The sequence below is a fragment of the Eleutherodactylus coqui genome, chromosome 3 (genome assembly GCF_035609145.1).
Source record: "Eleutherodactylus coqui strain aEleCoq1 chromosome 3, aEleCoq1.hap1, whole genome shotgun sequence".
NCBI classification, from domain to species: Eukaryota; Metazoa; Chordata; class Amphibia; order Anura; family Eleutherodactylidae; genus Eleutherodactylus; species Eleutherodactylus coqui.
The window spans coordinates 275,040,972-275,101,919 of NC_089839.1; the positions used below are offsets into that span (position 1 = coordinate 275,040,972).

The window sequence follows — 60,948 nt, forward strand, 5'->3', positions numbered from 1 at the left end:
CTAGCGTGAGTGGACTGCGTGGAAGACTGGGAGGTGGATAAATTACTGGACACATTATCCGTTATCCACATTATCACCTGATCGCACTGTTGTGGTTTTAATAATGGTGTACCACGTGGACCTGAAAACTGTGGGATGAAGCTATGGAGCGTAGATACGTGGCGTTCTAATTCTCCCTCAGCAGCAGGCACTGTTTCACCCTGGCCAGAACCTCGGCCTCTGCCCACACCCTCATTCGGACGCCCAAGTCCTAGTCCTCGACCCTTACCCCTAGTGTTGATCATGTTGTATAATGCACAGTGTCAAAATGCTACGCAAACTGCAAGGTATTTTGCGTATGCTTGAAGCCAAAAATAGACAGTGTAAAATGAGTACAATCTTGTTATATAGTGTGGATCGACAGGACACACACAGGGGTATTTTGCGTACACTTTAGCAAAAAATAGACAGTGTAAAATGAGTACAGTCTTGTTATATAGTGCGGATTGACAGGACACACACTGAGGCTATTTTACGTACGCTTTAAACCAAAAATAGACAGTGTAAAATGTGTACAGTCTTGTTATATAGTGTGGATCGAGAGGACACAGACTAAGGGTATTTTGCGTACACTATAGCAAAACATAGACAGTGTAAAATGAGTACAGTCTTGTTATATAGTACGGATTGACAGGACACACACTAAGGGTGTTTTACGTATGCTTTAAACAAAAAATAGACAGTGTAAAATGAGTACAGTCTTGTTATACAGTGTGGATCGACAGGACACAAACGGGGGTATTCTGCGTACACTTTAGCAAAAAATAGACAGTGTAAAATGTGTACAGTCTTGTTATATAGTGCGGATCGAGAGGACACAGACTAAGGGTATTTTACGTACGCTTTAAGCCAAAAATAGACAGTGTAAAATGAGTACAGTCTTGTTATGTAGTGCATATGGACAGGACACACACTAAGGGTATTTTGCGTACACTTTAGCAAAAAATAGACAGTGTGAAATGAGTACAGTCTTTTTATATAGTGCGGATGGACAGGACACAGACTAAGGGTATTTTGCGTACACTATAGCAAAACATAGACAGTTAAAATTGAGTACAGTCTTGTTAAATAGTGCGGATGGACAGGACACACACTAAGGGCTTAGTCAGACGGGCGTTTTTTCACGCGATTTGCGCATGCGTCCGGCGATTTTATAAAACCATTGATTTGCAATGGTATCGGACACATGAGCGCTTTTTATGCGCTCGTCCGATAAATTATAGAACAGAAATCGCAGATCGCACCTATCTGCGATCTGCGATTCCTGTTCTCTTCTCCATATGCGCTCAATGGGGCCGGCGGCAGAAGCACCGACCCCATTGAGAACATATAGTAGACAAATCATTCTTCTCTGCCACAGCTGTTACAGCTGTGGCAGAGAAGAACGATGTTTGCCCATTGAATTCAATGGAGCCGGCAATACAGCCGGCTCCATTGAAAGCAATGGGCTGCCGGCGATCGCGGGATGAATTGTCGGGAAGGGCTTAAATATATAAGCCCTTCCCTGCAATTCATCCAGAAATGTGTACAAATAAAAAAAATATATATACTCACCTTGTCCCGGCAGACAGAGTTCAGCCGCGGCCGGCGGCAGTTCTCCTGAACTGCTCTCTCTAGTATTCAGCAGCCGGGCATTTAAAATCCCCGCCTGCTGAATGAGCTGCCTCTGATTGGTCACAGCCTGACCAATCAGAGGCAGCTCTCACTCACACTGTTACCATGCAGGGCGGCGCTGGGTCCCGCGGCCGGCGCGCGGCGCTCCGATGTCGGCTCCGGCGTCCCGGAGCTCTGCTGTCGGGGCTCTCCCGGCGGCGTGGAGCAGCCAGCGTGCAGCGGCGTGGGCGTGTCCGCCCGTAGGGTGCCGCCCACTCTCCTCCACCTTCCATATGCAACAGTGGGAGAGTCGGCTCCTCCCACTCTCCGCCCCTGGGTGGAGGCTTTAAGTTAAAAGGCTGGCAGTGACCTGAGCTCACTGCCAGTTATTGGTTCTGCTAGCCTCTAGTCAGGTCTGTCTCAGTCTGCTCTAGTTGCTCGTCAGTATCCTGTCAGTTTGCCTGTGAGCTCCATCTCCAGCCTTACTCTGCTTTGTAAGTTTTGTTGGTCTGTTCCACCTGCCTCTTCTGTCGGCACTCTGTCCCCTGTTAGTAGTTCCATCTAGGTAGTCGCCAGGTCCCTAGCCAGCGCAGGGACCGCCGCCCATTTGTCCGCCTGGGGTTAGCCAGGGCCGAGGCAAGTAGGCAGGGACAGTGGGGTGCGGGAAGATCAGGGCACCCCACCTGGCGCTCGGGGGGCAGAGTGCCGTAACATAATAACTGGCCCTTAAAAACTGTTTGTCATGGAGGCGATCAGTTCCCTCACGAACTAGCTGCAGGCCCTGGTGCCTGTGATCCAGGATTTATCCGCCCGCATGGTGGCCCAGGAGCTGCAGGGGGTGTCGCAGGGGTCAGACGCCTCAACCAGCCCCGAACCCAAGTGCCCTCTTCCCCAGGTGTTTTCTGGGGAGAGGAACAAGTTTTTTGTTTTCCGACAGCCGTGTCGCCTGTTTTTTCGGATGCGTCCCCGTTCTTCCGGGTCGGAGGCTCAGAGGGTCGGGCTGATAATGTCCCTGCTGCGGGGCTCTGCCCAGACATGGGCCTTTTCCATCCCCGAGGGTTCCTCCTGCCTGCAGTCTGTGGACTCCTTTTTTCAGGAACTCGGGGGTATCTTCGACGAACCGGATCGAGCGGGGTTGGCGGTTTCACGGTTGTTGGCGCTACGGCAGGGGTCGTCTTGTGTGGAGGATTATTGCTCCAACTTCAGACGCTATGCGGGGGATACGACATGGAACGATAGCGCGCTGAAAGACGTTTTTCTGCAGGGCCTCTCGGACGCAGTTAAAGACCTGTTAATTTCCCATCCTGCTCCCGGGTCCTTAAGGGAGGCTATGGAGCTAGCGGTGAAGGCAGATAGGAGGCTCAGGTCTAGGAAGCAGGACAGGCAGACCCGTAGAGTCAGGGAGGTCTGTTGCCCTGGTCCCTCTTCCTCCTTACCAGTCTCTGTGCCCGAGCCGATGGAGGTGGATGCGCTGGATCCCAAAGAGCGACGCCGGATCCGTTTGTTGCATCGTCTCTGCCTCTACTGCGGGAAAGCTGGACATCGGGTGATAACCTGCCCACTGAGGTCTCAACGCTCGCAGCCGGAACCGGTGGAAAACTCAGGGAGGATCGCCTAGGACTTCAGGTACTTCCTAAACTTTTGGTACCGTGTCATGTTAGATTCCGGGATTTTTCCCGATCAGGGCGGGCGTTGAATGATTCCGGAGCAGCCGCCAACTTGATAAGTCTGTGTTTTGTCCGTTCTCTGATGGCGGAATTTGTGGCGCTGAAGACGCCAATTCATTTTACCAGTATTGATGCTACCCCCCTCTCTACAGGCCTGGTACGATGGAGGACCCCAAGATTACAGTTCACGGTGGGGATCCTCCACTCGGAAGAACTGTCTTTCCTGGTTATGGAAAAAATGTCGGTTGATGTGGTGCTTGGTATGCCCTGGTTGGCACTGCACAATCCCCAATTTGATTGGTCCACCCGGGAATTGACTCATTGGGGATCATCCTGTCATAATCACCTGTCTACCATAGCTGTGTGCTCCGCAGATACGGTGCTCATTCGGGAGTATTTGTCAGACTTTCTGGATGTATTCTCCAAAAGACTGTCTAAGGCTCTGCCTCCTCATAGGGAGTGGGACTGTGGTATTGATCTGATTCCCGACAGTCCCATCCCTAAGGGAGCCATTTTCAATTTGTCAGGCCGTGAGCATGAAGCTCTCAAGTCCTATGTCTCGGAGGCTCTGGCCAACCGGCATATCCGGCCGTCCAGGTCCCCTGCCGGGGCAGGTCTCTTCTTTGTAGAGAAGGACGGGACACTAAGGCCTTGTGTGGATTATCGGGCCTTGAATAAAATCACTGTGAAGAACCAGTGCTCCTTGCCCCTAATTCCTGACTTGTTGAATCAGGTGGTAGGGGCCCACTGGTTCTCCAAACTGGACTTGCGGGGGGCTTACAATTTAATTCGCATTAGAGAGGGAGATGAATGGAAGACGGCGTTCAACACCCCGTTAGGACATTTTGAATGTCTGGTCATGCCTTTTGGACTTTGTAATGCCCCCGCTGTGTTTCAGGGTTTTATGAACGCGGTCTTCCACGACTTCCTGGGGGTATTTCTGGTCATCTATCTTGACGACATTCTGGTGTACTCGCCTGACTGGGACTCACATGTGCAGCACCTGAGGTTGGTCCTGACCCGTTTGTGCGAGTATCAACTTTTTGTCAAGTTAGAGAAATGTACATTTGGTTCTAAACAAGTATCCTTCCTTGGTTATGTAATCTCACCCACGGAGATTCGGATGGAGTCTGATAAAATAGCAGCAATCTCCCAATGGGTCAGACCAGACAACCTCAAGGCTCTCCAGCGGTTCTTAGGTTTTGCAAATTTTTACCGCAAATTCATTAGGAATTACTCAGTTATTGCTCAACCTCTGACCGACCTGACTAAGAAGGGGGCCAACTTGGGTAAGTGGTCACCTGCAGCCCTTGAGGCCTTTAGCCGTCTAAAAAAGGCATTCACGACTGCCCCGGTGCTAATACAGCCGGGCGCACAACTACCCTTTTTTATTGAGGTAGACGCGTCTGAAGTGGGGACAGGAGCAGTATTGTCGCAGGAAGTCAGTGGGAGGTCTGGGTATAGCCCATGTGCGTTCTTTTCGCGGAAGTTCAATTCAGCAGAGCGCAACTACGACGTGGGTAACCGCGAATTATTGGCTATAAAATGGGCTCTGGAAGAGTGGCGACACCATCTTGAGGGTGCTAGACACCCAATTACCGTATATACTGATCACAAGAATCTGGTATATCTCACCAATGCTAAAAGACTCACAGCTCGTCAAGCCAGGTGGGCGTTGTTCTTCGCCAGGTTTAATTTCGTCGTGACATATATCCCAGGAGAGAAGAACGTGAAGGCGGACGCCCTGTCACGGAGTTTCGGGGTACCGGATAGTGAGACCATGACTCCCGAGAATATCTTAGCCCCCGGCGTGGTGGTGGCAGCTGTGGAGTCTAACTTCGTCCCCCAACTACAGGATGCTCAGCAGGACGCTCCTTCGGGGGTGCCGGAGGGCAGATGGTTTGTGCCAGAGACCCTACGCCCTTGAGTCATGGATGAGTCTCACTCGTCGGTTCTCGCCGGGCATCCAGGGTTCCAGGGGACCCTGGAGCTTTGTTCCAGACACTTCTGGTGGCCTGGCATGTCTCAGGAGATCCGCAACTTTGTGAGGGGCTGCTCGGTCTGTGCTCGCAATAAGAGTCGGCGGCGTCCTCCGGAGGGCCCTCTGAGACCTCTACCGGTTCCTTCCAGCCCATGGTCGCACCTATCAGTAGATTTCATCACTGACCTACCAGAATCCCAGAGGTGCATCACTATCTTAGTGGTGGTCGACCGGTTCTCAAAGATGGCACATTTTGTGGCGTTAAAAAAGCTACCCTCGGGAAAAGAATTCACCACGATTTTTGTAAAAGAAATAATTCGCCTACATGGGGTTCCCCAAAATATTGTATCTGATCGCGGGGTTCAGTTTGTGCCGCAGTTTTGGCGTGCCTTCTGCAGAAACCTGGGAACGTCGCTTTCCTTCTTTTCAGCGTTCCACCCGCAGACTAATGGTCAGACTGAGCGGAAGAACCAAGATTTAGTGCAATATTTACGGTTGTTTGCTAGCGAAAAGGCTCATCAGTGGGCAGAGTTCCTGCCGTTGGCAGAGTTTGCACTAAACAACCGCCTTTGTTCTTCCACTGGGGTGTCTCCATTTTTTTGTGTATACGGTCAGCATTCTCGCTTCCTTACAGCAGTCCCTACTCCGTCGGTCTGTCCTGCAGCTGATGTCGCCACAGATACGCTTCGGGGGATATGGAAAGAGGTACAGAGAAACTTGGAGGCAGCGGGGGCCCGTATGCAGTTGCGTAGTGGGAAGAGTCTGTCTGTGTCTGAACCTTACAGGGTGGGACAGAAGGTATACCTGTCTTCTAAAAATCTCAAATTGCGGGTCCCGTCCTTGAAGCTGGCGCCACGTTACGTGGGGCCGTTTGCCATCACACGTGTGGTGAACCCACTCACCTACGAGCTGGGGTTGTCAGCCACATGGAGGGTTCACAGGGTATTCCATAAGTCGCTATTGAAACCTTTTGTCCCTTCGGTGATGCCCACCTCCGGTCCCTCTCCGCCCACCCTGGTCCGGGATGAAGTTGAATACGAGGTCCAGGAGATACTGGATTCTCGTCGGTGTCGAGGAACCCTACAATATTTGGTGGCCTGGAAGGGATTTCGACAAGAAGATCACTCCTGGGTGGCCGCACGTGATGTTCACGCTCCCGTGTTGGTACGGCGGTTCCACCGTCGTTTTCCGGATAAGCCTGGTCGAGTTTCCGGGGGCCCGGAGGTCCCCCGTCAGAGGGGGGGTAATGTTACCATGCCGCGCGGCGCTCCGATGTCGGCTCCGGCGTCCCGGAGCTCTGCTGTCGGGGCTCTCCCGGCGGCGTGGAGCAGCCAGCGTGCAGCGGCGTGGGCGTGTCCGCCCGTAGGGTGCCGCCCGCTCTCCTCCACCTTCCATATGCAACAGTGGGAGAGTCGGCTCCTCCCACTCTCCGCCCCTGGGCGGAGGCTTTAAGTTAAAAGGCTGGCAGTGACCTGAGCTCACTGCCAGTTATTGGTTCTGCTAGCCTCTAGTCAGGTCTGTCTCAGTCTGCTCTAGTTGCTCGTCAGTATCCTGTCAGTTTGCCTGTGAGCTCCATCTCCAGCCTTACTCTGCTTTGTAAGTTTTGTTGGTCTGTTCCACCTGCCTCTTCTGTCGGCACTCTGTCCCCTGTTAGTAGTTCCATCTAGGTAGTCGCCAGGTCCCTAGCCAGCGCAGGGACCGCCGCCCAGTTGTCCGCCTGGGGTTAGCCAGGGCCGAGGCAAGTAGGCAGGGACAGTGGGGTGCGGGAAGATCAGGGCACCCCACCTGGCATTCGGGGGGCAGAGTGCCGTGACACACACCCATTTATGAATTCATGAATGGGTGAGTGAGTGCTGCCTCTGATTGGCTCAGCGCAGGGACCAATCAGGGGCAGCTCTCGCTCACACCCATTCATGAATTCATGAATGGGTGTGAGTGAGAGCTGCCTCTGATTGGTCAGGCTGTGACCAATCAGAGGCAGCTCATTCAGCAGGCGGGGATTTTAAATCCCTGGCTGCTGAATACTAGAGAGAGCAGTTCACGAGAACTGCCGCCGGCTGCGGCTGAACTCCGTCTGCCTGGACAAGGTGAGTATATATATATTTTTTTTTTATTTTTACACATTTCTGGATGAATTGCAGGGAAGGGCTTATATATTTAAGCCCTTCCCGACAATTCATCCTGCGATCGCCCGTAGCGCATTGCTTTCAATGGAGTCGGCTGTATTGCCGACTCCATTGAATTCAATGCGCTGGACAGCTCCGGCCCGTTTCTATTGAAACGCGGCTAGGAGCAGTATTTTCGGGCGATTTTTCGGCCCCGGTCACGCGATTTGCGGATGCGCATCCATCATGCGATCTGCAAATCGCGGGAAAAAACGCCCATGTGACTAAGGCCTAAGGTTATTTTACGTATGCTTTAAGCCAAAAATAGACAGTGTAAAATGAGTACAGTCTTGTTATATAGCGCGGATCGAGAGGACACACACTTGGGCCTATTATGCAAATGATTTCAGTCAAAAACAAATACAAAAATGAAAAATTAGAGGAGTTGGTCTTTAATTTTCATTAGAGAATCTAGTTTTGAAATACTTTCAATCATTCTAGAATGCAGGAGATCAATTCTATTGAATATGGACAGCTTGGTATTTTTTTGGAACTCTACAAATCTGAAAACCTGGCTCCAAACAGATGTTGTACCTGCATAAACTCAACCAACCCCACTATTCATGTAACCTCAATGGACGCCATGCTCCTGACCGCTGCTGAGGTCTTTTCCCTCCCTTACATCCGGTTAACCCTCCCTATTCCTTCAATACTTGCCTTGCATCTCTTATTATTCTCAAAGTTCATGTTCCACCACTGGGCTCATTTAGCTGTTAGGTGACATCGGTAGGGTCTTTGGGCCTATATATTAGCATATAATATGAGTAGCAGAGGATTCTGGTGGAATTTCTTTGAGCAAGTTTGGAAATATGCTTTCTGAATGATGATATGTTAAGGTATCTTGAAACCCTAATAAAAAGTATTTTGCACAATACAATGCAGGAGATCATGATCTTTATGATTTGTGTATTTTTTCAATTGATCTTGCATATCAATGGGGATTTTGAGTTCTTTTAAATTTTGCTTTTCTTCCATTAAGGTAAGTGCACATTCAGACAAAGCAGTATTCCATTTATCCATGAAAGCTGGTGAAAAGCTAGTAGTAGGAACTTTATTTGGGTGCAGACGTTCAATATCAGAATCAGAATTGTTAGTTTCAAAGTAGAACTGCACTTCCTTCCAACCCCTGAACATTGTGACAAATGATTGTGAAGGAAAAAGCATCCAGTCAAAGATCAGTTAACAGTGTCATGATACAAAGACTCCAATGCTATCAAGAGAGACCAGAAAAGTGAAGGTGCAATGGGCTTCATTCCCATTCCCAACATCACAAGCTACAATGTACCCTCCATTGGAAGGGGAAAGGAACAAGAAAAAAACCCAGAGAAGAAAAAGAAATATGAGGGAAGGGAAAACATTATAAACCTTACCATATCATAAACTCTTTTAAATTAAACTAGTGTTTCTTGCGCTTGACCAGAGGGCAGAAAGTGGGAAGAGAGAGTCAACCCTCCAAAAAATTAGGGGGTAATCTCTAGCCTCCGCATTAAAACACTCAAAGCACCACCACAACATCTCAAAGTACAAACTATAAAAAGTCAAAGAACATTGTGTGTGATCCCTGCCAAAAGACCGGAAAGAAGGGCAAGGTATGGATTTCAGGAGAAAGACAGAGGGAAGAAAGTAAGGGTCAACACATTAAATTGGTAAAGTATACAATCAAATACACTTTAATTCGATTTCATTTGGAAAAAATAGATCTCACTTGGGGACTGAGCATAAGCTTACCACTCAGGGATGCAACATAAAAAATATTAAGGGCAACTTTGTCAAAATAATGATTTGAAGACCTTGAATCCCAGGGGATTTAGAGCAGGAACTGCCATAAGGATGTCATCAAAGTCAGCCATTAACCAAACAATAGATAGGGCGCCTCTTCCTGTTTTTTTTTCCATATTGGAGGCAGGCTGCCACCAGAAGCCGAGGACTGAAACGTTGATGGGTATTTCTTACTAAGGAGACTTTGCACCTTGGAAGAAAGTCGCAAACATGTAGTTGCACTTTTTTATACTGAAGAAACAAGCACAAGTAGTGGTACTTAATATTATGCTTCAACAGTACTTGGAGCTGGTTGGCTAAGAGGGCTCATACCTATGCATGTTTTCCTAATTTAAAGGATTGTACAATGAAATACTATATGCATGCCATATAGTACACAGATACACTTGGATATGGTAACACCACCATGAATTTTAGTTACAATCAAGAAAAAATTCACTCCACATTCAATGCCACCACTATTGGCTGCATTCTCTTTATATGTTCTCTTCATAAGACAGACTATAGAAACAAATACTTAGAAACAGTTGTGTAAATAAAGAGATAGTAGTCACAACTGGGCCCTGGTGTAATGGGGCCCAGAGGCCTCATTGCTATAGGATGACTTTCGTAATGTGCTACTTTAAGAGTTTGGCTAGAACTCTGCACCAAATGGGTTTTCCTACAATTCAATATTACATTTCTCCGTTTGACCAGGAAAAACATAAAAATCTTTGTAATTCAATTATTTTGAAAAATGCTCCAATGTATAGATAGTACTGTTACATACTTTTCATGGATCCCCTGGTTTTCTTTTGATTTGCTCTCAGAATGAATCAGTAGTCACAATTAGATTCAGACGTAAGGAGATCATTTGACACTTTAGTAAGGGTGGCGTCCGTACATGCAGAGTATGAAAACCATACTGTAAAGGGTCGAAAAGGAAACAGATAGACAGCCGATTAGGCAAGAGTAGACCCAAGTTTCCCAGATCACCTCCCGAAAGCTAAGTTTGGTGTAAGAATTGCCAACAGGGATGCTTGTTATACTCAGATTCTCGTGAATGATAGTAGCTTGTGACTCCATCATGATTGCAAAAAGAGCCAATTACAAGGGGCATCACTGACTCGTAGCTCTGACAATATGTATTGGAGTTGGGTGAGTAGATGGAGTTTTCAAATAAGCAGTAGGGGTGGAATAAAGAACAGAGCATTCAGGAAGCGTCCTTAAAAACCCATCTTGCTAAAAAAAAAAAAAAACATTTGGAAATAAGGCCATGAGAGACTATCAAAAGTGTCTAATGCAATAACGTACAATGGGGTGCTGGAGGTGTTGGCAATATAGATGGTGTTTAGAATTTTCCGGACATTGTCCTACCAGGTATGAAGCCCACCTGATTCCAGTGGATTGTGCAACTTAAGTCTATTAGCAATAGCGATAGTGAAAATCTTTAAGTTGATATTGAGAAGGGATATATAGGTTTATAATTGTACTTTACCTGGTTTAGGGATATTATTAACCCGCTTTCCCTGAAGATCATCATTCAGATCCTTGCTGGATCACGGGAATCCGAATGATAATCGTTCAGTATAAATACCGGCAGCGAATGAGCGCTGTTCACTTTATTTAGGCATGGAAATCAAACATTGATCAGCCGGTGTAAACAGGCCATCATTCATCTATGAACAATGGGCTGTTTACAGTGAAGGCACACGGCTGACTGGAGGGATCTCCAGCTCGTTCTGTCTCCATTCACTGAGGAATTCTTGCTCCTGTGTGAAAGCACATGAGGGATTATTGCCGAGACAACTGTCGGGCACTGTGAACTCACTAAATAATAAAATCATATACATTTTCGTATGATTGTATACATGAGTAGCAAACATGTTATATGGAGCCATGAAAAAAAATATTCAAGTCCTGGGAAACATAAAAGCAGTTTGCATTTTCAAGTTTCCAATTAGCGAGAGCAGATCACTCCATGCAATCCAAGTATAGTGGCGCAAATGGGTCCTACAAAAGCGCTTTGCCTTTAAATTGTGGCACATAGTTCATGTATAACCAGCAGGGGTTAACCAATACTTAATTTGCCCTATGACAGCGCTATTAATAATCTGTCAGTTGGCCAGTTAATTCTCATTGGTTGCTGGCAGATTGAATTCTGATTGGCTGCAAGCTAGTGGAGTGACAGTTGGGAGGCAGTTGATCATGCAGGTCTGGGGGTGAAGAAAGAGAGAGATAGGAAAGGAGTCATGTCGTAATAATAGTGAAAAGACAGTCAGTCAGTGAGATTTCAGTCAGATCAAAACAGTAAAGTGCTCAGAGAGTTTGTCAGTAAGTCGGCTGTAAAACAAGTGAACAGTATAGTTAGCCAGTGTGACCATGTGTGTAGTTGAAATGAGTTAGTCAGACAAGTGAGAGAGTTAGATAGTAAAAATCTTCGGGTGTCCATCAGAGAGAGAAGGACAGTGTTAGTGTGCATAAAGAGTGAGTTACGATTACCGGGAGAAGAAAGATCCCTGTCAGCTTTGCAGTCAGAGAGCTGCCGGACGCTACCGGAAGAGTTGTTTGATCCAGAGGTGAGTTGCGGCCTGTCACAGGAGAGTCCCTGGGAAGTGGCTGGGACACGAGAGGTAAAACACAGAAATATTAATTTTACCATGAGGAGAGGGCCCCAAATACAGAGCAGAGTTATAACTGCGGACACCAGAGCCACAAAATACCCTCATAACCTGGGCCAAAACGGAGCTGTATACTGCTCACAGTTCACGCGACTGAAGAGTCATTAAACCGGTCCTAACAGCACCGCCATATGTTACCCACAGCATCATTTCTGTCTTTAACCTGAAGAATTCCATGTGCATTATTCCTGCTAATGATACTCCTAATATCTAAAGGAAATACCAACTTTTAATGAAAGGCTTGTATGTGTCCACTGATATATGATGGCTACTGAAATCAACAAAGAAACGGAAAAAAAAATTATTACGTTTTTTTCCAATTGTCAATAGGACTTTCTAATGTTAAAAACGCAACACAACTTGCGTATTTGGTGCATTGCGTTTTTAACATTAGAGGTTTCAGAGCACCTATGCAGGTGCCTCTTATACAAGGCCTCATTACTATGCATATTTATGTGTGTATGTATGTGCATATGTAGATTTTTTCTTGATTAGTTATGTTTTTCTTCTAAATACAGGGTTATTAAAAAAGAAGGAGCAGATTTGGAGATTTAATTACAAGCTACAAAAAACTGTTACACAATCCACACATCACTGAAAAGAGGAAGGCTCAAAGTTTTTCATGACATACCAGTGAGGGCTGTTTCAAGCGGCAACTACGTTCGCCGTACAGTTTTTTTCGGGTTTTTTTTTCTCTGGCTATTCAAACTCCGCACCATGGCGCATGAGTTTGAATAAAAACGCAGGAAGCCAAGTCCTGAAAGATAGGGCAAGAAAAGAGCTGGTGAAAACGAAACCATTAACCCCTTCCCGCTCCTGGACGTACCTGGTACGTCATGGTAGCGGGATACTTCCCGCAACATGACGTACCTGGTACGTCATGTCATTAAAGTGTCGCCGCGGTGACACAGCAGTGATGTCAGAAGTGCTGCGTCCGGGCTGGGGACCAATCAGAGCGGTCCCTCCCCCACGATCGCTGTGATTGGTCAGGGAAAAACTCCCTGACCAATCACAGCGCAGCAGCGGACTTCGCGCTGTTTACAGTAGGGGCTCCATGTGCAAGCATGAAAAAACGAGCGATTAGTGTGTAGATTAGGCAGGGAGTGCGTGATCAGTGTAGTGGAGTGGAGTTAGTGATCAGTGTAGTGGAGAGGAGTTAGTCATCAGTGTGGTGTAGTGGAGTGAGTGTTAGTGATCAGTGTGGTGTAGTGTAGTGAGTGATTGATCAGGCAGTGTAGTGTAGTGAGTGTAGTGAGTGATTGATCAGGCAGTGTAGTGTAGCAGAGTGGAGTGAGTGATCAGAAGTGCAGTGTAGTGTAGTGAGTGAGGGATCTGTAGTGTGTGATCAGAAGTGTAGTGAGTGAGCTGTAGCGTGCGATCAGCAGTGTAGTGTAGCGCAGCGTGTAGTCAGTGTATCCCTTGGTGTAAAAAAAAAAAAAAAAAAGTTCCTGTTGTTCCCATTTCGTTACCTGTCCCGTCACCCGTTATTAGTTAGTGTAGCGTTTAGTTAGTCCGTCTAGTGTGTAGCGTGTCGTTAGTCCGTGTACTGTCAGTGTATTCGTCTGTGTAAAAAAAAAAAAAAAAAAAAAAAAAAAGTTCCTGTTGTTCCCATTTCGTTACCTGTCCCGTCACCCGTCATTAGTTAGTGTAGCGTGTCGTTAGTCCGTCTAGTGTGTAGTGTGTCGTTAGTCCGTGTTGTGTCAGTGTATTCGTCTGTGTAAAAAAAAAAAAAAAAGAAACACTTACGTGAATACACCACATAAGTTTCCGCGTTCTTTCCGACCCCCGTCCCGTGGTCACCCCATCCCGCAGTGTCCCATCTAATAAAACTTTTTCCCCGTGTGCCCCATTTTATATACATATGGCCCGCAGGAGGTACACTTCAGAGGAACTGTATGCAATCATTGCATCAGACTCGGACTCAGGTAGTGGTGATGACGACCCCACTTTTTTGGCATTCTCCGACTCCTCATCCTCATCCTCATCCAGCGAGTCTGAGCTCCCTGCACCCCCGAGAAGGCGTCCAAGGACCGCCACTGACCCCAATGCATCAGATGCTCACTGGAGTACCCCGGAAGATTACAGACCCCAGATCCCTGATTTTATTGGGAACCCAGGGATTCAATTTGACACGGAAGGGCTCAGAGGGAAGGACTTCTTCAAGTTTTTTTTTTCTGAAGAGTTCATTGCCCATATTGTTACCCAGACGAATTTGTACGCCCAGAATTTTATAGAAGAAAATCCCACCTCCAGCTATGCCAGACCCGATAAGTGGACCCCTGTGGATGCACCAGAGATAAAAAAATTTTGGGGGCTTATACTAACCATGGGGCTAATAAAGAAGCCAACAATCAGGGCGTACTGGTCTACCGATATTTTGTACCACACCCCAATGTTCTGCATGGCGATGTCGAGGACGCGCTTTGAGTGTATTTTAAAATTTCTGCACTACAATGACAACCAGCTGTGCCCCCCCAGCGATCACCCCAATTACGATCGGTTGTATAAGATCAGGCCCGTAATAGACCATTTTAACGCCAAGTTTGCCCAGGCGTATGCCCCGCAGATAAACATTGCAGTAGACGAGTCCCTGGTACACTTCAAGGGGAGGCTAAAATTCCGCCAGTACCTGCCCAGTAAGCGGGCACGGTATGGTGTGAAGTTGTACAAGCTGTGCGAAAGTACATCAGGGTACACCCACAAGTTCCGTATTTACGAGGGGAAGGACACTAAAATTGAGCCCCCAGAATGCCCCCCAGTGCTGGGAGTAACAGGGAAAATAGTGTGGGAACTGGTGCACCCACTATTAGACCAGGGTTACCATCTGTACCTGGATAACTTTTATACCAGTGTCCCCCTGTTTCAGTGCCTCGCTTCCAGAGGAACAGTGGCATGTGGCACTGTTTGGAAAAATCAAAAAAGCCTCCCTAAGACGCTGCTTGGGCAACTGCTCAGAAGGGGTGAGAGCCGGGCCCAATGCAGCGACAATGTATTGTGCGTTAAATATAAGGACAAGAGGGATGTCCTTATGTTGACGACAATACACGGCCACAGCAGTACCCCCTGCCCAGTACGAGGTACCAGTGCAGAGACCCCCAAACCAGACTGCGTCCTCGACTATAATAAGTACATGGGAGGGGTCGATCTATCAGACCAGGTACTGGAGCCCTATAGAGCCATGCGGAAAACACGGGTGTGGTACAAAAAACTGGCCGTGCACCTCGTACAGATGGCACTGTATAATGCCTACGTGCTGTTCCGAGGTGCAGGCCACAGGGGGACATTCCTTGAATTTCAAGAGGAAGTTATCAAGGACCTAATATTTGGGGACCAGGAGGTGGGGGAGAGGCCCAGTACTTCTGGAAGCGAGGCCACAAGAATTGTACCAGGGCAGCATTTTCTCAGTGAAATTCCCTCCACTGCGATGAAGGGAAGGACCCAAAAGAGGTGCAGAGTGTGCTACAAACAGGGGATAAGAAAAGACACCATATACCAGTGTGAAACGTGCCCCACACAACCCGGCCTCTGTATAAATAAGTGTTTTAAGATCTACCACACGTCCCTGAAATTTTAATTTTTTTATTGCCCTGACGTTTTACCCTGATGTACTTCGCACAGCTTGTACATAAAGCCACATGCTAAGTCCTTCCCTTCTGAGCCCTGCGCCCTAAAAACAGTTTAGATTCACATATGGGGCATTTCCCTGTTGGGTAACATCATGGGTTACGTTTTCTCCTTCTGCCCCTGGTAAAAAATAAAAATCTGGGCCTAAAGCTGAACATTATTGGAAAAATGTGACTTTTTCGTTCTCAACTCAAATTGTTAAAAAAAATTCCTCAAATACCTGTGGGTTCAAACCGCTCACTACACCACTTAAAAAATTCCCTGAGGGGTGTAGTTTCCAAAATGGGGTCAGTTGTTGGGGGTCTCAAATGCACTGGTACCTCAGGGGCACTGCAAACACTACATGGGGTCTGAAAATTATTCCAGCAAAATCTGCATTCAAAAAAAGCGCTCCTTTCTTTCTGAGCCCTGCCATGTGCCCAAACAACAGTTTACATCCACATATGGGGCATTTCCGTGCTCGAGAGTAATTGGGGAATGCATTATGGACTATGTTTTCTCCTTCTGCCCCTGGTGAAAAATGAAAATCTGGGCCTAAAGCTGAACATTATTGGAAAAATGTGAATTTTTCGTTCTCAACTCAAATTGTTAAAAAAAATTCCTCAAATACCTGTGGGTTCAAACCGCTCACTACACCCCTTAAAAAATTCCCTGAGGGGTGTAGTTTCCAAAATGGGGTCAGTTGTTGGGGGTTTCAAATGCACTGGTACCTCAGGGGCACTGCAAACACTACATGGGGTCTGAAAATTATTCTAGCAAAACCTGCATTCAAAAAGCCAAGAAGCGCTCCTATCCTTCTGAGTCCTGCCATGTGCCCATACAACAGGCTACGTCCACATATGGGGCATTTCCGTGTTCGAGAGCAACTGGGTAACGCATCATGGGGTACGTTTTTCCTTCTGCCACTGGTGAAAAATGAAAATCTGGGCCTAAAGCTGAACATTATGTGAAAAATTGGATTTTTTCGTATTGAACTCAAACTGTTAAAAAAAATTCCTCAAACATCTGTGGGTTCAAACCGCTCACTACACCCCTTAATAAATTCCCTGAGGGGTGTAGTTTCCAAAATGGGGTCAGTTATTGGGGGTTTCAAATGTACTGCTACCTCAGGGGCACTGCAACACTACATGGGGTCTGAAAATTATTCCTGCCAAATCTGCATTCAAAAAGACAAGAAGCGCTCCTTTCCTTCTGAGACCTACCATGTGCCCATACAACAGGCTACGTCCACATATGGGGCATTTCTAAAAACTACGGAATCTGGGTAATACATTCCAAGTTTTGTTTCTTTGCTAACTCCTACTGTTTTATATATAAAAAAAGGTTTTATATTGAAAATCAGTAGAAAAAAGGAACTGTTCTAATTTTTGATGCACTTTCCTTTAATTCCTGTAAAACATCTAAAGGGTTAATAAACTTTCTAAATGCCATTTTGAATACTTTGAAGGGTGCTGATTTTAAAATGGGGCAATTCATGGGGGATTCTGATATACAGGCTCGGCAAAACTATGTCTGAACTGCATTGGTCCTTAAAAAATTTAGATTTTGAAATTTGCTAGTAAATGTGAAAAATTACTGCTAAATTTATATACTTTGTGGAGTCTGCAAAAAGTAAAATAACACTTAAAAAATGATTGCTGTGTAAAGTAGACCTATGGGAAATGTTAATTAATAACTATGTTGTGGTGTTTGACTTTCTATCTTACAAAGAAAACAATTCAAAGTTTGAAAATTGTGAATTTTTCAAAATTTTTCAGTAAATTTGGATTTTTTTTCCTAATAAGGACAAAATTTATTGATGAAATTTTTACACTAACATAAAGTACAATATGTCACGAAAAAACAATCTCAGAATCACCTTGATAAGTAAAAGCATTCAAAAGTTATTAGCACAGAAAGTGACAGATGTCAGATTTGAAAAATAAGGCTTGGTCCTTAAGCTCAAAATAGGCCATGTCATTAAGGGGTTAAAATCCATGGTTTCATTTTGTCCCGTTATGCAGCCGTGATTTTCACGGTCGCATATCAGGACTAAAACATGTTAGTCTGTTTAAGCCCTAAGTTTCATTTTCTGCCACATCACAGAGCTGGGTGTCTCATCTACAGTTTTACGCATATGCAACCAAATTCAACAAGTTTTCTGTGCCACTTGAACATTTGCCTGTGATGAGGTGGCTTCCTTTGGAATCGACACCAGAATTGTTGTTGCGCTTGAACAATGGATTCACACTTAGCAAATTCCCGCACACAAAATGATTTCTCCTGTGGTGTGGCGCCATTTTCCTATCAAATGTAAACAACAAGAAAATGACAGAAAATGGAACTTACTGGTATGTTATAAAAATAAAAAAAAACTTCGAACCTTCCTCTTTTCAGTGATGTGTGGATTGTGCCCCTGTCTTTTGTAGTTAGTTTGTAAGTAAGGGCTTAAACACACAATTACGTCTGCGGAGATTGTTGTGGCCGTAGAAATCAAGTCCACAAAAAGTGTTGAAATGAAACTATTGACTTCTATGGTTTCAGTTTCACTAGTGTGAGTTTAATAGCGCGGATTTTAATAGCGCAGAACGCAGGAGAACAAAAGGCATGGGGATAGGTGCCACCCGATCTTTCCTGCACGTAGTATTCACTATGAGTGGGACACATAGGACAGGTCCTATCTTTTCTCGCCTGTACAATTAACGGGCAAGAATCCCGATAGTGAAAATGAAACCAATGAAATCCATTGATATCAGTGGTGTAGTTTTGCCCTGTTATGCAGCCACATAAGAGAACAAAACCACATTAATCTGAACCCGCTCTCATAGCGGGGTTGCATATGTATTGTCCCCATACACAATGTATTGCATACGAATAGCGTTGCATAGAAAAGAATTGGGCTCATGATGAGTGATACGTGATGAGGGCTTAAACAGACGAACGTGTCTAAATATGTTGGTCTGAATCCACCCTTATCATGGTGGCAACATTGCTTCACATCAATGAATGATGCCATGCATACTAAAGATTTTCTAGACTTGCGTATGTGTATATTGACACACAAAATGTCAGAAACACTATCTTTTCTCCTTAGGGAGAGCACCTAGACGGTGAGTGAGGAGACTCAAATAGCCATGCAGGCTCCTCTGGGTAATATGCAAATAAGGGAGATGGAATAAATCCTCCACAGTGCCACCTATTGAAAAGCAACATTCCTTCAAGCCAAAGTCCGACTTTTTACACAAGCCTTGTAACAATGACTGGGAATTAAAAGCAAAGCTAGACTCCATGTACATACAGCTGTTTCAGGGTATTTGCCCTTCATCAGTGTGCAGTAGGAGTCTGGCTTTGCTAGTGAGAGGCGTGGTATAGGGGTCAGTTCTCCTTAGGGAGAGCACCTAGATGGTGAGTGAGGAGACTCAAATGGCCATGCACGCTCCTCTGGGTAATATGCAAATATTGGAGATGGAATAAAGGAGTCTGGCTTTGCTAGTGAGAGGCCTCGGACGAGCGCATTATGGGGTCGCACTCCCCACCATGTGACTTCCCCAAGGATGTGAGGTGTATTCATGTCACTTTAGAGAAGGATCACGCAGTTTCCCCCATTGTTTTCAAAGGGAGCCCTCACCTCGCATCGTGTGCGCAAAGTATAGTAAAAATACGCCAATACACGTGCATAAATGCATAGTTTATTCCACAAAAACGCAGCACTGAGGGATGTTGCGCATTTAGGCCTTCTTCACACAGGAACCTACGTGTGCATGAAAAACCCACGGCTGTCAGAACCAATGAATTCCTATGGGAACGTTCAGATATTTTTTGCGTATCTAAAATACATCTGAACGTCCCCATAGGAAACCATCGGCGTAGGTCACCGTGTGAAAGAGGCCTTAGGCTGGGTTCTGACAGGGAGAAATCTCGCGGTTTGTCCGTAGCGAAAAACCGCAAGATTTCTGCCATGAAATCGCTGCTTAGCCGCGGGTTTCGTAGCGGCTTGGCCGCACGCTTTTCCGTTGCAGCCGTCGCTCCCATAGAGGAGAGTGCGGCCGCAGCAGAATAAAAAAAAAATAGACATGCTGCTGTCGGCGACTCGCTCTGCAACGCCGGCTTCTGACGGCTTTGCCGGGACGGATTCTAGGAATCTCTTCCACATGGCTGGCCAACCCTGGGATTAGCGGCCGCAGGCAGATTTGCTGCAGCGAAATTCTGGACGGAATTTCTGCGGCAAATCCGCCCTGTGTGAACCTAGCCTTACTTTACCCACTTTGTACATGCTCAAATCTTGCGCATTTGTGCCAACAAAAAAAGCACGCAACCGTGCTCCTAGTCATTGAAATGGGCAATTATTGTAATTAGTTCAGTATGTGTTCTTCACCTACACAAATGCGCAGGGAAATAGAGCTCGCTGTGTATTTCATTCTATTCATTGCGTATTGTGCGTACAAAACACTGCGCAAATGCATTTGTGTGACACAGGCTACGCTCATTCAGACGAGCGCTGCATTCTCATGCTGGCCGCATCACAGTCTAAAATCGTATGAACGGAGAATAGCTGCCATCAAGTCCCAAGCTTCAGCTGCGTTTTCTCACGGGCGGCTGTGGCGTATTAGCGAAAGTATATGCTGAGGTGTGGCAATCCCTCAGTCGGCAAAAATCCTCACAATGACTTATAATAGTTAAATAGAGGCGGCTGTAATCATTTTGTGGCGTTGGACGCGCCTAAACTCCCTCTTCCTCCCATTTTTTCAGCTCTCATAGAAGCCTATCGGAGCTTCCAGTGTATCTTGGCAAAAGATAGGGCAAGACCTGTCTTCACCGGCTGCGTATAAAATCGGACGCCATTTTCATTCGCCGATGTCCTATTATTCCCAGCGCGACGTTTTCGCGTGGCTAAAATCGGTCATCTGAATGGATACATTGGAAACCAATGCTTCAGATGGTTGCGATTACTTATTGCGGCTGAATTAACCGTGTAAAAACGCTCTTGTGAATAAGGCCGAACTATTACAAGTCATTCTGCGAATTTTTGCCGACCGATTTCCGCGCTGCGGCGTATATTTTCGCTAATACACTGCGGCCGCCCGTGTGAATGGAATAGAAAGCACAGCTGAAGCTTGGGATTTGATAGTGGCTATTCTTCATTCACGCAATGAAGACGCAATGTTCGTGTGAATGAACCCTTAAGGGTACTTCTACACTGAGCGATTCATGGTTCGCACAATGACAGAGTTCGCTCGTTCAGCCTGGTTACACCGGCAGATACATCATTCGCTTGCAAATCATTCAGTGGTGAATGGGAACGACTAAACGATCGCCGCTTACACGGAACGATGCGCAAACGAGCGACGATTCTGATGCCTGCATAAAAGAAACGACGGATGCGGCATTTGTCCGCCGTTCAATCGTTCGCCGTCTTTACAATTTCGAACAATCCAGCAACTTTTTTTAAAACAATAATCGTCCCGTCTGAAAGCGCATTAAGTGCTCTGGGAGAATAAAGTTACTGCAGCCTCGGAGCAGTGAGCCGTCCCTCGGTCAGCTGATCAGCGCGCACAGACTTGTGGGAGTTGTAGTCCTGGGATGATTTGTATGTAATTACTTCTGGTCAGGCAGTCATCTAATTACTGGCGCGGGTGTTGTGAACATTACATAGACATCCACAGCCTTCCACAAAGGACAGAGATCGGGATAGCAGAAGGTGTGTAGTAAGCAGAGCCTAGAGAGCAGGAGCTGGGGGACTGCTCCTCCCAGCATGCACCAGGCAGGAGGGGATCATGTGATCTCAGTATATAAAGCTCAGCTGCTGGACTGAGTATGATAGAGAGAAGAGTCTTCTACCAAGGTATGGCACATGCTAACGGCTGTTCTGCACAGGGAACAACACTGCATAAAAAAGGCTGGATTTAAAGGGATTATCCACTGGAATGATTGCATTACTAAACAAACAGCTATTCTGGTTTAGAGGGTACTTGTCACATGTTGAACCCCGGCAGGGGAATGAGAAGCAGCACACAGGGTGGAAAATCTATATCCACTTAGTGATATTTTGACTTGTCAGTTTGTCTTGTTGTAGAAGTATGATCAGTATAGCTGAATGCCCCACTAATCCCTAAAACAAGGGGTGCCATTACCTGTCTGGCTGAATGCCGCTGCGGGATCTGACCTGGTGCCGGCCAGTGACCCCTGCGTACCTCTCTGGATAACTTCTCCTCTGTGCTGTGGCTGCGCAGTGCAGAGAATAGCGCGCTGGTGATGACACGGATCTGCGGCAATTTTGAAATTGACATCTTAGAATCGAAATCGCAAGTGATTTCCGCTCGTATGCGTGGAAGTATGTTATGGGCGGACATTGCTGCGGAATCAATGGCCAGGCGGCCGCTGCAGATTCTGCAGTAAAAGGCCTGCCTGTGTGCGTTGGGCCTCTTGCTGATTGCAGTGTAAAGGGGGTCTTATTGCTGGAAGGGAGAATATGTAGTTGACTTTTCCGGGGGATTTGTTGTACAAGTACTTGCTTTACCTGCCTGAAACAAAACATTCTATGTAAACGCACAGATGTGTGGTTTTGTTTTTTTTTGTTTTTTTTTTTGTGTTCCTTTTGGCCGCCTGCAGACGGGCGGGTCGGATCCGGCGAGAATTCTCGCCGCGGGACCCGACCCCAGCGCCTGCAGGGAGCAGCGCGTACTCACCCACGCCCGGCGGTCCCGGCTCTTTCATGTGCTGGCTGCCGGGCAGCCGGCGCATGCGCAGACCGGAGTCGGCGGCTGGGCGAGTGACGTTTCTGTGCGAGGCAGAAATAGGACATGCTGCGGTTTGTTTGCCGCGTGGCCAAACAGCGGCCGTCTGCATAGGAGTGCGTATTGTAATGCACTCCTATGCAGGCTTTCAGTGGCGGAAATCCCGTGGGAAATCGCGCCGCGGGATTTCCGCCCGTGTGCAGGCGGCCTTAGCCTATCTTAGGCCTCCCTCACACAGGGCGTTTTGTACAGCGTTTAGCGCTGCCTTTTCAGCCCAGCGCTAAACGCTGTACAACACTCCCATTCATTTCAATGGGGCTGCTCACACAGGGCTGAAAACACAGCGCCTCCCAACGCTGCGCTTTGACAGCGATGCATGTTCTATTTTCGAGCGTTTTCAGCCCTGCGTCGCTTATTGAAATGAATGGGCAGCAGTTTTAGCACTGCTGAGAACGCGGCAACACTTGGTGCCGCATTTTTGGCAGCGTTAACCGCTCACCGATTTTTCGGGGTTACGGCTTGCAATAGAAGCCCTCACCCCGAAAATCAGTCCCAGCTAGTTAGAAGAAAAAAAGAAAGTTAATACTCACCTAGCCGCTGCAGTCCGGTTTGCGGCCGCTGGTCTCTGCCGCTCATCCGGGCTTCTCCAACACTCCCAAGTCTATTGCTGTAGACCAGGTTTTTGAACCCCGCATTCAGCAATAGAGTGCTGTGATTGGCTGTCAGCGCGCTCTATGCCTAATCACAGCCCTTCATTGACTGTCTCAGCCAATCAGAGCTTGCCGGTGCTGATTGGCTGAGACATTCAATGAAGGGCTGTGATTGGTTGTCGGCGCTGGCTCAATGCCCAATCACAGCACTCTATTGCTGGAGGCGGGGTTCTCAAACCTGGCCTATGGCAATAGACTTGGGAGTGCAGAGGAAGCCCGGATCAGCGGCGGAGACCAGCGGCCGTGACCTGGACTGCAGCGGCTAGGGGAGTACTGCTTTTTTTTTCTTTTCAGCATCCTTGGCTGCGTTTTCAGTTGAGCTCAAAACGCTGGCATAAAGTATGCCAGCGCTGCTGAAACGGGGCGGAATCTGCAGTAAACGCAGCATTGAAAAACGCCCTGTGTGAGGGAGGCCTTACTGTACTTCTTGCGCCCACAAGGCTCGTTTGTTCAATACTGATTGAAATGGCTAATTAGGCCTCCTGTCTATGGGCGTTGTGAGGTCCCGCAGCAGATCTCCACTAATCTGATAGATAGGCTGACCGTGGAGAATCTGGGCAATCCTCAGCATGCGACTCGCAATGGTTCTCCGCTCATGGACACGGGGCTGGCGCTTTCCATAGCAATGCTATGGAAAGTTTTCACCGGCAAAATCAGCCCATGGATAGGCAGCCTTAGTCTGAGTTTTAGTGGATACTTCTACTGATACATTTTTGAATCTTCTGTATGCATTTGCTTATTTCCATTGATGTCTATGGGAACCTGGGTGTGCAAATGTGCAGGAAAATAGAGCATGCTGTGATTTTTGCACAACCAAATTGTGCAGGAAAAATACACGTATGTAAATGAACCAATCAAAATCAATGGATTCTATTCTGCGCATTGTGTGCGCAAATATGCCCGTATGAAGGGGATCTTTTGCCCAGGTAGTTTTTCCGCATGCCGTGGTTAATTCTGCACAGCTCCATGCGGATTTTGATGGGAAATGAAAATGGCTTAGTTCTGCTGGTAATGCTGCGTCGAAATCTGCAATATTCGCGGGTTTTGATCCGGAATGTACAATGTGCGTCTTTAACACAAAAATGTATCGCAGAAAGATGGAGTGGGGTGAAGGTAAGATTTTCATGGCCTTACATTGCCTGTGTGACCACACCATTATGTAGTGCCCACATTTCCACATCGCTGTACAGAGATTGTGACCACAGACACTGATGGCAATCCCTAACTTCTGCGTATGAAGTACATACACAATACCGGAAACTTTTGTTGTCCTAGGTTGCTTTGAACCCAGGACTAAGGGGGGTAGTAGTCTGACCCAAGCCCTGATGTCTAAGGGCCCCTGTATCCCATAAGGTGGCACAAAGTAGGTGGGTGCACTGTTACAAACTTGGCACTGGGGCCCATGAGCTTCAAGTTGCGCCCCTGCCATGATCCTCGTACTTCATACAACTAAAGGTAGAAAATAATGGACTGTCAGTTATAGCGCTAGTTGTATATATGCTGTTGTTTCTAGAAAGGAGGATGCAATTGTGCAAGCTCGGCACATTGGCATCCTGTTTGGCTGCACTCCATCATCCCTTGTTTTACACTCGTAAAGAAGAGAAAAAAAATGATTCACCTAGAAAAAATTATCTTTTTGCTGCAAAACTCAGCATGCAGTTACATCTCAGGCTGATATACAAATGGTGAGAGTTGTGGCGTAAGTAGACGAACGGCCTTGTCACCTGACGCCCTAGTGGTTCCACCCTTGGCCTATAAGAGGCTCCTTGGGTGATGTAACCCACTTTTTTTTTTCTTTCAACTAATTGTGTGGAGTTTGACCACTAGGCATGCCACTATGGTATATTTTAAGTGATATATTTTTTTTTGCCCAGTTATCAGAGTTTTAGAGGGGGTGTATTATTATACTAGAAGCTGGATGGTTGTATTAACTACCCGCCATTTTGAACTGACTGTTAGGAGGTGTTGGGACTAGCGAATCCGTGAGGACACGTACACTAGACGACCGGGCTCAGGACACCCTTCACAGACCACCAATAGAGAGAAATGTATGATCATCCGACAAGCACAAACCGCTCCAACTGTTTCATTCTCCACCATCCAGAGACAGGTGGCACCATTGTTACAGGCCCCTGTGTCTATTGGAATTATTTCTAGGCGCCTGGTTAAAGGACCCTTGGTCTCATGTTGCACAGGTGCTGCCTTAACACCCACCCACCCTCACCTCTGTTTGCAGTGGTGTTGTCAATAATGGAACTGGACTACTACGGAGGGAAACTGGGTCGTCTTCAACAACGAATACAGGTTTAGTTTGGGCGCTGATAACGGCCATGTTAATGTCTGGAGACCTATGCGTGAACACCTCCATCCTGCCATTGCTGTGGCGCGGTACACTGCCCTCTGCTGGTATGATAGTCTGGGGGGGCAGTAGCATACAACAGTGTTCCTCTCATGGCGGCTTCCAAGACGCCTTTTCCATCAGAAACCTGCTCAACTGCACACACAAGGGGGGCACCGGAATGTCCCCACAACATGGTCACAGTTCCATGGCTGCTCAGTTGCCAGATTTATCACAAATAGAACATATCTGGGACAATAACTTTGACAGCCTACGAGGCTCAGTTACAGGAAACATGGACCAATATGCTGCAGGATACCATATGGAATCTGTATGCCTCCATGCCCGCCTGTATCATATCTTGTATTCAGGCTAAAGGTGGTACAACAAAGTACTAGAGCCTCCATGTCTGCCCATATCACATCTTGTATCCAAGCTAGAGGCAGTACAACAGGGTACTAGAGCCTCCATGTCTGCCCGTATCCCATCTTGTAGCCAAGCTAGAGGCGGTACAATAGGGTACGAGAGCCTCCATGTCTGTTTGTATCCCATCTTGTAGCCAAGCTAGAGGCGGTACAACAGGGTACGAGAGCCTCCATGTCTGCCCGTATCCCATCTTGTATCCCAGCTAGAGGTGGTACAACAGGGTACAAGAACCTCCATACCTGCCCCTATTCCCATCTTGTAGCCAAGCTAGAGGCAGTACAACAGGGTACGAGAGCTTCCATACCCGCCCGTATCCCATCTTGTATCTAAGCTAGAGGCGGTACAATAGGGTACGAGAGCCTCCATGTCTGCCTGTATCACATCTTGTATCCAAGCTAGAGGCGGTACAACAGGGTACGAGAGCCTCCATACCCGCCCGTATACCATCTTGTATCCAAGCTAGAGGTGGTACAACAGGGTGCAAGAGCCTCCATACCCGCCCCTATTCCCATCTTGTATCCAAGCTAGAGGCGGTACAACAGGGTACGAGAGCCTCCATGTCTGCCCGTATCACATCTTGTATCCAAGCTAGAGGCGGTACAACAGGGTACGAGAGCCTCCATGCCTACCTGTATCACATCTTGTATCTAAGCTAGAGGTGGTACAACTGGGTACGAGAGCCTCCATGCCCACCCATATCCCATCTTGTATCCAAGCTAGAGGTGGTACAACTGGGTACGAGAGCCTCCATGCCCACCCATATCCCATCTTGTATCCAAGCTAGAGGTGGTACAACAGGGTACTAGAGCCTCCAGACAGTTTAATTTGATTCTGAAAACTTCTTCTGAATATCCATACTAATATTATAAATGTGAAGTAACTGTCTGTTACCTTTTCACGGCTAAACCGCTGTGTGGCGAGGGGAAGGGGGTGCACATCATAAGCTACACCTACACAAATGGGCAGACACATGAGAGCAGACGTCACTGCCGCCCATATGCGATCACTAAGCTAGCAGGCATACCTGACGTTGTTTGGCATTAAAACTTGAATGAAAGGCAAATTAACATGGATTGAAATTGTAAAGAAAACTTGTGCTGCCCATAGCAACCAATCACAGTACAGCTTTTATCTTGCCTCAGCAGTATAAGAAATGGCTTCCTTTTGATGATTATATTTTCTATCCATTTTTTTGGTCTTCTCCTAATATGCCGTGCAAGTGAGATCTAGTGCATAGCCCTAGCTGCGAAAAGAACTAGAACCCAAAAATCTGATGACCACGCTGCTGCAAGCTGCTGCAATTCCCTATAAAAATTGCATTTGCAGTGACTATCAATAAGGCTCAAGAGAACAGTAGATTCTTCGCCTCTCCATCTATGGAGTCTGACTGATTAATCGCCAACCATTGACTTTTGGAATGTATGTTTTTTCTCTTTATGCAGGTTCTCTGTCTTCCACTTATGCTGGGGTCCTTGGCTCCATAGATTCCCTGTATAACATAGATGTGGGGGTGGCAAGGTCCCCAAGGCACCAGTGAAAAGCGGTGAGGCGTAGTATTAGGCTGTTGCTATTAAGAGTAATTTCATCAACCGAAGGTCTTCAAGACCTTAAACTTACAAAAAAGGTTAAAAATTCTGAGATAGATGCACTCATTTACCCTCTTCTCAACTCTCACATCCCAGGTTACTCCCCTTCCTTACCTCTCTACCAAAGTTTGTTAGTAATAGACAAAGAATATACAAATGTAGTGCTATACTTGAACATGTCTTTATATACTTATGTATCCACATTCTAAATCATTAAAAAAAAAAAGCTCAAGGGCAAACACTTAAGGTAGCAGGTGTACATTTAGAAAAAACATGTTTTTCTCATGGGCAGCTGGCTGTATGTGGCGTGCCCGCAAAACCTTTATATCCTAGCAGAAGATGGCAAGACCAAAAATGTAGTGTACAGAACTGTGCTGACATAGCATAGTGCAGTTACATTCCTTGTACTATTTCAACTTAAAAAATACAGACGAGGTCGCAGGTAACAAGCTAGATATAATACAGATATACAAATTTTTTTTTTTTTTTTAAGACACTGTGTAGTTTAATCCAACAACTGAACTGGAACGGAATGTAAGATCCACGGATCACTAACGTCTGTTCTCAGACATTTTCTTTGTATGCAGGCTGGTTACTCATCAAAGTCATTAACTAGGTTGAAAAAGAAAAAAAAATGCTTAGCACCTCACCTGTCCAAGGTTAGAGCTAGTATTGAGTTCAGACCCATTGAAGTGAATAGAGCTGAGCAGCAATAGTAGACCCAACCGGTAGATTGGGGGAGGCGGCAGTGCTGGTTTTAGAAGGAAACCCTATCTTTGTAAACCGGTACAGCCCCTTTAAACTCCCCAGTGCTACAAGTAGACCTGTTTGTCACATACCTGTCAGTAGGCAGACGGGGGTGTAACCACTTCTAGCTGCTGATGCAAGAGTTTTGACCAGCAAATGGTGAAAATGTGTTTTACAGCAGCATTGTGTGTATGTACTTTACTTTCAAGGAAGTCCACATGGGATGTATTCACCGCTGTGGAAAATACACCTCACCTGTCACTTGCAGACTCACTATGGACTTGGGAAAGTCATCCTTCTCATTGAAGGTGTAAACTCTGTGGTGAGAATCCCCCGTTCGGCGCGAGACAACCCCGATGCAGGGACTTTAAAAAAAAACAAACCGCACAGCGCTTACCTGAATCCCTGCGCTCCGGTGACTTCTTACTTACCTGCTGAAGATGGCCGCCGGGATCTTCTCTCTCGGTGGACCGCAGGGCTTCTGTGCGGTCCATTGCCGATTCCAGCCTCCTGATTGGCTGGAATCGGCACGTGACGGGGCGGAGCTACACGGAGCCGCTCTCCGGCACGAGCGACTCCATTCATAAAAGAAGACCCGGACTGCGCAAGCGCGGCTAATTTGGCCATTAGACGCCGAAAATTAGTCGGCTCCATGGAAACGAGGACGCTAGCAACGGAGCAGGTAAGTGAAAAACTTCTTATAACTTCTGTATGGCTCATAATTAATGTGCATTAATATGGCCATACAGAAGTGTATAGACCCACTTGCTGCCGTGGGACAACCCCCTTAAGGATCATTGTTTTTAGTGTATGTATATATTAATTACTATATATATATATTTTTTCCTTAATAGAATAATGGCGTATGAAGGAAAGAGGCTGAAGGGCCTTGTAGCTGCCACCTTCACACCAATGACTCCGAACAGGTAAGCATCCCATTCAAAGGTGTTTTGTCCAAGCCTACAAGTAGCAGTACTAGTTCTGTGCAAGGTCCATTTACACCCGCTGACCTGTGGTTTGAATGATGTGCGAGTTCACGCGTACATCCTGTTTATACAGACATGGGTCAGGAACGCTACCTTTTCTCCTTAGGGAGAGCACCTAGAAAGTTAGTGAGGAGACTTGTAAGGCCATTCATGCTCCTCCTGGGTAATATGCAAATAAGGGAGATGGAACAATACCTCTTCTGTGCCAGAGGTTTTCTTTAATACAGACAGATACTTCGTTGGCTCGTTCAAACAAGAAGTCGTTCACATTCGCTATATAAATGACTGAGAACAACTGAACGGTCGGTATTCAAACTGATTAATTGGTGAAGGAGCCAACTATTACTTTTATGCCTGTAGAAAGAGAATGATTTATCATTCTTTGTTCATTCATTGGCTGCGTTTACACTGATAAACAAAAAAAAAAATTCAAATTAGCGAAAACGAATGGTAGTTTCTTTTCTTGAATAATTGTCTCGTGTAAAAGCGCCTTAAGGATACATTAACACGTGTTTGATTGTGGAAATTTCCCCTTCCTGGGTTGCAGCCTTCTCGGCAGACTGCCTGTTCTGGCTTGTGAGCCAGCTATTTCTTCCAGCTTCCTCCTAGACATGAATGTTCAGTTCAGGCCGAGCATTCATGTGTTTTACATTGCGACTGTGGTGAAAGCTGCAGTCAGGCATCTCTGGAGGCTGCTTATCTCCAGGAAGAATAAAAGAACGGGAGTCTGACCTTTAGCATGCCCGATCCGTCTTTCTATCTGTCAGGGAAGAGTCAGGAGGCCATGCAGATACAATATCATCCAGACATAAATGGACAATCCTTTTGGCTAGGAATGCTCCTGGGTGCCAACACCAAATCTTCACTGGCCAACTGCCAAACTGCTGTAATCTCATAGGATGCAGGGGTTTCTCCAACTCTGTAGAAAGGGGTTCCCTGCTGTAAAATAACAGACCGTAGGACACTTGTATGGGGTGACAACCTTTAACCTGCTAACGTATGCCTAAATTATCAAACCTCATTATGCTTAGCTGAAAAATATATTGGATTGGATGTATTTGGTAATATTTTTATATATATTTTATTCCTAGCGCTGTCAATATCTGCATCGTACAACAATATGTAGATTACTTGGTCGATAAGCAGAAGGTTAAGAATATATTTGGTGAGTTTTTACAAATATAACTTATTGCCCAATTCACTAATGAAGCGTGTAACAAATTTCATACACAAGGAGAATTTTTAAATCTATAGGGAATTCAATTCCGGAGTGGCTACAAAGAGTGTCTCTTACTCTGGAGCAGTGTTCCCCCAACTCCAGTCCTCAGGGACCACCAACAGGTCATGTTCTTAGGATTTCCTCAGTATTGCAGAGGTGATGTAATTCTTGTAAATGCCTCAGGTGTTCGTACTATAGGATATCCTGAAAACATGACCTGTTGGTGGTCCCTGCTCTGGAGGACTAGGCAAGTCAGTGTACTGCATGAACTGCCCACTAACTTGAAAGTGCACAGAGTAATGCTTCATTTCCCCTGTGGGTGGCACTGTAGAGAAATTGAACACTTGTTGCTGGTTTCCGTTCAATATTAAGGAGGCCGAGCGGTGGGAAATGCTGTGACCCGCATCATGTGACTCTTTATAAAATGAACAGTGTATGCGCTCAGGTATAGCAAAAGTGGAGCTATATGCTGCAAGATATCATATGGAACCTGTATGCCTCCATGCCTGCCTGTATCACATCTTGAATCCAAGTCGGAAGCGGCCCAAATTGGTCTTAGAGCCTTCCTTCAAGGGGGCAGTTTTCTGCAATAAATTATCCTTTTGCCACTTTCACATAATTTTAGAACACCAAATCTGGGACATGTTAAGTCCGCCAACCCAGAAATGTTGCAAAATCCCTCCACTTTGGTGGGAAAATCTCACAAACTGGACTGCAAAGTTAAAATGGTTGGCAAGCATGGCAACCCTACAATCGGTGTTCCCTGACACTACTTCATAGGACAGCATATTTGTGTTGACTGGTTCCCTTAAAGGGTTTGGTCACTTTGAAAATTTTTTTATATTTTTCCTTTCTTAAAAATGCCAATTAGTGTCTTCATAATTCTGGCCATGCCCCTCGGCACTGCCGATCTTCTGCCCCTCCTGGATAGAGGTTCCGTCTATAAGCTAGAAGCCTTTGGATACATGAGAGCAGAGTGTCTTCCATCTGCACAGAGCCTGGACATCAGGACTCAAGTGTACTGGACATGATGACGCACCCCAGGGGGGAATGAAGATGAGCCATGCAGGGGGGCGTGGCTTTATAAATTAAGACCCTGATACTTGAAAGAAAAAAACATTGATTAATGTTTTGCACACATTTCAGTCTAACTGCTAACATGACATCCACTTTAAATTCCCCTATAGGGTGATAGTTGTGTTGTATATTTTCCTGACAGCACAACTGAGATGACAAAAGCTCTTCAGATATTTTTATTTTCTGTAAGTTTGACTTTTTGAAGTGTGTTATATAATTTTATTTTTTTGACCGAGTGTTCTGTGTTTTCCATGTTCTATAGTCAATGGGACAACAGGAGAAGGGATGTCTCTGAGTGTCCAGGAGAGAAAGAGACTTGCTGAGGAATGGGTGAAGCATGCCAGAGGGAAGTGAGTAACATGGACCAAGTGTGGAGCCATAGAAAAGACACATTGCACTGTAGATACATGAACACTGAAACTTTTTCATGTGCTGTAACATTTATTGCTGCAGGTCTGATGTGAACCACTTATTTAAAGCGACAGACAGATGGTCACACCACTTCTGACTACCTGATGTACACTGTGATTAGTATACATTAGTCTAAGACGCCTGCTTTGATTGGCCAGTGTTGTCCATGAAGCAGCATTGGCCGGTCAAAACAGCATCTGCTGGGGGCGTGGCCTAACCTCTGGAGCGGGAAGTCGCACTGTGAGCGAGCTCGTTGGAGATCTACCAAAACGGGTGTTTTTAAGCACCTTCTCCACTCACCCAAGGCTCCTCTGCTAGGAAGAAGTCCTCCCGGTGTTGGAGGAAGAAGCGGGACCGAAACGGAGACTCCGCTGTGAGTTAAATAAGACGCGGCAGGTGAGGCCTACATATCCGGCCGGAGCCGGGGACTAAATTTTCGGCCGCAAAAGAGCGCGAGCGGGCCGCACTCGGCCTGAAGCATCCGGAGTACCCCTCTTTCCAGTAACTCTTCCCCGTGCTGCTGCACGCTGCGGCGGTGCTAGAAGAGGCAGACAAGAAGGACCGGAAGGTCCCGGTATAGCGGAGGACTCCGGAGCCGAGCGGTAAGCCTGCATATACACCCCGCATAGAAACATCTGGGACAGTCACCCATAAGTACCTAAAGTGATAGAAGTCCCTGCTCCTCTCTCCATATTGATAAAGGAGGCGAGTGCCTTTCCTGGGAAGAGTTAACATCCACCGACAGACCAAGCAGACCTTTGGCTGAGAGCCAAAACGATCATCTAAGCAGCAGTAAGCATAGGGAGTGCAACTCCCAGCGTATACAGCTTTCCCCTGCTCTCTGCTTTGGTCTGCACAGACTCTCTTAACCCAACAGCGGTGACCCACGTCCCCCACCACCACCTAAGTTCGCCAGCTCCCACCTCCTGCCTCACACCCTTGCAGGAAAGAATAACATAACAAAATACTCTCCCAAAAAAAAAAAAAAAAGGGAGACTACAGAATACCGATGCTGTAAAACACGCTCCAAATTTGTGCCCCACGTAAAGGCTTTAGCTCTTAACTATTTGCAAGATGGTCAAGACGGCGAAAGAAAAAGCGATATCCGCCTCCAGTCAGCAGACGTTATCTAAAAACCAACCTGACCTGCAGCGCTTTTTAAAGAGGAAGAGCGCCCATTCCCCTGCGAGTACTTCTAAGAAAAACCCTCCACCAGTAGCAGAAGACGAGAACGGCTCTGCATCAGACTCAGACAGCGAAGACGATACAGATTTAAGCAGTGCTCATAGATCAGGTATAACCAAGAACTTTCTTAAAAAGGCTCTGACACAAGCGCTCCAACCTATCCTAAAAGAACTGACTGAAATAAAAACAGAAATCCACCAAATCGGTAACAGAGTAGAGGATCTGGAGAACACCTGCACTGATCTTATTGCACAGTCGAACGATCTAACTGACCAAGTAGACACACAGAGAGACCAGATAGATAGAGCTTTGGTCCTCATTGAGGACCAAGAAAACAGAAGTCGCAGACGGAACATTAGATTCAAGAACATTCCAGAGTCTGTTCTCCCTGAGGCCTTAAGAAGTATGGCAGCAACTATATTCACTGACCTATTGGGCGAAGAGCGCGCCAGGCAGATCACAATTGAGAGAATTCATAGAACTCTTAGACCCAAGCCGAAATCTGGCGATCCCCCCAGGGATATAATCTGTGGCTTGCTTTCTTTTGTCGACACACAAGCAATACTAACAGCCTCTAGAGATAGAGATGAGGTACAGTACCAAGACGCCATCATCCAACTCTACCAAGATTTGGCCCCTTCCACCCTAGCAAAGAGAAGGCAAATGAAACCCCTCCTCGAGATTCTCAGAGCTAAAAATTTGAAATATTCATGGCTCTTCCCCTTTGGCTTGGCAATTCAAAAAGACGGCAAACGTATTACTATTCATACTCCAGCAGATCTGGAAAGAGCTTGGAGTGCTCTAGATACCGCACCAATACAGATACCCTCATGGATGCCTCTGGGGGAAAAAGAGGGCGCCAAAAAATTAGAGAAACAAACCCCATGGAAGGAGGTCTCCCGCTCTAAGTCACCTAAGAACAGAAGATCCAGAGCAAGACTCGATTTTCAGCAGTCTCGGCTCTTGGAGACTCCCAAGCTGCAGGATGGATAGACGTCCACGCGACACCAGAGTTTGATAGATCAGCATGAGGACCTGTTCAGGTTTGGCCTGGCGGCCGAAGGTTGTCCCACCAGCGGAGGATCGGGAGATCCTAACTAACTCTTTCTGCTCTTCATCTCACCTTCGTTACCCCCCCCTTTTTTTTATTCTCCCCCCTTTTTCCGCTTGCTTTCAAAGATGTCACCCCACAGCAGAAGATATCTTCGACCTGCTTGCGCAAGGAGTTGGACTTACTTATTGAAGTGAAGACGCAGCCGTGGTGGGAAATTGGTTCCTCTGCTAAGTACCACAGTGACTCATCACCTGTTTTAGATTGAACTGTCTCCCGCAGCGCCCTCTCTGGCGCCGTAGACACATGGCGCTTGCGGGCATGTGGGTGGCAGTTGTGTTCAGATCACTTGGTGGTCTCGCTTGTTGCTCTGCTTCCCGGGGGGGCGGGGGGGTTGGGCCTGCGCTGGGGGCACCTTGTCTCCCGTGGTGGGTGTGGCCCCTCGGCCGCCCTGGGTGGCTGGGCAATGGGCGTTTGATTGACGTATTGTTTTCTTCCTTGTCATCTGGTGTGGCTGCTCTCTTCCCTCCCCCCCCCCCCCCCCCCCCCCTGCCTCCCCTCCTGGGGGGCGCGGGGTGGGGCGATCGCCTGCCGCTCACACATCAGACTTGTTGGCTGTTTGGCAAGACTTGTCAGACGTCGCATTCTCATTGACAGACAGAGTTATATTAGAGTTTTTTATGTTAAGAAAAATTGAAATTTGATAACATAATCCCACTGCTTTGAGTGGGGCACATTATTCCCACAATACATTCTATTCTCAGACTTGCATCCTCTTTTTGCGGGCTTGAGAAGAATTAACACTTTTCCCAGGACTTAGTCCCAGGACCTTTTGCTAGTTTTCGTTCACTTTTTGTACCTTCCTCCCTCCCTCCCACTTTCCTACTAACCGGAACCTATCCTACGTCCTTTAATCTGTGCAACTGATCACCTCTGGTAAACTCTACGATAGCACGCAAATATACACCTCGACCGCAAATGGCGGAAGAGTTTGTAATTACTACCCTAAATGCTAAGGGGATAAATGCACCCCAAAAAAGAAGCAGGATAACGTGGCTTCTTAAAAAATTAAATTCGTCAATAATTTTCCTCCAGGAGACACACATTAAAGGTGAAAATTCCCCAAAATTCCCCAGAAGACCTTTCGATAAATGGCACTTTAACAACCATCCCTCAAGCGCCTCAAAAGGAGTTGCCATAGCGCTCCATCAATCTGTACCATTTATTCTTGAAAATACACTCTCTGATACAGAGGGAAGAATGCTCTTCCTAAAGGGCAAAATACATTCAGAAACATACACCCTAGCAAACCTTTACGCCCCCAACCAAGGCCAAATTCCGTGGCTTTTAGAAGCCTTAAATAAACTTAAATTGTTTGCGGAGGGCAAAATAATAATAGGAGCTGACCTCAACCTAACTATTAACCCTTCTCTCGACTCATCCTCGGGAAAATCACAGATACCTCAGAAGGCGAGAAAGAGGTTGCTTGGTACACTTCAGGAACTACAGGTTATAGACGTTTGGAGAACTCTCAACCCAACAGTCAAAGACTATTCATTTTACTCCCAAGTCCACAAATCCCACCAAAGAATAGACTACATCTTTGTCACCTCCTCCCTATTACACCAAATAAAGAACCCAAAAATAGGTAATATAACAATCTCTGATCATGCCCCTGTAACAGTCTCCCTCGTCAAACCGAGCTCATTTCATAAAAGCTGGTCTTGGAGATTGAATGAATCTCTTTTAGAGAACCAGGAAATAGCCGAAACAATAGCTAAAAATTTAGAATTCTTTTTTAAGGAAAATGCCCAGACTCCAGAAAAGCAACCTTTGATATGGGAGACTCATAAGGCAGTTATCAGAGGCACATTCATAGCTCTAGGAGCATCCCAAAAAAAAACGCAACCAGAAAGAAATAGATGACCTACTCTTGCAAATCTCCTCCCTCGAGCAGATAGCAAAGCAAAAAAAAGCTCAAGAAGCCCAACCAAAATTAACAGAACTTAGAGAAAAGTTGAAAGATATCTTGAATAATAAGTTTGCAAAATCAGTACTTTATTTCAAACATCATCTATACGCACATGGCAATAAAGGAGGTAGACTTATGACTTCCTTGATAAAGAAAGCCAGGAGTAAAACTCATATCCCCCTCATCACAGATCGAGCAGGAAATCTGCACAATTGTCCAAAAAAAATAGCCCAGACCTTCCGTGAGTTCTACTCAGAGCTGTACAACTTAAATAAAACAGATAACCAAGAATCAGAGGACAAAAAGGAAAAAATTAAAGATATACTCTCTCCATTAGACCTACCAAGTCTGAAAGCTGAAGATTCCTCTAACTTAACAAAACCAATAACTCTTGACGAACTTACAAATGTTTTAAATAGCTTTGCACAACATAAAAGCCCAGGTCCTGACGGATTCCCTTTGGCGTATTATAAAAAGTTTCAAGATATAATACTACCCCAGTTAGTATCCTCTTTCAACGCCTTACTAAGAGGAGCGCAATTGCCAAGACAGGCTCAAGAGGCCTTTGTCTCTCTTATACACAAGGAAGGGAAGGACCCTCTTTTATGTAGTAGCTACCGCCCTATTTCGCTCCTAAATTTAGACGTCAAAATATGGGCTAAATTACTTTCCAAAAGAATCAACACAGTAATATCAAGTCTGATAAACGAGGAACAATCTGGGTTCGTGACAGGCCGAGAAGGTAAAGACAATTCAACACGTCTCCTTCACATAATTAGATATGCCCAGAACAAAAAAAATACCCCTGGCACTGCTAGGAATAGATGCTGAAAAAGCATTTGATAGGGTAAATTGGGATTTCATGCGGGCTGTATTAGACAAATTTAATTTCCCCCCTGCCCTAACTCATGCCATCTTCTCTTTGTATTCGAGCCCCCATGCGAAAATAAAAGCGAACGACATATATTCTTTACCTTTCACAATTTCAAATGGAACAAGACAGGGCTGCCCCCTTTCCCCTACTCTTTTTATCCTTTCAATTGAAATCCTACTTCAGATGGTAAGACAGAGCGATGAGGTACAAGGTATAAAACTGAACCATCATCAAATAAAAACTTTGGCATTTGCAGACGACATACTATTCACCATAACCAACCCTGAAAAAAGCCTTAGTAAAATAAATGACATATTACAAGTCTATGGCTCAGTCTCAAATTTTAAAGTGAATACTTCAAAATCCACCATACTAAATATTTCACTCTCCTCGTCAATGGTAAGTAAACTGCAGACATCCTCCCCCTTTGGTTGGGCTAAATCCCATATAGATTACTTAGGAATACACATTACAAAAAATCTTGAAAACCTATATAACAAGAATTTCGCCCCCCTCCTAGATGAGGTAGCAGCACTTCTAAAATCATACAATTTGCCATTCCTCACCTGGTTTGGTAGGAAAAACTTGATCCAAACGTACATCGTACCAAAAATCTTATATAAACTACAAATGATCCCTATTCGCCTGTCAGCCTCTTTCTTCAAGTGTATTAAGACCATTTTCTCCAGATTTCTCTGGAATGGTAAACGCCCCCGCTTATCACACAAATTACTTACACTGAGAAGAGAGAAGGGAGGCATAGGCCTTCCCGACATAGAACATTATTACAAGGCCACTCAGCTCAGCAGATGGCTTGAACTAGTCAACCCCTCAAAAAACGCTATTGTGAGCTCACTAGCGCAAGCAACATATGGTTCAACCCTTCTCAAAGACTTATGGTGTCCCTCTAGGAAAATTTACAGGAAAGCTTCAACTGACCCCCTCATAAGCGGCGCGTGTGAAATCTGGGACTCGTTTCAAGGAGAGCTGGCCCCTCGCCCCTCTCCTATACTACCTTTGACACTTGTCCCGGAGCTACTAAACATAAAACTGGACAAACATACAGAAAAACTATGGTCTCTCCTAGGCAAACTTACCATAAACGATTTGTGGTATCATCGGACCACTAAAAATCCCCAGCTCATTGAAAAACTCCTAGCATTAGTCCACCATCCACCTCTTAACCGCCTTCAAACCCTTCACCTAACAAAAACACTAGATTACTTCAATAAAACATTCTCATCCTCTCGGCCGCCTACCGAATTTGAGAGAGTCGCTGCAGCCAGACTCACCCACGGTAGAAAACTGTCAATCCTTAAAAGGAAGTTCATAGATCACCGCGAGATATCCAGACCCGCGTTTATTGGGTCCTGGGAAACTGATCTTAAAATACGCCTATCAGACAAGGAGGTAAAGTCTATTTTAGGAAGCGCTCAAGGACACTCCAGATGCATCAGACTACAAGAAAATCATTACAAGCTCCTAACACGCTGGTATAAATCCCCAGAATGGCTATTTGCCTACAAGCTCTCAAATTCAAACAAATGCTGGCGTTGTAGCAAACATATAGGTTCTCTGGTGCATATCTGGTGGTCCTGCCCACAAATAAGACCCTTCTGGGACCAGATAGAAACTAAAATCCAAGAAATAACAAATAGGTCCTTTATCCTCCTCCCAGAACAAATCTTTCTAGCGAGGCCATCAGCAATTTTCAGACCTTCCAAATATGATCTGACCACCCACCTTCTAGCAGCCGCTAAATCTCTTATACCATTACTCTGGCGACAACCTCAAGCTCCTACATTTGCACAGTGGCTGTCCAAGGTGAATGAAATCCGCAGATTCGAAGAACTGTCAAGTTGGGCTAATAGAACCCATAACCAATTTGAGAAAACTTGGGGCCCCTGGACAGGGACTTAATCCATTTGTCTGAATAATATCTCAACGGTAAAGAATCTACCTTCTGGTAAGCATAACACAATTTGATCCGCTGGCCGCATAACGCAAGTTGGAATCACCTGACAGGTAACTCTCAATTGCTCAGATATGCATTACTTCTAATCTCATAACCACTGGTGATTTCAGGATGCACTTACATCTACTCATCCCCCCCCCCCCCCCCCCCTACCCCTCTTACCTTCTCCCTCTCTACCCTATATAATTTCAGTGTTATTAAAACAAAATGAAAAATTATTAAACTTGTTCATTTATGCTGTTCAACTATGACCGTACATCATATTCGATGCATGTTTCATTGCAATTGTTGATAATATTATGCTTCTTATAATAAATAAAGAATATATAAAAAAAAAAAAAAACAGCATCTGCTGATGTCTTAACTACCAATGCACAATGTGCATCAGGCAGTCAGAAGCGGTACTGCCATCTTTGCTTGTCGAGGACCAAAAAGGTTGTTTTAAAAAATAAAAAATCATGTGACGCAAGTGACTTCATCACTTGATGGATTTAAGTCTATACTCTACAAGCATTATTTGGGGTAGATTCACATGTAGCTGATTTACTGTGCACATTTTTGGTGCAGATCTGCAGCAGATTTCATCCATTCATTTGAAAGCGTGAAATCTGCTGCATATTTGCATTAAAATCTGCATCAGAATCCGCAGAAAATCAGCTGCATGTAAAAGCTACCTTATATTGTATTTTGGGACAAGAACCCATACGTTCCAAGTATATGCAGTATGTTGTGCATGCTCACTGACTTATTTGCCTCTTTTCTAGGATGGACAATGTGGTTATACATGTTGGCTGTCTGAGCCTGGAGGACTCAAAGGATTTGGTGTGTGTTTGATATGTGGTTTTTGTAATAACTTCATATATATTTCTGACCCCAGTAGACTTGGGTTTTCCAAATTGCCCGCTGGTGCAGCCTGGCATTTAGCATTATTGCAGAAGCATTAACAGAACTCGTGTATTGGCGGCCTTAACCCATTTAGGACCAGGCACTGTAAATATACAGTGCCTGGTCCCGGGCTACATATATATATCAAAACATGCAAAACAAAATGAGGCACCTGTTCCCATCCTTTTTTTTTCTTTCTTTAATGTAGTAAATTTATGCTAAAATAAAGTGGAAATGTTAATCATTTTCTAGCTTTTTTTTACCCCAATAAAACAAAAAAACAAAGTCAGTGAAAATTATTTTTGTGGGTAAAGGGAAGAAATAGGGCAGTAAAACCACCACATGGGTAAAATCTCTAAAATGTCTAGTCCTTAAGGTACAAAACAGCCTGGTCCTTAAAGGGTTAAAGGTTCTTGTCCATAACAATAAATAGTTTCTAGCCACTAGAAATGGATAGGGGGGTGGGAGGGGAAGTATTACTTACCTCTCCTTTGTATCACACAGGATGCAGCTGAGTGGTTCCCACAGCTATGGCTTCTGGGTGTACAAGTGGCAGAAGTCAAATGACTGCTTTAGCCTATCGGAGGCCACAGCTTCACCATCCCAAACTCCTGGCATCATGGCACCCAGGATGTGAGCACTGATGCCACAGTTACTGATGATGCCATCTGGCTGCAACAGTCGCCTGACTTCTACCGGACCAACACCCAGAAGCTATGGGAACCACTCAGCATCCTTGGAGTTTGAGGGGGGAAAAATGAGTACACATTTATTTTCTTTAATTTTATACCAGACCTCTCTGCTAGAAAGTGTGTGTGTGTGTGTGTGTGTGTGTCACTGCGGTGCTCTAAGTTTCCTGCCTCTGCAATCAGTCAGAGGCAGGAGCAGGTTATCAGCTGTTAATGACAGCTGATAACCCGGAGCAGGAGGGTTTTTTAACCCTTCCTGCCTTCTGCTTCCCCGTTATACAGTGCTCAATGGGGAAACGGAAAGTAACATTTACTTTCACTACGGAAGCCTCGGGAGGGGGGGGGGGGGGGGGGGTCATATGACCTCCTGGGATTCCCTGCTACTGCAGAGCTGGAGGGTCAGACTACACCCTGGCAGCTCTGCAGGTGACTAATGTCACTAGAGGGGTTGCTTTCCCCTGTAACTGGGGATCCTATGGACGCTTTAGCTATAGTGGGAAAGTGTCAAAGTAAAAAAAAAAAAAAAAAATGAATGTCCCCCAGAGGTCTTATATGACGTCATGGGGGACATAGTAAAAAAACACAATTACATAAATAAGTAAAACAACAATACATACAAAAGAAAGAGAATAACACAAAGCAGACGCCAACAAAAACCGTCGCCGTATGCGCCCTGTAAACCTAAACAATACATACTATATATCAAAATGTCCGAAACAAATAGAGGAACCCATTCCCATATTTTATTTTAGTGTAAATATAAAAATTTAAAAAAACTATAAATGTTAAAAAAAAATTTTTTTTTTTTTTTTAGCATTTTACCCCCAATAAAACTAAAAAACGGGAAAAAGTCAGTGAAAAAGATATTTTAAAAATTGCCCTATATGTCACGGAAAAACAAAACGCAGCAAAAATAATTTTGGTAGCTAAAGGAAAAAAAATGGAGCAGTAAAACCGCCACATGGGTAAAATCCCTAAAAAAGTGTCTGGTCCTTAAGGAACAAAACAACCTGGTTCTTAAGGGGTTAAAGGGGTTGTCCGAGACGTGTGTGTTCTTAAAGAGTAACTGCACTTTCGTCAAACCCCTGCTGCTCATTAGAACAAGGGGCTGCAGCGATCACTTGAACGCTGTACCTTTTTTGGCTCTTCCTGGCATCTATACACCTGAGCCAGTCTTCAGCTTCTGGAAGGAGCTAAGAGGCACAGCACTCGGGTGAGCACTGCAGCCCCGTCTAGCGATCAGTGGTGGTTTCTGTAGCAGGACCCCTAATGATCAAAAGTTTTTTAGTTTTCTTTTGTACATGTTTCTGACATGTCAAAAGTTTTTGACGACAGTGCGGTTATTCTTTAAAATTGTTCCCCATGCAACAAAATAACTGTCCTGATACTTGCCTCTCCTGGCTCCCTGCATCCTCGGGACCGCTACTCTGTTCCCTGTGCCTGGTCTTTGTTTACAGGCTGCAGTCAATCTGTGTATGGCAGTGTTCCCCCAACTCCAGTCCTCGGGGACCCCCAACAGGTCAGGTCTTCAGGATTTCCTCAGTGTTGCACAGGTGATGTAATTATAGACATTACCACAGGTGTTCGTACCATAGGATATCCTGAAAACATGACCTGTTGGCGGTCCCTGAGGACTGGAGTTCAGGATCACTGGTGTAAGGGATGTCACAGGCTGTTTGCAATCAATGATGAAGAACAACTAAAGTTATGATGTTTTATCAGGCTGCTCATGCTGCTTCCTGTGGAGCCGACGCCATATCTGCTGTAAGCCCTTCATTCATCAAACCTTCAACTCCAGGTACTAGGAAGAGATATGACTATTTATCCTTTGAGTATTAGAGGGGTGGTCACAGATAATGGTGGGTCAGTAGTTAGTAAACTTGTTATTGACTGAAGCTGAAATCAATATCCAACATTATAAAAGCTTCAAGTTTACTCGCTGAATTCAGTAGACGATAAAGCTTCTACTTTGCTTCCTACCCCAATAACACCCCTCAATCCCTTTCTGATGTCCGCATGCCAATATGCACCAGGATTATCCAACAGTATAGCCCCTTTAATTTGCACTTTTATTTCTTATAGAACACTCCTGTCACTAATCTCACATTTCTGTCCCACAGATGCTTTAGTTTTGTACCTCAAAGAAGTTGCTTCTGCTGCTCCAGGTCTTCCATTCTATTATTATCACATTCCGCACCTCACTGGTGTAACATGTGAGTATGTCTCGCCTGAGAATTTTAGGGAATACTTTATAAATGGTTGAAAACCTGGACATATCCTTTAAGAGGTTGTCTTATTTGCAAACTATTCATGGCTTATCCATAGGAAAAGTCCTCAATAGTGATCAGTGGGGATCTGCTGCCCGGAACACCCATAGATCAGCTGTTCTCTGGGTTTCTGCTCTCGTGCATTAAGCTGATTTCTGGAGGAGGCAGACAGCTCTATTCCTACAGCAGTGGTCCAGCTTGGTATTACAGACCATTCACATCAATGGGAGCTTTGCACGTAATACCGTGCCTGGCCACTGCAGAGAGAACGGAGCTATCTGTTTCCTGCAAAAAAAATAGACTCTGTTCATGATGGCACCAGCCCAGAGAACAGCTGATCTGCAGAGGTCCCAGGTAACAGACCTCCACTGATCTACTATTGATGGCCTATATTACATACCCTCTTGTAGCCTTACTGTTCACTTCTATCTGCCTCTTATTTCTTTGTGACATTAATTAGGAAGAAATAAGAGGCAAGAATTAGGAAAGACTGAAGAGCGTAAGGCTGCAGGACTGTCATACCGCCGCTTGTTCTATTTATTTTATGATTTCATTCTGCTTTATCTGATCCTGATAGGGGGGGGGGGGGAAATCTTATAACTCTTCACTAGGCTGAGAATTTGCCTGACTGCAGAAAAACCCTATTTAGTGGGAGCTATACTATTAGTAGGTGAGTTTTGATATACTCAAAAGCTATCAAAAGGATCTAATAGACAGCGATGCATTACCTGGGGAACTTTTTTTAGTGCGCAGACTATCTGGGTATTGACCAAGACATCACTCTAAGTGATAACTGGGCACTGTTCCTCTAGGGAATATTATTAGGCTATCAAGTACCGCATATCAGCTTAGGAGGAATTACTGCAGCGATCACTCCTCATAGTGGGGTGCTAATTCAATACAGTACCTTACCTATACTTACTCATTGCCTCTAATGGATTATAGTCCTAATCTATAAACCATTTTCTATACTCAGTTGATGACTGATAACCTTTCTCCAGGGAATCATCCCAGGAGATACTTGAGCCCCTGAGGAGCCCACGCAGTGGGCGAAACGCGTAGGGAAATTACAAGGTCTATTCTGTACATAAAAACATCTCGTGTCTATTATACATTGGACTAGATGAGTTGCATGTAGATTCTGGCTGATTACGACATCATGTTCAGGTTCGGGAAAAAATGCATAGGTTTTTTTGGAACATTAAAACCAAGAAACCCCCCCCCCCAAAAAAGAGCTATCTTTTGGACGTAAAAGACATAATAAAGAAAACGTCCAAGATCGATACTGATCTTGAAGTGTTACTGTATGATTTCAGATCCCCCTACCGGATAGTGGATTTTTTTTGTTTGTGTGTCCGTAAGGTTTTTAAGCAATATTTATTAAAAGTTAATTTTTATGAATTTATATTTTTGGGTCCTAAAAGTGAGCAGGATTTAATCAAACTATGGACACATGTCGCTGTGTAAATGGTGTGCAGCTTAAGAGCCTTTTACACGCTACCGTATGTGATTGGGCAAGAACGTTCACCTGAACAGGCATTGGCCTGATCATCGGACCGTGTAAATATGTCCACGATCAGCCAACAAACTAGCTCATTGTGTGTTCTATGCAAGCACACAAAAAATACAGCCATCGTTGGTTGGCAAGCATAGTGTGGAGACTAAGCATTGTCTCAAAGGGGTTGATCCACAATTGAAAGTTATCCCCTATCCATAAGAGACCACTTTAGATCCCAAACGGGGCTCCCGTGTCCTACTGTGCCTGCTGCTGCGGCAGTCCCATTGAAGGTGAATGGAGCACTAGTGCAACTCATTCAGTCTTCTCACAGCAGGGTGTACAGGGTTACAGGTAGATCTCACATGCGTAGTAAGATGTAGTTATGGAAGCTTCTGGAACCAAATAACGATTAGTGATACAAGGTAATAATGAGTGTAATTATACTCTTACCAAGACTGATTGACATGCTTTGTTCATCTGCTCTCCTTACAACATGCCAGAAGAATGATTTCACAATGGAGCACTAGTAATGCATATTCTGTCTCCTACAGTCGGGGTGAGTGATCTAGCTAGTAAGATGAAAGCTCAAATCCCGTCGTTCCGTGGAGTGAAGTATACGGACGTCAACCTTCTGGAGTTCGGTGTGTGCATCCATGAACATGCAGAACATGACTTTCTATACGGCGTGGATGAGGCAAGCTACCCTTAGTGTAAGGGCTCTTTCACACGAGCGTATATCAGCCACAGGTTTCACAGCCGCCTGATATACGTTACGATCTGAGGAGTAAAAACTCGTGAGCGGATGCACAAATCTAACGTTTAGATGGTATGGGCCCCGGCGCATATACGCCGAGGACGCCGTGCCATTGCCCATTCCCTCCCCCTTGCTGGCTCACCTCCTCTCTCCTCCCCTCTGGCTGTTTGCAATGAGAGGGGGTGGGGTGCAGCTAAGCTCCCGCCCCTTGTCTGCAGCCAGCAATGGGAGAAGGTGGGAGCGGTGCTTGGCTCCACCCCTTCCCAACCCTCCCACTAAAATCAGCCAAAGGAGAGAACCGGGAGGGAGTTTAGCAGTTAGGCTGCTAATCTCCCTCCCACCTCCCTTCTCCAGCCAGTGTCACTGGCTCCCATAGGAGGTAATGCAGCAGCTGACACATTCCGGCCCGAAAGGAAGTTCCAGGACTATCTTTTGGGCTCAACGTAAAAGCGCCCGGTGCTATATTAGCCCGACAGGAGGCTTTTACATTGAGGGAATATGGCCATGTGATTTATTAATCCAATGCATCAGATCGTAGCGTATGCCGGCCGTGAAAACAGTGGGCCGATATACACTCTCATGAAAGAGCCCTAACGGTGGACATTGTGATGGAAAAGAGAGTCAGCAGGAGTTAAACCATTTATTTATATTTTTTTATCTCTATTGCAGCAACTTTTGGGGGCCTTGGTATTTGGGTCTCATGGAGCTGTGGGCAGGTAAGGCCAAACTGCTTCAGTCATGCATTTATCCTTCTAATCTAGATACATTCATTGGAGAGCATTGGTGTATAGTCGCACACAGCAGTGGGGTTTTTTTTTTGGGGGGGGGGGGGGTTCTTCTCTTCCAGTGAGCTGCAAGACTCCTCTGGAAGTGGATTATCTTCCACAGGAATAACCCTTTCCAATCCACTTTCTGACACCTTAAGACATTAGGATTTCAGGCTGTACAGCTCCGATGTTGGAAGACGTCCGTTGGGCTTCTCTTACTGTATATTGCCAGCCTCTCTGCTGTCGGAGCCTATCCGATGTGTCACCTCATGCAGTACTGGCTTTAGCCAGCAGATGGCGCCATTGTACAACGGCAGAAAGAGGAGGCCTCGTAGGAAAATCTAAATACAAATTAGATTGACAAGGGTTAAGGATTAGGGAAAGCACCACCCAATCCCACTAAAACCATTGGATTCAGCAGTTTTGCCTAGTTTGTATGGGCGTCTTGCTACACGTCGAAAATGCTGCATTAAATTGGCAGATTTTACAGCACAAGTTGTGTGGATGTCATTTAATTTTTATTTATTTTTTTAAATCTCATCCACATTGTGCAGGAAACTTCTGCGTGAAATCCACAGGAAAAACATAAATTCGCAGTATGTCAAATTATACTATGTACTTGCTCTGGATAAACTGTACTTGCAGTCCAATTGCATCACCTCTCTTGGCTCTGCTGAGGTTCTGAAGGCGTATACAATGTACAGTGATGTGCTTCACTGTAAGAGGCTCTTTAATGCACTCTTACCTACTTCTGCACTTAGAGGTCACCTTTAAATTTAAAAGCCTCAAGATAGAGGGAGAGTTCACTTCCTTACAATGGGTATCCTAGGACTATTATTATTGATGACCTATCCTCAAATATGCCATCAATAGTTGATCGGTTGGCCCGTTGTCAGTGCAGCGTGCTGGACGTCATTGTCAGTTGTCAATGGGAGAAATGCTTCCTATTGCTTTTCTGGCTCTGCCTGCAATTAGGAGCCAGACGTTTAATAGGAGGCAATGGTCCCATTGATTTTAATAAGGGTGAAGCAGTCTATTACACTTTTGGCCCTCATCACCAATAACGACATGAGGACCACTGCGCTGAGAGCGGCACGGACAATCAGCTGATCGGCAGAGATCCCAAGTGGCAGACCCACCCCCTCCCCACAATGAACTATTGATAACGTTATCCTGAGGATGGGTAAACGTCCCAGAATACACATTTAAAGAAGTATTCCCTTCTCCAACATTGGCATATCTACAGGTTATTTTACACATTTATGATGGGAAGGGGTCCCAAGCAAGGCAGCCACACACAGAATGGAGAGGTGGTCATCCCACACGTGACTATGCAATATGTGCCTGATTTTTTTTTTTTTTTTTTTTTCCCCCCTCTCCTCCCCCGTGTGTGTTTATATAAATAGGTATAACAATTTTTTTTTTTTTTTTTTTTTTTTCCAACAGCACATACAACTACTTGGGTGCAACCACCAATAAGATCCTGACTGCATTTGCAGAAGGAAACCTGGAAGAAGCCAGGAAGATTGAGGTATGTTAAAGAAAATGCATCAGAAAATGACTCTTATGTAATTTGGGCTTTTATCATAAGCTAGAGCAGCCACAAGTATAAGCTTCTTATGACTAAATCCTGAATAGTAAATATGGAAGCGCAAATGGTTATCTCCCGTCCGCTTCTCTAAGGCCTGTTCTTCATGCAAGTATAATACAGGCATATTGTTGACGTGCCGTCAGCGCTCACGTGAAAATGGGCTACAGCAGGAGCTAAAAGGAGCCCAAAGTTCATGGTATTAAATAACTGCCCTTGTCCAGGATTAGAACCTCAATAAAGCAATTATTGATCAATGCATCATTAATGTCTGGGGGGGGGGCAGTCATGATTAACTAAGAATGTTAATTTTACGACTAAATGCTGCAATGCGGATTGTGGGAGGATGTGAAGGACTGCTGAGATCGCCTACAAAAGGAGTTTGGACTCGATGGGGTCGGCCATGGGAAGGTAGTTGGCACCCATACTCTTATGTAAATTGCCTAGAAAAAAAACCCCTGTCTTTGTGGCCCACCATAGCAATCAATCGCAGCACAACTTTCATTTATTATACAAAGGTAAAATAAAAGCTGTGCTGTGATTAGTTGCAATGGCCACAGATTTTTCTTTTAGACCGTATATAAAAATGTGGTGCAGGGCTACTTTTCTGTGGCCCACACTGTAGTTATTTTTGGGCTGCCAAAAAAAGGTATGCACTGTTATGCCAGGCTGCTGGGCCAAGGGATAAGAAAAAGAAATGGCGTTTTTAATTACCTTGGTGATGTCACAGAAATGTTAGCTTCAGAGGGTCCAGGATATACAATTTAATATTTGGCATTTTGTTGCAATATTGCTAATTATTTCATGTGTTTTTTCTGTATTTCAGCTCAGACTACAAAAGTTTGTGAAATTTGTTTTCGCACAGGGTATGTCATGATTTTTATTTTTAATTATAAATTTAAAAGGTATAAAGTGATGGATTTGTCTGCATATTTCTATGAAGGACCCCTGACCGTGCCTAGAATACAACGCGTTCTCAACTGGTGTGGAAGGAATTGATTAAAATGACCCTTCAGGCCTGGAAAAGAAATATGGGTGCACCACTTCTCTGACTACCTGATGCACATTGTGTATTAGGGTGCATTCCCACGAACGTATATCTGCTCTGTTTTCATGCCGAGCCGATATACGTCGTCCTCATGTGCAGGGGGGAGAGGATGGAAGAGCCAGGAGCAGAAACTGAGCCCCCGCCCCCTCTGCCTCCTCTCCGCCCATCTGCGCTATTTGCAATGGGGAGGGGCGGGGCTAATTTGCAGAACTTAGCCCCGCCCCACCTCCTTTCATTGCAAATAGTGCAGAGGGGTGGAGAGGAGGCAGAGAGGGGGCGGGAGCTCAGTTCCTGCTCCTGGCTCTTCCATCCTTCCGCCGCACACGAGGACAACGTATATCAGCTCGACGTGAAAACCGAGCCAATATACGTTTGTGTGAACGCACCCTTAGTATGTAGCATTAAGGCCCATTTACACGGCCCATTGCTAAAAAGCAATTGTTTGAGCGATAATCATTGCGGCCATCGTGCACTCTTCATGCACTGCTAGCTGATCGTTAAATTCAGGTCAACCTAAAAATTACCAGGACCGCACGCTGAGTTCTCCGCGGGTAGTGCTGATAGCATTGTTACCCGTTGAAGAACAAAGGAGCTGAATGCAGATAAGAGCCCTCAGGCCTTATCTGCATTCATAGGCTGAGTCTCTCCCAAATTGCTCATTTGAGCACACTTATTTTTTAATCTGGGCAACTATCAGACCATGTAGAAGTACCTTTTTATATGTTGACATTGTGTGGATTTGTGGGCCCTCATTGTGGAATAAGTGGATACAAACTAAAGTTGATTGGGGGGTGGAATAAAGATGTCTGCCAGAATAACCCACCTATTTTCCATTTCTTTGAAGGCTGGGGTTTACCAGAATTTAAAAACATCATGTCTGTGGTTTCTGGAATTGACCTTGGACCACCAAGACTACCGCTGACCTCAAGTTTTAAACCAGAGCATGTAGAAAAAGTCAAAGAAGAAATGAAGAAGCTCCAGCTTCTATAGAAAACCAAGACCTTAAGTGACCGGCAAGTGGCTGAGATGAACGGTGGAGCTGCTGTCCACCGCCTTGGTATACAGGGCAACCATCTTCTCAGGCACTGAAGAGGAGCTTCAAGGCCACAAAAACATATTGTCTACTAATAACTGTAATCTGAAACTAACCTGATCTTCATGTAATCAGAGATTAACAGTTATGTGACTAAGAAATTGCACTAATCATATACTTGAAAATTATTCCTGTCACTTACGATTTGTCCTGGCACGGTCTTGTTACAATTGCATAATTTCTAAACTTTAAAGTCAACCGTGAAGAACAATTAATATTCTGAAAATTAGAAAAATATATTGTAAACCACTTTTATCATTATAGGAAGTGAAATTATAGGCATAAGGGCTTGTTAAGACAGGCGTATATTGGTCAAGTTTTCACACTCGGCCAATATGCGCTGCCCCTTTCTGCAAGGGAAGGAGATGGGATGGGAGCTAGTACATGGAGTTCCTGCCCCCTCTCCGCCCCTCGTCACTTTTTGCAATGGGAGGGGCAGAACTTGGGTACGCCCCTTCCATTGCAAACGGTGGGGGGGGGGGGGAGCTTGGTGCACTGCTCCCGTCCTGTCCCACCTCTTATCCTTGCAGAGGGACAGTGTATGTCGTCCAGGCGTGAAAACCCGACTGATATATGCCCGTCTGCATAAGCCCTAAGGGAGAAGGATCAGAACTAGAGGTGAGTGAGTATACTCGCTAAGGCACATTACTCGAGCGAGTAGTGCCTTAGCAGAGTACCTGCCCGCTCGTCTCTAAAGATTCGGGGCCGGCGGCGGGGTGAGCGGGGAGGAACGGAGGGGAGATCTCACTTGTCACCTGTCACCCGCGGCGGCCCCTGAATCTTTAGAGACAAGCGGGGAGATACTCGGCTAAGGCACTACTCGCTCGAGTAATGTGCCTTAGCGAGTATACTCGCTCATCTTTAATAAGAACCCAAACATTGGTGGGAAGTAGACTTATTCTTCACTTTTATGCTACCGATGTTTCTTCCATATTTCACTTTCCTGCAGACATGTTTGCATATTAAGTAAAACCGAAATGTTACACTGTTTTTCACTCTTCCTAATCGTATTCTATGTAATGCACTGCTCTTACTGTACTGTCATCACTTGGAGAAAAAAAACTTTTCTATTTTTGCACTTTTTTACACCCCACAACATTGTCCTGTGACTGATACATTTATATGACCAGGAAAATGCATAGGTTGAACTGTTCGTAGGGAGGGTAACAAAGCGCATAATAAAGACCTTTTTCAAATCTTGTTTGTTCTTACTTTAAATCTACTTTGGGAACTGGTAGAAATGATTGCTTTCAAGAGTCTAGTTTTGCGGGCATAAGTGATATACAATATTCTTCCAACTGTAAGGCTACGTTCAAACGCAATATCGTGCCTGCCAGTGTGCGTCTTTCACATTTATGCAAAGCGTTTTTGATTAACAATTGCATAATTCTGTGAAATTGTGATCCTCGCAGGCATATTAAGACCACAAGTGTATGACATTGATTTCATTGGGGGAACCTCACACAGCATGCAAGTGTCATGCCATGGCTTTTAGGGCCCATTGAAAACAATGGGCAAGGTGTTCTAAGGGAACACCCAAAGATGGAATGTGCTGTGATATTTAATTTTTTTTTTTTTTTAATCTCTCTTGTGAATGGATTTTATATTCATGCAGGTTTTGTGCATCGCACAGGCTCTAAAGGTGCTTCTAGACAGAACGATATCGTTCAAACAACCAAAAGTGAACAATCATTCGGTCTAAAAGTGAGCCAACAACTAAATCACTTTTGGTTCATCCATTTATTGCTCGGTCTAAACAGCAATCTTTCACGTTTGGTTGTTTATGAATAAGAGAGACCGAACTATTTATTTGAATGAGCCAACAATGTATCTGCCTGTACGAGGGGCTGCTGATAAGTCTTTGGCTTTACCCTGAAAGAATCAAGATAGGAAGATGAAACTTTACATTTATTCCACATACTCTCCACTGATGTCAGCACACTTCTTACATCGGTATTCCAAGTTCTGTAAGCCTTGCAAAAAGGACTGCTCCTTGGTTTCAGGGTCATACAAATAAATCCAGGTCTCATCCATAGTGACCAGTCGATCCAGGAAGTTCTTATCAGTCCGGAAACGCTGACAAATGGACCGGGAAGTTTTCACTCGCATGCTTTTCTGATCTGTTGTCAAACATTTGGGGACCCACTTTGTAGATGGCTTCTTCATGTTCAAATGTTCATGGATAATGACACAAGCACGTTCACGAGAAATCCCCATGATGTCTGCTATTTAGAGATGAGCGAGCGCACTCGTTCGAGCATTAGGGTGTTCGAGCTGCTCGTTACTCGAGGCGAGCACCACACGATACTCGACTCCATTACATGTCCTTCCCTGTGAAATTTGCGCGCTTTTCTGGCCAATAGAAAGACAGGGAAGGCATTACAACTTCCTCCTGTGACGGTCCAGCCCTATCCCACCCCCCTGCAGTGAGTGGCTGGCGAGATCAAGTGACCCCCGAGTATTTAAATCTGCCCCGCCCGCGGCTCTCCACAGACACACGCAAAGATAGATGAGGGACAGTGCTGCTGCTGTTGTTGCTGGTTTAGGGAGAGTGTTAGCGTCTACAAGAACCCCAACGGTCCTTCTTAGGGCCACAGCTCACCTAGTGCACTACTGTTGTGGGTGCTGGGAGTAGTTTAGCTTTTTTTCTTTTTTTTTGCTATATCAGGCATGCAGCCCCATTACAGCTATAGCGTTCTCAGGCTGCAGTCTGTACGAAGTAGTGTAGGGGCAGTATTGGTGAGGCAGGGACAGTGGTAGTGTGGAATCCTGTCTACCTGTGCATTTAACTCCATGGTTGCTGGGAGTTGTAGTACCTCAGGTCTCAGTTCAGCCTTCCGTGTCATTTTTTGCTGGGGGCAGTTAGCGTTACGTAAGCACTCTCTGCATCCAAGTGCACGTTTAAAAAGCACTCATATTTTTCTCCGCTCTCAGTTATCAGACAGCTGCTGGCGCAGTGTACGGTGCCAGACAGCCATAGAGGGAGAGTCCAATACACGGTCCATTGCATTGGAAAATACAAATTTTAAAAAAGGTATCCGTTTGTACGTCTGCTAGTAACCCAGTGCGCATAACTGCGTGGCCTGTGGGACTGGAGGTGAATGTCAACTACATAGTGCACTGCTAGTCCTGCTTGCATCCTTCCTTATACTTTATCTCTGGCTTCATTTAGTGTTATATCACCGCTGGCAGCCAGCAACTGCGCAGCAATAATTCACAAACATTTTTACACCGCTCTGTCTCTGCTCGATTCTTAATCCAGCATGCTGAGGGGTAGGGGTAGGGGTAGGGGCAGGGGCAGGGGCAGAGGACGTGGACGCGGTCGCGGTCGAGGACGCGGAGTTCCAAGTGAGGGTGTGGGCATAGGTGAGTTCCTGGTCCAGGTGAATTGCAGCCGGCTGCTGCAGGAGTAGGAGAGAGGACAGTTTCTGGGGTCCCCAGCTTCATAGCGCAATTTTTGGGTCAACGTGGTAGACCTTTATTAAAAACTGAGCAGTGTGAGCAGGTCCTGTCGTGGATGGCAGAAAGTGCATCCAGCAATCTATCGACCACCCAGTCTTCTACGCTGTCCACAGCTGCAACTCTGAATCCTCTGGCTGCTGCTCCTCCTTCCTCCCAGCCTCCTCACTCCATGAAATTGACACATTCTGAGGAGCAGGCAGACTCCCAGGAACTGTTCTCGGGCCCCTGCCCAGAATGGGCAGCAATGGTTCCTCTCCCACCGGAGGAGTTTGTCGTGACCGATGCCCAACCTTTGGAAAGTTCCCGGGGTCCGTGGGATGAGGCTGGGGACTTTAAGCAACTGTCTCAAGAGCTTTCAGTGGGTGAGGAGGATGATGAGACATAGTTGTCTATCAGTGAGGTAGTAGTAAGGGCAGTAAGTCCGAGGGAGGAGCGCACAGGATTCGGAGGAAGAGCCGCTGGACGATGAGATGACTGACCCCACTTGGTGTGATAAGCCAACTGAGGACAGGTCTTCAGAGGGGGAGACAATTGCAGACGCAGGACAGGTTGGAAGAGGCAGTGGGGTGGCCAGGGGTAGAGGCAGGGCACGAGCGAATAATCCACCAGCTGTTTCCCAAAGCACCCCCTCGCGCCAAGCCACCGTGCAGAGGCCAAGGTGCTCTAAGGTGTCGCAGTTGTTCACTGAGACGGCGGACGACCGACGAACAGTGGTGTGCAACCTTTGTCGCGCCAAGATCAGCCCGGGAGCCACCACCACCAGCATGCGCAGGCATATGATGGCCAAACACCCCACAAGGTGGGACGAAGGCCGTTCACCGCCTCCAGCTTGCGCCACGGCCTCTCCCCCTGGGCCCCAACCTGCCACTGAGATCCAACCGCCCTCTCAGGACACAGGCACGACCGTCTCCAGGCCTGGACCCACACCCTCACCTCCACTGTCCTCGGCCCCATCCAGCAATGTCTCTCAACGCAGCGTCCAGCTGTCGCTAAGAGAATCGTTGGAGCGAAAGCGCAAATACGCCGCCACGCACCCACACGCTCAAGCTTTAAATGTCCACATAGCCAAATTGATCAGCCTGGAGATGCTCCCCTACAGGCTGGTGGAAACTGGGGCGTTCAAAAACATGATGGCGGCGGCAGCCTCGCGCTACTTAGTTCCCAGTCGCCACTATTTTTCACGGTGTGCCGTCCCAGCCCTGCACGACCACGTCTCACACAACATTGTACGCGCCCTCACCAACTCGGTTACTGCCAAGGTCCACTTAACAACAGACACGTGGACAAGCACAGGCGGGCAGGGCCACTATATCTCCCTGACAGCTAATTGGGTGAATTTTCTGGAGGCTGGGACCGCTCATGTACTACCCACCCCCAGAATTGCGGGCCCCAGATCAGTGCTGGTATCTGCGACGGTGTATGCCACCTCCACTAAACCTTCCTCCTCCTCCTCCTCCTCCTCCTCCAATGCAACCTCTACCTCGCAATCAAGACCTGTCAGCAGCAGCACGGCGCCAGCAGTCGGTGTCGCACGACGCGGCAGCACAGCGGTGGGCAAGCGTCAGCAGGCCGTGCTGAAGCTACTCAGCTTAGGAGAGAAGAGACACATGGCCCACGAACTGTTGCACGGTCTGACAGAGCAGACCGACCGCTGTCTTTCGCCACTGAGCCTCCAACCGGACATGGTCGTGTGTGACAACGGCCGTAACCTGGTGGCGGCTCGGCAGCCTCACGCACGTGCCATGCCTGGCCCACGTCTTTAATTTGGTGGTTCAGCAGTTTCTGAAAGGCTACCCACACTTGTCAGACCTCCTCGGCAAGGTGCGCCGGGTCAGCGCACATTTCTGCAAGTCCAACACGGACACTGCCACCCTGCGCACCCTGCAACATCGGTTTAATCTGCCAGTGCACCGACTGCTTTGTGACGTGCCCACACGGTGGAACTCTACGCTTCACATGTTGTCCCGGCTGCATGAGCAGCGTAGCACTATAGTGGAATACCAACTCCAACATGGGCGGCAAAGTGGGAGTCAGCCTCCTCAATTCTTTACAGAGGAGTGGGCCTGGATGGCAGATATCTGCCAGGTCCTTGGAAACTTTGAGGAGTCCACCCTGATGGTGAGCGGTGATGCTGCAATCATTAGCGTCACCATTCCCCTGCTATGCCTCTTGAGAAGTTCCCTGCAAAGCATAAAGGCTGATGCTTTGCGGGCGGAAACGGAGGCGGGAAAAGACAGTATGTCGCTGGATAGTCAGAGCACCCTCATGTCTATATCTCAGCGCGTGGAGGAGGAGGGTGGGGGGAGGAGCCTGAGGAGGAAGAGACAGCTGGGCCCACTGCAGAGGGTGCCCATGCAGCTTGCCTCTCCTCCATTCAGCGGGTATGGCCTGAGGAGGAGGAGGATACTCACAGTGATCGTCCTAGTGAGGACAGCCATATGTTGCGTCCAGGTACCCTGGCACACATGGCTGACTTTATGTTAGCATGCCTTTCTCGTGACCCTCGTGTTAGACGCATTCTGGCCACTACGGATTACTGGGTGTACACACTGCTTGACCCACGGTATAAGGAGAACCTTTCCACTCTCATTCCCGAAGAGGAAAGGGGTTTGAGAGTGATGCAATACCACAGGGCCCTGGTGGACAAACTGATGGTAAACTTCCCATCTGACAGCGCTAGTGGCAGAAGGCGCAGTTCCGAGGGCCACGTAGAAGGGGAGGCGCGGAGATCAGGCAGCATGTTCAGCGCAGGCAGGGGAACATTCTCCAAGGCCTTTGCCAGCTTTATGGCTCCCCAGCAAGACTGTCTCACACCTCCCCAGTCCAGGCTGAGTCGGCGGGAGCACTGTAAGAAGATGGTGAGGGAGTACGCAGCCAATCGTACCACCGTCCTCCGTGACGCCTCTGCTCCGTACAACTACTGGGTGTCAAAGCTGGACACGTGGCCCGAACTTGCGCTGTATTCCCTGGAGGTGTTGGCGTGCCCTGCGGCTAGCGTCTTGTCAAAGAGGGTGTTTAGTGCAGCTGGGGGAATCATCACGGACAAGCGTACCCGGCTGTCAACTGACAGTGCCGACAGGCTTACACTCATAAAGATGAACAAAGCCTGGATTTCACCAGACTTCTCCTCTCCACCAGCGGACAGAACTTTGTCAATCTGTGTATGGTATTCGTCCTCCTCCTCCGGCTCCTCCTCCTGAAACCTCTCGTAATCACCACGAATGGGCAATTTTTCTGTGGCCAAAATGCTCATATAACTTTTCTAAATAATATTTATCTGTTTCAATTCTCATTAAAGCATTGAAATTTCCACCTGAACCTATTGTTTTTTAGACTGGGCTGCCTCCACGCCTAGTTAAAAATTAAGCCACAGTACGCTAAGCGATTAATGGGTTTCACCTGCCCTCTGGGTTGGGCATGGGCAATTTTTCTGGGGTACATTTGTACTGTCGGTACAACAATTTTTTGGGCCCTCGCCTACAATGTAATCCAAGTAATTTTTATGGGCTTCGCCTGCACTCATGGTACACCACTGTGTCTGGGGTTGGCCTACACATTTGCTACAGAAATGTAACTCTGTTCTGACTACCTATACTTCTGCCACAGTAATGCTACAGGGGTCTGACTATACTTCAGCAACAGAAATGTTACTTCGGTCTGCCGCTACGTCTGCTCCTGAAATGTTACCTTGGTTGGTGTATACTGTTACTACTGTAATTTTACTAATACTGGGCTCTGCCCATAATGCTTCAGCGGAAATGTTACTGGGGCAGGTCTATACTGCTATAACAGATAATAGTGGGCTCTGCCCATACTGCTTCTACGTTACTGTTGCTGGGGCCTGTCTATACTCCTACTACTGAAATCTTACCAATACTACGCTCTCCCTACACTGCTGCCAGGGAAATGTGAATCTGCTGCTTTGTCTCTACTGCTTCTACGTTACTGTTGTTGGGCCTGTCTATACTCCTACTACTGAAATGTTACAAATGCTGTGCTCTCCCTACACTGCTGCCAGGGAAATGTGAATCTGCTGCTTTGTCCCTACTGCTTCTACGTTGCTGTTGCTGGGGCCTGACTATACTCCTACTGCTGAAATCTTACCAATACTGTGCTCTCCCTACACTGCTGCCAGGGAAATGTGAATCTGCTGCTTTGTCCCTACGGCTTCTACGTTACTGTTGCTGGGGCCTGACTATACTCCTACTACTGAAATCGTACCAATACTATGCTCTCCCTACACTGCTGCCAGGGAAATGTGAATCTGCTGCTTTGTCTCTACTGCTTCTACGTTACTGTTACTGGGGTCTGTCTATACTGCTACTACTGAAATCTTACCAATACTGTGCTCTCCCTACACTGCTGCCAGGGAAATGTGAATCTGCTGCTTTGTCCATACTGCTTCTACGTTACTGTTACTGGGGTCTGTCTATACTGATACTACTGAAATGTTACTGGGGTCTGTGTATACTGCTGCAAATGAAATGTTAGTGGGGTCTGTCCTCACTGCTGCCAATGAAATGTTACAGGGGTTTGTGCATACTCTTACCGCTGAAATGTTACTAATTCTCGGCTCTGCCTATACTGCTGCTACTGCATTGTTACAGGGTAGAGGAAACGGAGGCTTCCCAAAGACATGATGGTGGCGAGGCCACGCTAGTAGGTTCCATAGGCGCGACAACTTTTCAGCGACGCGGTCACTGGGAAGGTGCATATAACCACGGACACGGGGACAGGACACGTACTGCCTCAAAAACTTTCCCGTCCTCCTCCTCCAACTATGAAAACATTCTTGGCCGAAGCCCTCCTGCATTTAATCTGACGTTAGCTCTGCTGTCCAGGGCACTGCAATGGGATATATTTATGTACCGCCGGTGGCTTTCTGGGACCCTCCCATGCTGTCGGTCCACACGGAGTTGTAACTGCATGTGTCTACTTATAAAGAACCCAGTCTGACTGGGGCATGCAGTGTGGGCCGAAGCCCACCTGCATTAAATCTGACGTTACCTCAGCTGTGCTGGGCACTGCAATGGGATATATTTATGTACCGCCAGTGGGTTCCAGGGAGCCACCCATGCTGTGGGTCCACAGGTACTTCACATAGGGGATTTGTACCTGCCTGTGTCTATGTATTAAAAACCCCGGTCAGGTTGGGGCATGCAGTGTGGGCCGAAGCCCACCTGCATTTAATCTGACGTTACCTCAGCTGTGCTGGGCAATGCAATGGGATTTATTTATGTACCGCCGGTGGCTTCCTGGGACCCTCCCATGCTGTCGGTCCACACGGAGTTGTAACTGCATGTGTCTACTTATAAAGAACCCCAGACTGACTGGGGCATGCAGTGTGGGCCGAAGCCCACCTGCATTAAATCTGACGTTACCTCAGCTGTGCTGGGCACTGCAATGGGATATATTTATGTACCGCCAGTGGGTTCCAGGGAGCCACCCATGCTGTGGGTCCACAGGGACTTCACATAGGGGATTTGTACCTGCCTGTGTCTATGTATTAAAAACCCAGGTCAGGTTGGGGCATGCAATGTGGGCCGAAGCCCACCTGTATTTAATCTGACGTTACCTCAGCTGTGCTGGGCAATGCAATGGGATTTATTTATGTACCACCGGTGGCTTCCTGGGACCCTCCCATGCTGTCGGTCCACACGAACTTCACAATAGGGAGTTGTACCTGCCTGTGTCTACTTATAAAAAACCCCAGTCTGACTGGGGCATGCAGTGTGGGCCGAAGCCCACCTGCATTTAATCGGACGTTAGCTCTGCTGTCCAGGGCACTGCAATGGGATATATTAATGTACCGCCGGTGGGTTCCAGGGAGCCACCCATGCTGTGGATGCACACGGAATTCCCATTGCGGAGTTGTACTTGCCTGTGACTATTTATAAAAAACCCTGGTCTGACTGGGGCATGCAGTGTGGGCCGAAGCCCACCTGTATTTAATCTGACGTTAGCTCTACTATCCGGGGCACTGCATTGGGACAAACTACAGGAGCAATACAGTGCTAATGAGACGTGCACAGCTACGCTAGCATAGGAGTCCGCTGTAGGCCCACGATTGCTGAGGGTTTGTGCAGAGGCCTATGTCCTGGGTGCAGTGAAAGTCCGCTTCCTGCCTACGATTGCTGAAGCTGTGGGCCGAGGCCTATGTCGTGGGCGCGGTGCAAGTCTGCCATGTTTGGCCGCTCAGATCAATTTTTTGTTCATGTCTTGGGCTTCCTAGGACCCCCCTATGCTGTTGGTGCAAACTTAGTTCCCATCGCGGTGTTTGACCTGTCTGGCACAAAGACACTGACTGACTTGGGTAGAGGGCAGAGCGCTGACGGCTTTCCCCTTGCAGTGTGGATTGAGCTATGCGACACCTTGACAGAATGAATACTGTGTGTGGCACATGGATTCCCCATTGCTATGCCCACGTTTGCAGCTCCTGACGGAGGTGGCACAGGATTGGATGTCTCATTGCTTCTGTACAGCATTGTGGGCTATCGCCCCGCCCCTTTTAAAGAGGGTCGCTGCCTGGCCCTGCCAACCCTCTGCAGTGTGTGCCTCCGGTTCCTCCTCATGACAGGCGCACTTATAAATAGACATGAGGGTGATGTGGCTATGAGGCCAGCGTGTGGCATGAGGGCAGCTGAAGGCTGTGCAGGGACACTTTGGTGTGCGCTGTGGATGCAGGGTCGTGCGGGGGGGGGGGGGTTGGGCAGCATGTAACCCAGGAGAAGTGGCAGCAGAGTGTCATGCAGGCAGTTATTGTGCTTTGTTGGAGGTAGTGTGGTGCTTAGCTAAGGTGTGGCTTACTAATGAGGGTTTGTCCAAAGTAAAAATTGTTAGGGGGGGGGCCCACTCTTGCCGCTATTGTGGCTGAATAGTGGGACCTGGGAACCTGAAAGGCGGCCAACATGTTGCCCATCGCCTGCCCTATCCGTTTCTGTGTCGTTCCCATCACTTTCGTGAATTTCCCAGATTTTCACAAGTGAAAACCTTAGCGAGCATCGGCGATATACAAAAATGCTCGAGTCGCCCATTGACTTCAATGGGGTTCGTTACTCGAAACGAACCCTCGAGCATCGCGGAAAGTTCGACTCGAGCAACGAGCACCCGAGCATTTTGGTGCTCGCTCATCTCTACTGCTATTCCTTTAGCTGAAATTCGCCGATTCTCCAGTATTAGGTTGTGCACAGCAGTGACGATCTCCAGAACAACAACCTCTCTCGGTCGTCCAGGACAATTCGCATCATTGGCGCTGAAGTGACCCAGTTTAAATTTGCCCACCCAGTTCTTAACTGTAGAATATGAAGGGCATTGATCCCCCAATGTATGCAACATATCACCATGAATATCCTTTGCGGACTTTTCTTGCAGAAACAAGAATTTTTATCACTCCTCTGCTCTCATTTGCTGTGACTCCGCCATTTTGTTTTCCCGCGTGCCTAGATCACTGTTGCCATAAGCTACAAACACAACATTTTGAAAACGTGTATTAGACACACAAGGCTTTCATGTGATGTAACATTCATTACCATAGAAACAAAAAAAACCACAAAGCCAAAGACTTATGAGCAGTCCCTCGTATAAATGGGCTGCACGAGTGCGAACGAGTTAGTAGTAACGTCACTTGCCTGTTCAAACTGCAATCTGCTCTGGTTTTCAGGCTAGGCAGTCCCCTTCTGGGAGAGTTCTGATCTCCCTGTTGTGTCCAGTTTGGTCAGCTGTAGTTTTCTCGGTCAGCTGGGTGAGGGGAGGGGATGTGCATCAAGGGGGGCCCTCTCTCCACTGATTGATTAGAGTCTTCAGTTTTGTTGCCTTGCTGCTGTCGGTTTGATGGGTTAGGAGGGGTTCTCTGCACTGAAAATCTGCCACTTCATCTCTCTGCCCTGGCTTCTAACAACTAACCTTTTAATCTGCCTTCTGACATCCATCACCACGAGGCTCCAGGGGACTTGGCGTGTAATAGCCGGAGGGGCAGAGAATAAGCTCTACTGTTAATCTACAATCACTCCCACATTTCTTTTACCTCACAACATTCCCAGATTGGCCTTGGATACAAGATGTGATACAGGTGGGCATGGAGGCTCTAGTACCCTGTTATACCGCCTCTAGCTTGGATACA

At 46.5% G+C, this 60,948-nt stretch overlaps 1 protein-coding gene across 2 annotated transcripts; it reads left to right on the forward strand.

Annotated features, from left to right (window-relative positions):
- Positions 1–21,181: 21,181 nt before the first annotated feature.
- On the forward strand, positions 21,182–50,567 carry NPL (N-acetylneuraminate pyruvate lyase). 2 transcript variants are annotated; one of them, XM_066597445.1, is made up of 12 exons: positions 21,182–21,329; positions 28,883–28,954; positions 30,106–30,179; positions 31,573–31,660; positions 39,543–39,600; positions 42,075–42,150; positions 42,473–42,565; positions 44,669–44,811; positions 45,541–45,587; positions 47,085–47,169; positions 48,053–48,092; positions 49,119–50,567. In XM_066597445.1, exons 2-12 carry the CDS (start codon positions 28,887–28,889, stop codon positions 49,262–49,264), a joined length of 918 nt encoding a protein of 305 aa, XP_066453542.1. In that variant the 5' UTR covers positions 21,182–21,329; positions 28,883–28,886; the 3' UTR covers positions 49,265–50,567. The 2 variants fall into 2 exon arrangements, with proteins under 2 accessions (XP_066453542.1, XP_066453541.1); XM_066597444.1 differs by lacking the exon at positions 21,182–21,329 and adding an exon at positions 27,146–27,238.
- Positions 50,568–60,948: the final 10,381 nt, after the last annotated feature.

What these genes read in the sequence shown, in the direction of transcription:
- NPL (XM_066597444.1), top strand. Translation starts at nt 27,198, where the DNA reads ATGTGGGGGTGGCAAGGTCCCCAAGGCACCAGTGAAAAGCG. An exon ending in TGGAGGACTCAAAGGATTTG is followed by an intron (nt 39,601 to 42,074) that starts GTGTGTGTTTGA and finishes ATGTTTTATCAG; the next exon opens with GCTGCTCATGCTGCTTCCTG. An exon ending in GAAATTTGTTTTCGCACAGG is followed by an intron (nt 48,093 to 49,118) that starts GTATGTCATGAT and finishes ATTTCTTTGAAG; the next exon opens with GCTGGGGTTTACCAGAATTT.